General features: G+C 45.7%; 4 protein-coding genes across 5 annotated transcripts; 2 read left to right on the top strand and 2 right to left on the bottom strand.

Moving 5' to 3' along the window:
* Window positions 1-25,943: 25,943 nt before the first annotated feature.
* On the bottom strand, window positions 25,944-27,287 carry LOC125515776 (aspartic proteinase nepenthesin-2-like). Its single transcript, XM_048681278.1, has one exon. The coding sequence runs from the start codon at window positions 27,285-27,287 to the stop codon at window positions 25,944-25,946; it is 1,344 nt and encodes a 447-aa protein (XP_048537235.1).
* Window positions 27,288-46,876: 19,589 nt separating this feature from the next.
* LOC125512888 (vacuolar protein sorting-associated protein 55 homolog) lies at window positions 46,877-49,062 on the top strand. The gene is made up of 5 exons (XM_048677957.1): window positions 46,877-47,146; window positions 47,763-47,892; window positions 47,980-48,019; window positions 48,105-48,189; window positions 48,512-49,062. Exons 2-5 carry the CDS (start codon window positions 47,797-47,799, stop codon window positions 48,702-48,704), a joined length of 414 nt encoding a protein of 137 aa, XP_048533914.1. The 5' UTR covers window positions 46,877-47,146; window positions 47,763-47,796; the 3' UTR covers window positions 48,705-49,062.
* Window positions 49,063-49,521: 459 nt separating this feature from the next.
* On the bottom strand, window positions 49,522-53,847 carry LOC125515230 (putative clathrin assembly protein At5g35200). 2 transcript variants are annotated; one of them, XM_048680670.1, is made up of 17 exons: window positions 53,562-53,847; window positions 53,292-53,469; window positions 52,906-53,067; window positions 52,736-52,805; window positions 52,531-52,628; window positions 52,241-52,382; window positions 52,044-52,144; window positions 51,848-51,931; window positions 51,693-51,743; window positions 51,542-51,607; window positions 51,390-51,455; window positions 51,187-51,267; window positions 51,027-51,095; window positions 50,720-50,872; window positions 50,561-50,636; window positions 50,336-50,445; window positions 49,522-50,254 (listed from the first exon to the last, which is right to left on the bottom strand). In XM_048680670.1, exons 3-17 carry the CDS (start codon window positions 52,996-52,998, stop codon window positions 49,733-49,735), a joined length of 1,782 nt encoding a protein of 593 aa, XP_048536627.1. In that variant the 5' UTR covers window positions 52,999-53,067; window positions 53,292-53,469; window positions 53,562-53,847; the 3' UTR covers window positions 49,522-49,732. The 2 variants fall into 2 exon arrangements, with proteins under 2 accessions (XP_048536627.1, XP_048536626.1); XM_048680669.1 differs by lacking the exon at window positions 53,292-53,469 and having other exon boundaries at window positions 53,562-53,846.
* A 1,158-nt stretch (window positions 53,848-55,005) lies between these two features.
* LOC125516994 (protein MAIN-LIKE 2-like) lies at window positions 55,006-55,944 on the top strand. The gene is made up of 3 exons (XM_048682234.1): window positions 55,006-55,074; window positions 55,155-55,784; window positions 55,873-55,944. The coding sequence occupies exons 1-3, from the start codon at window positions 55,006-55,008 to the stop codon at window positions 55,942-55,944; spliced, it is 771 nt and encodes a 256-aa protein (XP_048538191.1).
* The last annotated feature ends 15,911 nt before the right edge of the window (window positions 55,945-71,855 follow it).

The raw sequence follows: 71,855 nt of genomic DNA, 5'->3' as shown, positions 1-71,855 counted from the left end.
ATCGGATGAACCATGATGTCGAGGACCTAATCAATCCCGTACTCAATTCCCTTTGTCAATCGGTACGTTACTTGCCCGAGACTCGATCGTCGGTATCCCAATACCTTGTTCAGTCTCGTTACCGGCAAGTCACTTTACTCGTACTGTAATGCATGATCCCGTGATCAACCACTTGATCACATTGAGCTCATTATGATGATGCATTACCGAGTGGGCCCAGAGATACCTCTCCGTCATACGGAGTGACAAATCCCAGTCTCGATTCGTGCCAACCCAACAGACACTTTCGGAGATACCTATAATGTACCTTTATAGTCACCCAGTTACGTTGTGACGTTTGGCACACCCAAGGCACTCCTACGGTATCCGGGAGTTGCACAATCTCATGGTCTAAGGAAATGATACTTGACATCCAGAAAATCTACAGCAAACAAACTACACGATCTTTGTGCTATGCTTAGGTTTGGGTCTTGTCCATCACATCATTCTCCTAATGATGTGATCCCGTTATCAATGACATCCCCATGTCCATAGCCAGGAAACCATGACTATCTTTTGATCAACGAGCTAGTCAACTAGAGGCTCACTAGGGACACATTGTGGTCTATGTATTCACACATGTATTACGATTTCTGGATAATACAATTATAGCATGAATAATAGACAATTATCATGAACAAGGAAATATAATAATCATTTTATTATTGCCTCTAGGGCATATTTCCAACAGTTCAAAACGTCGTTGAAGTCCCGATTCTAAGCCGTAAAGCATGGCACACTGAACTATCGAGTAGTCATCAGCTTTGCTCTGCCAGACGTTCATAACATCTGGTGTTGCTCCAGCAGCAGGCCTGGCACCCAGCGGTGCTTCCAGGACGTAATTCTTCTGTGCAGCAATGAGGATAATCCTCAAGTTACGGACCCAGTCCGTGTAATTGCTACCATCATCTTTCAACTTTGCTTTCTCAAGGAACGCATTAAAATTCAACGGAACAACAACACGGGCCATCTATCTACAACCAAACATAAACAAGCAAGATACTATCAGGTACTAAGTTCATGATAAATTTAGGTTCAATTAATCATATTACTAAAGAACTCCCACTTAGATAGACATCCCTCTAATCCTCTAAGTGATTACGTGATCCAAATCAACTAAACCATGTCCGATCATCACGTGAGATGGAGTAGTTTCATTGGTGAACATCACTATGTTGATCATATCTACTATATGATTCACGCTCGACCTTTCGGTCTCCGTGTTCCGAGGCCATATTTGTATATGCTTGGCTCGTCAAGTATAACGTGAGTATTCCACGTGTGCAACTGTTTTGCACCCGTTGTATTTGAACGTAGAGCCTATCACACCCGATCATCACGTGGTGTCTCAGCACGAAGAACTTTCACAACGGTGCATACTCAGGGAGAACACTTCTTGATAATTAGTGAGAGATCATCTTAAAATGCTAATGTCAATCAAAGCAAGATAAGATGCATAAAAGATAAACATCACATGCAATCAATATAAGTGATATGATATGGCCATCATCATCTTGTGCTTGTGATCTCCATCTTTGAAGCACCGTCATGATCACCATCGTCACCGGCGCGACACCTTGATCATCATCGTAGCATCGTTGTTGTCTCGCCAATCTTATGCTTCCACGACTATCGCTACCGCTTAGTGATAAAGTAAAGCATTACAACGCAGTTGCATTGCATACAATAAAGCGACAACCATATGGCTCCTGCCAGTTGCCGATAACTCGGTTACAAAACATGATCATCTCATACAATAAAATTTAGCATCATGTCTTGACCATATCACATCACAACATGCCCTGCAAAAACAAGTTAGACGTTCTCTACTTTGTTGTTGCAAGTTTTACGTGGCTGCTACGGGCTTAAGTAAGAACCAATCTTACCTACGCATCAAAACCACAACGATAGTTTTTCAAGTTGGTGCTGTTTTAACCTTCGCAAGGACCGGGCGTAGCCACACTCGGTTCAACTAAAGTTGGAGAAACTGACACCCGCTAGCCACCTTTGTGCAAAGCACGTCGAGAGAACCGGTCTCGCGTAAGCGTACGCGTAATGTCGGTCCGGGCCGCTTCGTCCAACAATACCGCCGAACCAAAGTATGACATGCTGGTAAGCAGTATGACTTATATCGCCCACAACTCACTTGTGTTCTACTCGTGCATATAACATCAACACATAAAACCTAGGCTCGGATGCCACTGTTGGGGAACGTAGTAATTTCAAAAAAATTCCTACGCACACGCAAGATCATGGTGATGAATAGCAACGAGAGGGGAGAGTGTGATCTACGTACCCTTGTAGACCAACATCGGAAGCGTTATGACAACGCAGTTGATGTAGTCGTACGTCTTCACGGCCCGACCGATCAAGCACCGAAACTACGGCACCTCCGAGTTTTAGCACACATTCAGCTCGATGACGATCCTCGGACTCCGATCCAGCAAAGTGCCGGGGAAGAGTTCTGTCAGCACGACGGCGTGGTGACGATCTTGATGTTCTACCGTCGTAGGGCTTCGCCTAAGCACCACTACAATATTATCGAGGATTATGGTGGAAGGGGGCACCGCACACGGCTAAGAAAACTATCACGTGGATCAACTTGTGTGTCTAGGGGTGCCCCCTGCCCCCGTATATAAAGGAGCAAGGGGAGGAGGACGGCCGGCCCTATGGCGCGCCAAGGAGGAGGAGTCCTCCTCCTAGTAGGAGTAGGACTCCCCTCTTTCCTACTCCTACTAGGAGGGGGAAAGGAAGGGGGAGGGAGAAGGAAAGGGGGGCGCCGCCCCCCCTCTCCTAGTCCAACTCGGACCAGGGGGGAGGAGGCATGCGGCCCACCCTGGCTGCTCCTCTCTCTCTCCACTAAGGCCCATACGGCCCATTACTTCTCCCGGGGGGGTTCCGGTAACCCTCCGGCACTCCGGTTTTCTCCGAAATCACCCGGAACACTTCCGGTGTCCGAATATAGCCGTCCAATATATCAATCTTTATGTCTCGACCATTTCGAGACTCCTCGTCATGTCCTTTATCACATCCGGGACTCCGAACTAACTTAGGTACATCAAAACTCATAAACTCATAATATAACTGTCATTGAAACCTTAAGCGTGCGGACCCTACGGGTTCGAGAATAATATAGACATGACCGAGACATGTCTCCGGTAAATAACCAATAGCGGAACCTGGATGCTCATATTGGCTCCCACATATTCTACGAAGATCTTTATCGGTCAGACCGCATAACAACATACGTTGTTCCCTTTGTCATCAGTATGTTACTTGCCCGAGATTCGATCGTCGGTATCTCAATACCTATTTCAATATCGTTACCGGCAAGTCTCTTTACTCGTTTCGTAATACATCATCTCGCAACTAACTCATTAGTTGCAATGCTTGCAAGGCTTATGTGATGTGCATTACCGAGAGGGCCCAGAGATACCTCTCCGACAATCGGAGTGACAAATCCTAATCTCGAAATACGTGAACCCAACATTTACCTTTGGAGACACCTGTAGAGCTCCTTTATAATCACCCAGTTACGTTGTGACATTTGGTAGCACACAAAGTGTTCCTCTGGCAAACGGGAGTTGCATAATCTCATAGTCATAGGAACATGTATAAGTCATGAACAAAGCAATAGCAACATACTAAACGATCGGGTGCTAAGATAATGGAATGGGTCATGTCAATCACATCATTCTCCTAATAATGTGATCCCGTTAATCAAAGGACAACACATGTCTATGGTTAGGAAACATAACCATCTTTGATTAACAAGCTAGTCAAGTAGAGGCATACTAGTGACGTTTTAGTTTGTCTATGTATTCACACAAGTATTATGTTTCCGGATAATACAATTCTAGCATGAATAATAAACATTTATCATGATATAAGGAAATAAAATCATAACACTATTATTGCCTCTAGGCCATATTTCCTTCAGAGATCCGGGATGGAGACGGCTTCGGGGCGGGGGAGTACTCCCCAACGCTCAGTGATCACATCTGCGAGGCATTACGAATTGGATACTCCGAGGAGGAGTCGGCCGGACTAGTTGAGGAGATCGTTCTGGTGTCTGATCAAGCTTGGGATGGACTGTGCAAGGCGGACTCGGTCGAGGTACTCCGGCGAGTTGTGCATCGACGGACGGCACTGTCGGCGATTCGTCCTTGGAGAGGACCTGTACCTAAGGTACGTCTCCCATCTCTTACCCTTGGCGATTTTTTAGGCTCGTGGAAGGTAGTCAAAGCTCGCCGGAAGAAGAACCGGCCAGTGGCGGCGCCGGCGTCGGTCTTGGATCTCGGTGAGATCCGGGCGGCCAGGAACGCTCGTTTGAAATTGTTGCTGGGCCAAGATGGGCCGATTTTGGAGGAGGTGGGCTTGGGCGCAAGAGAGCCTGGGCAAGTGGCCCAGGAAGCGCACCAAGTTACCACCGAGACGGGCCAACCGGGGCTCGTGGTGTGGGACTCGGGAACACGAGCGGTTTTTGATCACGCACGAGGCTATCCCAGGATCGCTAAGCCTGGCTTCCCTAAGCTAGGTATTGGTCGAGCGACTCGCGTGACGACGCCAGCAGCGATCTCCGTCGTGCTTCCATCGTCCGGCGCGGACGGCATGGCTGGTCGGGGAGGCGGACCACCACCAAAAACTGATCCCCCGCTGCTGCAAAGTGCTCCTCCGCCCAGGCCGCCGGTCCGAGATGCGAGGGGCGTGGCGAACCCTAATGGCTCGGGACGGGGGCGCTACGCGGGTGCGGGACATGATGACCGTGCCCAGTCTCGTTGGCAGTGGGGTGATGACGGCTATAACGCCTATGGGGATGGACAGCATCGGGGTTCTTCTTCAACGGGCCGGAGGAGGCCGTGGCTATGCATGGCAGAACGACGACGGTGGCGGCCATGATTTCTATGGACCTACGGGAGGTTTCGTGGAGGGGCCAGCTGGTCCTACTTACCGTCCACGCGACAATTATCGATATAACCGGGAAGGGAGGGGAGGTGGTAGACGACCGCCCCTGCCTAGACCTCCACCACCTCCGGCCCAGACGACAGAGGTGCAGAAGGCATCGACGACGGTGCCTGGGGAAGCGGTGACTAAGCCAGCGCTACCGGCGGCTGCCATGGAGGTGGTTATGACGTTAGCGACGGTACAGGTGCCCATGGCTAAGCAGACGGCAACTAAGCAGCGGGATTTGGTTTCTGATAAGAGTTCTGACAAGGCCGCCGATGAACGTAAGTAAGGGTGCGGACAAACGCGACGGGAAAAAATTATCCAAGTGGACACTTAAGAAGAAAAAATTACCGTGTTACAGATGCGGTGAACCAGGACATTTTGTGGCAGAGTGCACTACTGAGCTGTGTGACTATTGTAATAGATCGCAGCATGCGTCTGCTGACTGCCCACTTCTTTCTGACCCCAAACCGGTAGGCAACATTTATGGGGTCTGTTGTCAAGAATTAACGTTTTTTTAGTCACCGGAAGTGGCACCTATGGCGCACGTGATGGAGAGTTGCTTTCTCGCAGTCGTCAAGGTCACTAATGGGGTTTTGACAGAGACTCAGATTGTAAGACAGTTGCAGGACTTGGTGCCAGGTGATCATCAGTGGGATCTTGTTAAGTTGGAGGACCAGACTTATAAAGTTGATTTCCCCACTAAGAAGGATCAAGATGATAACACAGACCAATGATGGGAGGAGAAACGTGGCCCTGCTCGCACATTATTAAAGTTAGACCTTTTTAATTTCTACTGGTTGAATGTATGTGTGTTGCTGCAGAGATACAAATATCTATATGTAAAACCAAGAATATCAAGCCAATATTAAATCATCGCTTAGTTTTGAATACCGTACACCGTGTCATGCAACATATTTCAACTCCACTCAATTGATCACCCATAAAAACCAGCCGTACATATGTAAGCCATACTGGATCAGACGGTGCCGAGCATATAGGTGCATATATACAAGCTCAACTACAACTTTCCTGTGGTTCACACCACGATAGAAAATCTGCACGAACCATGACGCTCAACCGGACGACCAAGATTTGAGTGAAAGCCAACTGCATTTCATTCAGGTGAAGAAATACTAACGCTGGCAGTTTTGCAACTCGCCTACACGTGTGTATCACTGTCCAGTCGAGTTTGCACCAATCTTGACACATTGAGGCGGATTTTAAGTGCCACGTAGGACGGGGCTGGTGTGTGGGCGTTGAAGAGTTCGTCCACACGCCCCGCGGCACGCGGTTTGCCAGCTGCATTGTGTGGGCGAACTAGTTTCTGCCCCCACAGCCATCACCTAATCCACGCGTGTATGGACGAACTGCTTTTCGTCCACATGACACTCGTACGTTGTTGGATGGCAATTGTAATTGCACGTATGTGGCAACTAGGTAAACACACATGGCAACTGTGATTCGTTGCTAGACGGCAACTGCAGTTGCGCGTACGTGGCAACCAGGGTAAACACACATGGCAATTGTGATTAACCATACATGGCAACTATGGTTGTATCACACGTGACAACTAGGTAAACACACATGCCAACTACTGTTTGACCCTATGTGGCAAGTAGTTAGTCACACACAATAACTATGGTTTGATTACACGCGGCAACTACCATAAATTAGACATGGCAGCTATAGTTAACCAAAACAGATAGAGTTGTCATACTTTTACAACTATGTTTGCCATCCCGGATAACTACATCTGCCATCCAGGATGACAACTAAACCGTCATCCCGCGAGGTACCTAACGTAGTTGCGGCAGGACGTGTGGACATATTTGCTTCGTACCACACACGCGGGGTGGAGATGATACTATTTATTGAGCGTGTGGCACGAAATAGCTGCGTCCACACGTGTGGGCAATTCTAATATTCGTTCACACACAGCCGTGTGGGCTGTCACCTGTTCACACCACACACGGTGTATAGGCGAATGCGTAGTATGCCACACGTGTGGGCATTATCAGCGTCCATAAAATAGCATAACCCTTTATTTTTCTGGACACGTGTGGGTATTATCAGCGTCCATAAAATAGAAGAAGCCGGCCAGCTGGATCGGTACCCTGCAGGATCGGTGCCGAGCATATAGGTGCATATATACAACTTTCCCGTGGTTCACACCGTGACAGAAAATCTGGAGTGAAGTTTAAAATAAATTCTGAGGTTGTAGAGGCCCACGTAAAATCTTGTTTGGTGTAATAGAAAAGACCCGATCCCATCTGGGATTGATTTCTACTGTCGCTTACTATGATGGCCCACCAGTCATATGCATCTCCTTCCCTAGTCTCTTCCTCACAAGTTCTCACTTCCTAACCGAGCTGTTGATCCTCCGTTGCATCAGCCCCGCAGGTAGCCTAGCGCGTGCCCCGGCGGCTGACACTGACCCGCGTGGTCTCTGAATCTACGGAGTTGCTCACTGTCGAGACCTCTGTCACATTCACCTCCCACATCGTCGACCCGTAAAACCGAGGCGAGCTCGGGAGGCTGCACAGCAGGCTGTCCGCAAGGCTACCGTGCCTGCCTCAACCATGGCAGCGGCTAGCTCGGGCATGGGTGCAAGGAGGGTTGCCAGACGCGCGAGCGCTGCGTGGAAGGGAGCGGCGACATTGGAGCTGGTGGTGGTTGCGGTGGGCGAGCACGGCGCGCGCACAATAGAACGCCGACGGGGACAGAGTTGACAGGGAGAGGAGGTGGACCACGAGGCAGGAGAGGAGGCGGCGGCAGTTGACGCGAGCCAGAACTGGCTGCATGCTGTTGACGTCGTAGAACCAGAACGAGGCGAGGCGCCGGCTGTTGCCAGAAATTGGCGTGGGGGCGAGCTCTGGGGAGGGTGGGCGCGGAGGTGACGAGGTCGTTGTTCTTGGCGCCGGGCAGCTCCAGTGTGCACGGCCTGTTGACATTGATGATGCCGGTCAGCTCCACTATGCACGGCCTATTGACATTGATGGTGTCGGGCAGCTCCACTCTCTCCTCCATCTCTTGGTGAATCGTTTAGCATCTAGCCTATTGACATTGACAGATCTGAGAGGAAAGGGACCAGGAGGAGAGAGATAGTAAGAGGAAGAAGATGGCTATGATGCGTTGACTCACGCAACAGTGTAGCGAGTTCCCCATGAGGATTGTGCTTTTCCGGGTGTGCCAAACATATCTAGGGTTTGGATAGATCGGGATTAAAGATGTTAGGATACCAACTTCAAGGATTTAGAGATGAAGGTTCATTTACGTCGGTCTCTATAACTTTAAGGTTTATTTCAGACTTCACTCCTTATGCTAAGTAACTCACATCGTGTTGAAGAATTTTGATGCCACAATTAGACAAAATACGTGTCCAGAAAAATAGATGGTGTTGCTTCTTCTTTTTTCATCCGAATGAAATGCAAATCGCTTTCACTCAAATCTTGGATTTGAGTCCGATTGAGCGTCATGATTCGTGCAGATGAGGCCGGCTCGATGGGTACCCTGAGGTTCGGTGTTTGCTTTCGTCTCGTCCCCAGCAATCTCTCGTGCACCGCACGTATGCAATCGTATTAGGGTTTCCCATGGACGAGACTGTTGGATTTATTTGTTATCAAGAGTTCATGTAATCTCAACCTCTTCCTGTACTTCTGTTTAAGCTCCTCTTTCTCTTGTAAACGATCAGATCAGGAGATCGATCGTTCCTTGCTTGTACGCCACGACGAGGGCATCTTCTCGTCCCCAATATATACATACCACGCGGCTCCCTCAAGGAGTAGGAACGCTTCCAACTTAATATGGTATATAGAGCCATCCTCTTCCCAATCTATCTACAGAAATAATCCAGCTACAAAAAAAACTCCATCGCCATGTCTTCCACCTCAACTACAGTCGTCCTCAACCTTGGTCCTCCACCGGCCAAGAAGTTGACAAAGGGGAATTATCTCCTGTGGAAAGCTCAAGTGATGCCCGGCCTGCGAGGAGCGCAGGCGGGGCTTCTAGATGGAACCGACGCAGCGCCCCCAGCCATGGTGGAGCAGCAGCAGTCGGACAAGACCATGACCAGGGTGCCAAACCCACTGTATGCGCCATGGCTGTCAAAGGATCGACAAGTCTTGAGTTATCTGCTGAATTCTCTCTCGAAAGATATTCTTGCGCAGGTGATTAGTAAGGAAAATACTTATGATTTATGGACTGCAATCACCACAACCTTTGCATCGCAGTCACAGTCCCGCATCACAAATCTGCGGATCGCCATCACGAAGAAGGGCACCATGTCCAGCAGCTCCTACATCGCGAAGATGAAAAATCTTGGGGATGAACTTGCAGCAGCAGGTCGTCCAATCTCTGACCCCGAGATGGTGGATTATGTACTCGCGGGTCTCGACCGCGACTATGATCCAGTGGTGGCTGCCATCGGCGCTGTCAAGAGATCTATAACTGTGGATGAACTCTTTGCCCAAATTTTCGCCTTCGATCAAAGGGTGGAGATGTTGGGCGATGGAGGAGATGGCACTGGCTTCAACTCTTCAGCCAACATGGTGTAAAGAGGAAGGGGGCGCAACAACAGAAGCCGCGGGCACGGCAACAGAGGACGTGGCCGAGGAAGGCGTCCTCCCACTCCTTCCGGCGCCAATGGTGGCAGAGGCTACCGAGGTCGTCCGCAGCAGCAGCAGCAGCAGCAACGTCAACAACCAAATCGGGATTACCCCGAGTGCCAGATCTGTTACAAGTTTCATGCAGGAGGTGCCCGTGCATGTTGGGATCGCTATGAGGAAGATGACTATGAGGAAAAGGAGGCAAATGTTGTCACCACTGGTGGCTATGGCATCGACACCAACTGGTACGCGGACACTGGAGCCACAAAACACATCACGGGTGAGCTGGACAAGCTAACAATCAGAGACAAGTATCATGGACCGGATCAAATTCACACCGCAAGCGGTTCTGGTATGAAAATTACTCATGTTGGTAGTTCAATTGTAAAAACCCCCATGAAAAACTTGCATCTAAACAGAATTCTATATGTTCCTGAAACTTCAAAAGATCTTGTCTCTGTTCATAGGTTTACTCTTGATAATCATGTTCTCATTGAATTTTATCCTTATTTCTTTTTGGTTAAGGACTTGGACACGAGGAGAGTACTTCTTAGGGGCAAGTGCGTGGGAGGCCTTTACCCACTCATATCTTCATCATCACTATCGTCAAATAAGCAAGCTTTTGTCGCCAACAAGTCGTCTTCTGCAAAGTGGCATAGTAGATTAGGTCATCCTTCAGCAGTTATTGTCAAACTTATTCTTAGTCAAAATAAGCTCCCTCATTCTCATGAGGCTAGCATTGAGTCAGTTTGTGATCCATGTCAGCAAGCTAAAAGTCATCAGCTACCATATCCTGTCTCTACCAGCATCTCTACTGCACCCTTACAACTTATATTCTCAGATGTTTGGGGGTCAGCTCCTACTTCAGTTGGTAGACATTCATATTATGTAAGCTTTATTGATGTTTATAGTAAGTTTACTTGGATATATCTTCTTAAGAAACGATCTGAAGTGTTTCAAGTTTTTAAGAATTTCCAGAATCTTGTTGAAAGAAAATTGAACACTAAGATCATTGCCATGCAAACTGACTGGGGAGGTGAATACCAGAAGCTAAATTCCTTCTTTCAGCAACTTGGTGTCTCCCATCATGTCGCATGTCCTCACGCTCATCAAAAGAATGGTTCTGCCGAACGAAAACATCGCCATGTTGTTGAGGTAGGACTAGCTCTTTTAGAAAATTCATCTATGCCACTAAAATTTTGGGATGAAGCATTCTTGACAGCCACTTATCTCATCAACTTGCTCCCTAGCAAAGTCATCAAATTTGAGACTCCTATCACATTCCTTTTTGGCATTACTCCTAATTACAATTCACTTCGTGTATTTGGTTGTGCATGCTGGCCCAACCTTAGACCATATAATACACGCAAGCTTGCTTTTCGTTCCAAAAAGTGTGTCTTCTTGGGCTACAGTCCAATCCACAAAGGAGTCAAATGTCTAGATGTATCTACAGGAAGGGTTTATATATCTCGTGATGTTGTTTTTGACGAGTCCGTTTTCCCTTTTGAATCCCTTCACCCGAATGCCGGAGCTCTCCTAAAAAAGGAAATTCTTCTTCTTCCACCAAATCTTCGAGCATTTGATCATAGGGGCGACAATTGTACTAATCCAACTGATGATTTTTCTAGTCCAAGTATTGTGTCTACACCTGTGCAGGTTACTAGAGAAAACGGTGCAGAGAACGGTGTAGAAAATGATCAAAATCTCGCTGAAAACGAAGGCATATTTCATGTGCTAGAGGAAGAAGAAGGCGCGGGACACGAGGTGGATTTGGAGCCGCCTGGAACTCCTGTGCGTCAGGCTTCAGATCCTGTGCGTGAGGAATCCCCCTCCTTGGATCTGGCGCGCAGCAGAGGCAACTCAGGCCAACTGCATGGCGGCGCATCAGCGCACCGGGCGCGCCCCACGCGCGAGCCCGTGATAACGACCGACGCAACAGCGACCGGATCGGTATCCGTGTCGGGGCCAACGCGTCGCAGGGGGCAGCTGGGCCAACCGCAGGGTGAGATTCCACACCCTATGCGCGGCCCCGTGATGGTGACAGGCTCGGGATCTTCACAACCCACGCGCGCGCAGGAGGCAGCGCTTGGGTCAGGATCTTCTGCGGCCCAAAACTCAAGAGAGAGCAACTCTTTGGCCACACAGCAAACTACAGCTTCAAACTCAGGATCTTCTATGCAAAGCGGATCAGATTCTTCTCCAGGATCATCTGCGGTTTCATCTTCTGCAGCATCTCCTGTGCAACAACCATCACAGTCTACTAGGCTGCAATCAGCTATAACTTCGCGTGTCACAACCCGATTGCAGAAAGGTATAAGAAATCCAAAAATTTGAACTGATGGCACTATACCGTATGGCTTGTTGTGTGTTATAGGAGAACCAACAAAGCTGGAAGATGCACTTGGAGATACTAGATGGAAAAAGGCAATGGATGAAGAATATTGTGCACTTATGAGAAACAAAACATGGCATCTTGTACCAAATCAAAGAGGTAAAAATGTCATTGACTGTAAGTGGGTCTATAGAATCAAAAAAAGGCAGATGGTTCAATTGACAGGTACAAAGCACGTCTAGTTGCAAAGGGTTTTAAACAGTGTTATGGTTTAGATTATGAGGATACTTTCGGTCCCGTTGTTAAGGCTACAACTATTAGACTTGTGCTTTCTATTGTTGTATCCAGAGGATGGAGCTTGAGACAGCTGGATGTTCAGAACACGTTTTTGCATGGTGTTCTGGAAGAGGAGGTTTACATGAAACAACCGCCTGGGTATGAGAATAAAAAAACACCTCACTATGTTTGCAAACTTGATAAGGCTCTTTATGGTTTGAAACAAGCACCGAGAGCATGGTACTCAAGGTTGAGCTCTCGGTTAAGGCATCTTGGTTTTGTTGCATTAAAAGCTGACACGTCACTTTTCATTTATAACAAGGCAAACACATTTATATTTGTCTTAATATATGTTGATGATATTATAGTTGCAAGTTCTTCACAAAGTGCCACTAATGCTCTTCTCCATGATCTAAGTTCAGAATTTGCTCTCAAGGATCTTGGTTATCTACATTTCTTCCTAGGCATTGAAATTAAGAAAGTTCAAGATGGCATATTGTTGACTCAAGAAAAATATGCTACTGAACTTCTAACTCGTATGGGGATGAAGGACTGCAAGCCTTCACCCACACCATTGTCCTCTTCAGAAAAACTTTCAGCATTTGAAGGAGAGCCACTTAAAGAGGAAGAAAGCACTAGATACAGAAGCACTGTGGGAGCTCTACAGTACTTAACATTGACACGGCCAGACATATCTTTTGCTGTCAACAAGGTTTGTCAGTATTTGCATGCACCTACTACTGTACACTGGACAGCAGTTAAAAGAATTGTAAGATACATAAAACATACTGCAAGTTTGGGTCTTCAGTTCAAACACTCTAATTCTAATCTTGTTAGTGCCTTTTCTGATGCTGACTAGGCAGGATGCAGTGATGATAGAAAATCAACTGGAGGTTTTGCAGTATTTTTTGGTTCTAATCTTATTTCCTGGAGTGTCAGGAAACATGCTACAGTATCAAGATCAAGTACAGAAGCAGAGTACAAATCTCTAGCAAATGCTACAGCTGAAATTATTTGGCTAGAATCATTACTTCATGAGTTGGGAATCAAGCGACATCGCACTTCATGTCTATGGTGTGACAATTTGGGAGCAACTTATCTTTCTGCAAATCCAGTGTTTCATGGTAGAACCAAGCATATTGAAATTGATTTTCATTTTGTGCGAGAAAGAGTTGCAGAGAAAAAGTTGGACATTCGGTTCATTCCTTCCAAAGATTAAGTGGCAGACGGTTTTACTAAAGCTTTGCCAGTCAAGTTATTTGAAGAATTCAAGAGGAATCTAAATATAGGATAGTTGATATTAAGGGAGGGTGTTGAATTTATTAGTTACTAGTAAGCATGCACGTGCAACGCACGTCTCGAACGTAAAACGGGTGAATTCACATAATATAAAAAAATAAACGTTTTTAAAAATACAAATCAAATGGATACACAATGTTTGATGTCGCTCAAATTGTATTTTCAAAAGCGAGACACGATAGTGGTTATGTTGCTGCATATAGTAATAGCAGGAAAATATTCTCATTTAAATAAAATCAGCAATTATTTATTAATCAGCAATTGTTTTTAAAAATATAGTCTTCTCTTCGAGTGTAGCCAGGAAAAAAAAGTATAAACTGCCTTACGGTGCAATTATATTGTTCAAGATGCTTAATTCTCGAATCTTATTTTATTCTACTAATCTGCATAGCAAAATATATATTTGTACTAATTTGGATCAAATTATATATATTTTTTGGTTGTGTGGACTGCCAAAATTATATAGCTAGCTACCTACTATGGATAATAGGAAATAGAAGATGATATGTGACTACAACGACTTCTATATGAAATAAAGATGATTTACAAGAATTAATTGAAATGTAAAAGGGCTAAAACAAATCCAATAATTATCATGATAGAAAATATTTATCCGGTTTTGTATGTGTTTATGTGTTGGCAACCATACTAACTTATAATGATGTAAGACGCTTTATACGCATAGAAACTGAAATGAGTTATGAAGAAAAATAAAGATGGAAGGAAAAGTATTCTAGAGTATTTGTCAAGCTTAACCTTATCAAGCTTTCAGGTCAGCTTCTAAATTACAAAAAAATGATGAATCCTCAAATAAGAAAGAGCCAACAATTTGTAACATGCTACAAAACTGGTGAAGATAGAAAGCATTCATCCTCTTTTTCCTTGTCGTAAGGAGTAGCTTCAGCATACTTTTGTAACAGTGTAATACCTGATCCGGAAAACGTTGTTCATTATTATTATTGGAGGAAAGAGGCGCGCAGACAAAGAAAGAGAGGCGGTGCAAATAAGGCCTTAAACAGCATGTCTTCAAGTTTGATGACTGCAGATATGTTGGATCATTCGAAACTGCACAAGTATATAAGAACAAATATATGTGCCAAAATAGCGAAAGGTATTTGGTTTCTCTGCCATGAAACAAAATAAATCCGACTGAGTACAGTTTATATGATTTCTCTGTACCAATATACGGCAGCTGTATTAGGACAAATCCTTTGAAGGATATATTTATTGGAACTCAGCCGGATTAGTTTCTTCATTGGATCCTTCTGTATGGTAAAATTCTCTTTATTGGAACACAGTAGAGATTGCATACCTTTACAGAACAGCGAGAGATATTCTCTAACAACAGTTACGGAGTCATGTGACCCGTTTTAGATGTATAGAATCATGTAACTGAAATAGTAGTACATCTTCAATATCTTGCCTCCTACTGAATCTTACATAATTTACTGGATTGCTATGCAATTATGATAAAGTTTAATGCATATGGTGGTACGAAGTAAAGCCCAAGGAAGCCTACATGAATATGAGAAGTAATCATGGGAAATAGACTCTGCATCTTGACTTCTTCAGTACCCCTCTTGATCCTACTTTGTAAGACAAGATTGTTGCATTCTTATGTACGTGCCATATATAATTACACATTTTCAGTACAGCAATCGGCAACCTAAGATAATTCTAAATCTATAATTCTAGATTGCTTGAAGCCCCACGATTCTTATTTAATATTTAATGCACGTGCACCCACTGAACAGACACTTTGTCGGTGTGGGTGCTGCGAACGGAGTTGAAGTCAACACGGATGCCGATGGTTGCCGGAGAGCATGCCCTGGACGTGGATGGAGTCGTCGCAGTAGCGGCAGAATAGCGTCTGGCCTCCAGGCAGAAGACGATGGCGGCGATGGCACGTGTGTTCCCGAAGGAAGACGAAGCTCCTCGCGCTTCCCCATCGTGGCTAGCGTGTATGATGGCGGCAGGCGGCTCGCGATTAGCTTTCTAATAGAATGGATACGTCCGAGATAAGTTTTTTAATAGGATGGATTTGTCTGAGATTAGTTTCCTAATAGGATGGATGCACTCTGATTTAGTTTTCTAGAATAGGATGCACCCGTGATTATTAGTTTCCTAATTGCTCAGGCGTGGAGTTTCATATTTTCCTTCACGGTGGAGTACGGTCAGTCAATGTAAATTGCTAAGTGCACACAGAAAATAATTTAGGTTAAGGCTAACCGTTAGATTGATTTTAGTGGGCCTAATCGTGCGGTGGTATTGGATCTGTATACGCTTTATGGGGTGTGCTTAAAAAAGTTCTTGTTTGATTGTTTAATAGTAGTATAGATCAAGAGTCCATATAATCTCAACCTCTTCCTGTACTTCTGTTTAAACTCCTTTTTCTCTTGTAAACGATCAGATCAGAAGATCGATCGTTCCTTGCTTGCACGCTACGACGAGGGCATCTTCTCGTCCCCAATATATACATACCATGTGGCTCTTTCGAGGAGTAGGAACGCTTCCAACCTAATAAAGACCAGAGCGGCGACCGCATCAGCTCTCTCCCGAACGGTCTGCTCCACCAGGTCCTTCTCCGGCTCCGCTGCGCCCACACCGCCGCGTGCACCAGCGTCCTCTCCCGCCGGTGGCGCCTTGTCTGCTCCGGCCTCCCCGTGGTCGACGTCACCCTCAACGACGTCCCGCTCGGCTCCCTTGAGGCCGCTCTCCGCCACGCAGCCGGGCCCCGGGTGCGCCTCCTCGACATCCGTGTCCCGGAAGAGGGCAGCAGGCTGCCCGCCAACAGCGTCTCCACGGTTCTCCGTGCCGCCGCGGCGCTCGCGCCGGCGGAGCTCCGCTTCACCCTCACGCGGTACGTGGACTGGACGCGCCCCATACAGCTGCCTTGCCTTCACCGCGCCACCTCGATCGAGCTGCGCGGGGTGTCGCCGCACGTGTTGTCGTTGCGCGCTCATTCAGGGTTCCCGGCGCTCGAGAGGCTGACCCTCTCCGCGTGCTACCTCGACCTGGGCTTCGAGTCGCCGCGCGAGAGACACGGAGACGGAGTGCTCCGTCGGGTCGACGTCTTGACCCTGCACATGTGTGCCAAAGTATGTCTCCCGTCCTGCCTGCCCTATTTATATATGGACTACCGGCTAAATTAAACTTATTCATGATCATGTCTTGCTTAATTGATTTTGCAGGGTTCATATTGTCTTCACCCAGTGGAAGAGTACCACCTTGCCACAGAGATACGTAGAAATATGGGCACCCACTTATCTGGTTATTTGAACCTACATCTCACAACAAGAGGGCACATGCTTGGACCATTTGTGTTGCGTCTCTTTCGCATAAATTATCGGTCTTTGTCTTACCGATATAGTAACCCTTAAGATCGTGCTGTCGAGATCAGAGGTAACTTATCACCGTGCTTATATATTTGAAACGTACGCGTTCAGTACTAATTATCATTTCTCAGTGAACATCTAAGGGGTCGGAGCATCTATATAAATAATGCATTGAGATGTGATTCACATTTATCTTAAATATATAGGTGAAAAAAGCGTGCCCACTTAATTGCCCTTGTCATCGCCCAAAGGGTTGGAGAATCCAAATTGTCTCCTAGAATAATCTTCAAAAGGTGGAAATTGACGGATTGGACGGGGAGGATCATGAGCTTGATTTATTAAGAGTGCTATTTAGATGTGCGCCCATGCTCAAAAGTGTGACGGCGAGGCTGCTAGATCAGGACGTGCCCAGTGATGATTGGTGCACACAAATAAACAACATCTTCCGGGAGTATCCATATGTGGAAAGCAGCATTGGTTTTTTTTTCTGGTTAGCACTTTTACATGATTACCATATTCCTAGAAGCAACATTTACTTTTATCTTATCCATGATTAGCATATTTCCTAGATCTACGTGATAGTTACTTTTATCTTTTGTACACTCTAAACTCATGCTTTCCTACAAAAAAGAAAATAAACTGATTCCTCTAAATTTGATCAAAGGTCTGAAAGTCTAAGGTTGACCAAATTTGTAGAAAATAAATAATGAACTACAAGAATAACAAGATATACTTTCAAACTCTGGAGTGTTGATTTTGGAAACAAAGCAAGGTAGTATAAGAGCATACTATTGCCCCATGAGTTATATCACTCTCTAAAATAATTTATTTGTAGGTGGGTTTTCTATGGAGGAGTCGGAGTCGCACGATGGATCGCGCCATGGCTCCCATGGTTCAACAGACCTCATCAGCACCCTCTCAGATGATCTGCTCCTCCAGGTGCTCAAGCTCCTCGGTTGCGCCCGTGCTGCAGTGCGTACATGCATCCCCTCCCACCGGTGGCACAGCTTCTGGACCCGCCTCCCGAAGGTCACCATCACCCTCCATGATGTCCTGTTCGGCTCGCTCGAGACCGCTCTCCACCATGCCACTTGTCCCAGGGTGTTTCATCGACTCCTCCTCGACATCAGCATCCCCTTGCAAGATGACATGCTCCCCTCCAGTGTCTCCTCTCTACTACGTGTCGCCGCAAGGCTCACACCTTCCGAACTGCGCTTCACCCTCCCGCGGAATCTACAAGTCCACTGTTCGGGCGTGGACCTGCCCTGCTTGGACTACGCCACCTCCATTGCCCTGCATGTTGGATACCTCCTCTTGGCCCCACTACGGGCATGTGCCGGGTTCCCCTCACTGAAGAGACTCTCCCTCTCAGGCTGCCACGTCGACCTTGCTGCATTGATCCGTTGCTGCTCGTGCCTGCGCTTGCTCACGGTGTACAACACCGGTTTGGTAAGCATGGACAAACTCACAATGCACTCACAGTCGTTGCAAGAAATTGTTGTAGAGAGCAGGAACATGTGGACAACCCGTATTGACGTCAAGGCCGCCATGCTTAAGCAATTGACAGTGCACTTCCATGCCCGCGGCGACCTCGGGGTCTCCGTCTTAGCATCAATGGTGGAGAAGGTCTCGTGGCGGTGCTCGTATGCCAGGGTGTTATACAGGTTTGATCTCTGGGGCCTCTTGGAGGTGGGCTTAACCACGACAGAGAGGAACGGGCAGGCGGACCTAGGAAAAAACACATCTTTGCGGTGCCCCATCGTCCATGTCCTGTCCCTGCACATGTGTGCCCAAGTACGTTTCATTTAATCCTTCGCTCAATGTACGGGCTAAATCGATTTGTTCATGACATGTTGCGAAATTGATTTTGTAGGATTCACTTAATTCTCGAAATGCAGAGCTCCGCTTTGAGTCCGAGATACATAAACATATGGTCACCAACTTCTCTGGTTTGGACCTGTATCTCAAAACGAAGGGGCATGGGTTTTGTAACGTCCTCGATGCGGCTATATCTTCTGCGTGTCGAAGCACGACTCAGAGGCATAACCGCATTGAAAGCAATGTCGCAAGTGAGGTAATCTTCACAACAACCCATGTAAATAAATAAAGGAGAAAAGTACATAGTTGGCTTACACTCGCCACGTCACACAACTACATAAATAAGTCATTACATTCATCCAATACACTCATGGTCCGACTACGACACCAAAATAAAGATCAACCCCCAAATGCGACAAAGTCCCTAATCGCCCAACTGGGCACCACTACTGATCATCTGGGAAAGACACGTAGTAACGGTGAGAGTCTTCATCGAACTCCCACTTGAGCTCGGTCATATCATCTGGAACGGTATCATCGGTCCCTGCATCTGGTTTGGAAGTAATCTGTGAGTCACGGGGACTCAGCAATCTCGCACCCTCGCGATCAAGACTATTTAAGCTTATAGGTAAGGTAAAGGTATGATGTGGAGCTGCAGCAAGCGACTAGCATATATGGAGGCTAACCTCTCGCAAAAGAGAGCGAGAAGAGAAGGCAAAAGCACGATCGAACAACTATGATCAAGAAGTGATCCTAGAACAACCTACGTCAAGCATTACTCCAACACCGTGTTCACTTCCCGGACTCTGCCGAGAAGAGACCATCACGGTTACACACACGGTTGGTGCATTTTAATTAAGTTAAGTTTCAGGTTATCTACAACCGAACATTAATAAATTCCCATCTGCCCATAACCGCGGGCATGGCTTTCAAAAGTTCAAAACCCTGCAGGGGAGTCCCAACTTAGGCCATCACAAGCTCTCACAGTCAACGAAGGATATTCCTTCTCCCAAGACAATCCGATCAGACTCGGCATCCCGGTTACAAGACATCCTCGACAATGGTAAAACAAGTCCAGCAATACCGCCCGAATGTGCCGACAAATCTCGATAGGAGCTGCACATATCTCGTTCTCAGGGCACACTTAGATGAGCGCTCCATACAACTAAAACCAAACCTCGAGTTTCCTCGAGGGGGCGCTGCACAGGGCTCTAGTTTGGACCAACACTCAGAGGTGCACTGGCTCGGGGGGGGGGGGGGGGTTTAAATAAAGATGACCCTTGGGCTCCGGAAACCCAAGGGAAAAAGAGGCTAGGTGGCAAATGGTAAAACCAAGGTTGGGCACTGCTGGAGGAGTTTTATTCAAGGCGGACTGTCAAGGGGTTCCCATTATAACCCAAGCGTGTAAGGAACGCAAAATCCGAGAACATAACACCGATATGACGGAAACTATGGCGGCAAGAGTGGAACAAAACACCAGGCATAAGGCCGAGCCTTCCACCCTTTATCAAGTATATAGGTGCATTAATATAAACAAGATAATATTGTGATATCCCAACAATAAACATGTTCCAACAAGGAACAATCTTCAATCTTTACCTGCAACTAGCAACGCTATAAGAGGGGCTGAGCAAAGCGGTAACATAGCCAAACAACGGTTTGCTAGGACATGGTGGGTTAGAGGTTTGACATGGCAATTGGGAGGCATGATAAGCAAGTGGTAGGTATCGTAGCATAGGCATAGCAAAAGAGCGAGCATCTAGCAAGCAAAGATAGAAGTGATTTCGAGGGTATGGTCATCTTGCCTGCAAAGTACTCAGAGTTGCCTTGATCCTCGTAAGCGAACTCAACGGGCTCCTCTTTCATGAACTCGTCTCCCGGCTCTACCCAAACAAGAACAACAAGCAAAAGGAGCATAATCAACCACGTGCAAAGCTCAAGCAACATGATGCAAACATGGTATGCTATGCGGGATGCGATATGTGATGCATAGGCATGATTTGCAAATAAATGATTGAACTTGGCCTCAACTTGGAAATCCAAGAGTGCCACTGGAAAGGTGAGATGATTTCGGTTGAAACCGATATAAAGATCACCGGAATCGGATGCACGGTTTGGAAATGGCAAGCAAAACAAATATGGCACCGGTCTGCGATAATCAGCAAGTGGCCATCTAAATGCATCAAGATAAATATGCTACAGCACTCAAACATAACAACAAAATACATGGTAGGGATCCACTCATGATTCTTGACAAACATGAACACTGAGCTACGGCTAATTCATCCATTAACAGGTTCAAACAAGCATGGCAAAAGTGCAAATGATGACAGGTTTCAGACTTGGTGAAATTAACACAAGTCTGGAATCTATCATCAGGAAGCAATCTTTAGAGCATGAAAACTACATGCTATAGGAACATATCATGGCAAAGCAAGGCATGACATGAAGCTACTATAAGCATATAACAAAAGTCCCTTGGTGACTTTGAGCCAAAAGGGATCAGAAAATACAATTGCAAGCATGTGAACATAGTAAAAACACAAACAAATTTAGACTTAGTGAAAAACTGGAGCATGCAAAACAGTTAACGAGTAGACATGTTTACGAGCCCGATGCACTCACTACAGAGCATGGCATGACAAACTAAGAATACACCCATCAAGAAGACATGGCAAGAACAACAACATAGCATGCACGGATCAATAGCAACATCCTCGGCAAAATCGCTAAACATGTCAACAATATGCCAGGAACATTTTATAGCAAAAGTAGAACTCGATTGATTCAAGCTAGGGTGCTCCATAAATGCAAACAAAGACATGGATGGATAGAGCACCACAATGTTAACAAAACATCCTTACTGATCATCCTCAAAAGAGGCACGGATCACTAGGAAACAACATGAACATATGGCATAAAAACAAAAACAGGACAAGGACTTGGTGAAATTCTAAGTCCCTGAAATCAGCATCAACGAGTAGGCTACTTTGCATGCTTGTGCTAGTCACCACAAATATCACAAAAATACATGGAATACACCCCTGTAAAGATGGCATGGCATTTAACAAAACACATGTAGAGCTCAGGATCATAGCATGCACACATTAAACATGGAAAAATGACAAAAAGCCATTTGCTGAAAGAGATCTGACATATTCCTCACATAGCCCTCTTCCAACAGCATTTCGGGCATCAAGATGAGCTCAAATGAAAATGATGCAATGAGACGAAATGATGTACTCGTCCGACCGAACATTTTGATATGCTACACGCATGAATCGGAGCTACGGATGCAGAGTTATGGCATGCAGAAAAATGCTAAAAAGTTAGGGTTTCGGGATGAAAAAGTCAACCCGAGATTTCCAGATCCGGCCGGAGTTACTGTAGCAGGGCGCGATTTTTGAAGATGGCCGGCCGGAGACGACGAAGAAGACGGCGGTGGAGGCGGCCGGACGGAGGAGAGGTCGCCGGGGAGGAGGCGCGGCGGAGGGCGGCGGCCTCGGGCGGCGCTTACGCGGCGGGGGGCGGCGGCCGGAGCTGCAGCAGCGGTCGCCGGTGACGAGGAAGTGTGGTGGCCGGCGAGGGGAAGTGCGGCAGCGCGAGGAGGCGCGGCAGGCCGGCGGCGAGGCGCGAGGAGGCGGGGAGGCGGCGTGGCGTGGTAGGTGGCGGCGGTGGGCGCGCGGGCCTCGGGGGCCGGCGATGGGCTTGCCCGGGTCGGCGGCGCGGGGGGCGGTGAAGCGCCACGTGGCGCTACGCCACTGGTGCGGGGCGGCGGCGCGATTTCGTCTGCCCGGGACGGACGTGTCCGGCAGCGGCGCGACGAGATTTTTAGGGTTAGGGGTTGGAGAGACCCGAAATTTCGGAGGAGGGACTAGTTTTATAGATAGAGGGAGCTAGGAAGCTCCAAATGGAGTGCGGTTTTCGACCACGCGATCGTGATCGAACGCTCTAGATGATGGAGGGGTTTTTGGTGGGTTTTGGACCAAATTGGAAGGGTGTTGGGCTGCAACACACACGAGGCCTTTTCGGTCCCTCGGTTAACCGTTGTTGTATCAAACGAAGTCCAAGTGGCACGAAACTTGACAGGCGGTCTACCGATAGTAAACCAAGGCCGCATGACAAGTCTCGGTCCAATCCGGAAATGTTTAACCCCCACACACGAAAAGAGGTAGAAATGACCACCGGAGGACATAGGAGCGCCGGAATGCGGCGGCCCTGGTGGTGGTGTCGCGGTGCTTCTGGGCAAAGCCCGTGACTTGGTGCTGCCTGGTGGCCATGGCCGTGTGGGCGGTGTGGTAGCCAGGGTGCGGCGTTCGGTGGCAGTGAATATTGGTCGGGGTGAAAACCTGTTCTATCTTCGGACTGACCGGCGACGGCGAAGCTCGTTCCCTTCTTGAAGGCGTCGCCGCGACTCTCGCTGCCCGGCGTGTTGCTCTGGGGGAAACCCTGATCCTTGGGTCGGGCGGTGGCGGCGCTTCTGTGTCGTAACCTTCCTGTTGGCACCGCCTTGGAGCACACGGAGCGTCGTATGTAGCTTCTCCTCTTCGCGGTGGCGTGTTCACGGTTGAGGCCCCGGTGGCTCTTGTAGTGCTAGGGGTGGTGTTGCTGCGCTCAGCGTCTATGTATCCTGCCTTGGGTGTGTGCGTATGTGTTGATGGCGTGTGTTGTACTGAGTTGTTGGTGATCTGTGCATTATATATAAAACGGGATGAAAGCCTTTTTCAGCATAAACATACTTTTCCCTTTAATTTACAAAATCCATACCGGCGATCAGTGCCAGATAATGATATATGAACCCATCCTACTGGCTTTGAAAGGTCCACCGGTTCAATTTCCTGGAAGCATGGTATGAACAAGTCTATTTGAATCTGCTGGTCGAAGAGGGGCAGCCCATGTACATGAGGTTCTTAACATCAGAGCGTTATTTTCGGATCCTAACTAACTAATGATGTGGTTCCCTTTTTTTGAAGATATGAACAAGTCTAGGTTGAATCTCCTACTAAACTAAAGGGGAGCCACTAAATGTCAGGTGACTGAATCTAAAATTTGGGTCAGTCACTTTCTTCTTCTTTAACAACTAGCTAACCGCAGACGGGAGCTACTCGAGGAAAAAGGCAGCCGTGGTGCCCAGCCCATGTCCGAAAAATTATACTGTCAATATGTGCAGTCCGACACTGCATGGGTACGTACAACGTTGGCTCGCTTCGCCAATACTGAATATCCTTGGCTCGCACCAATGATCTATCAAGTCGGTACTTTTTTTTTTTGAAACGGAAAGTCGGCTACTATTAGCTAGCTAGCTCGAACCAGCTGATCAGTCCGATATGCAACTGCAAGACTGTATTATCAGCTAAACTACACTAGCAAGCAACACTCCACAGGCACAGGCAAGACTATTTTTTCTCTGTGTTCTCCTCTAGGGCTGGCCCACCTAGTTTTTATTTTCCATTCTCCGCCACTGCGGCCAACTACTTTACACAAAAATGAATAAGTGATCAAAGAAATGAATAAAGCAGAACCTACTATATAGATACACCCATGTGCTAAAAATCATATCTAAATTGTATAATCTCTCAACTTTTTGGCACATCCTGCAATCGAATGCAATAGAGCACAAAAATAACCATAGTCCAACAAAAGAAAAGAAGTTTTCCAAGAAAGAATGAGCTAGTGGCATTGGTATTACCCTTCAAAAAAGGAAATAAAAAATAAAATAAGATAAATACAAAAATTGCACACAATTTACATAGAAATTGCGCTTATTCATAATATGCAAGAATAAGCATATAGTAATGAAAGTTTCACAAAAAGTTTTCCAAGAAGGAATAAATTTGTGGCATGCTGTTACCATTCAAAAGAAAGAAGTGTCAAACAAAGAATAAGAAAATTTGCACACAATGTAAAAAAAATTGTGGCTTTTAAATATACGCAAGAATAAGCACATAATAGTGGATTCTTTCTTAGAAAATAGCACTTTTTTAATATATGCAAGAATAAGCACATAATAGTGGATTTTTTTGCAAAAAACAATATTCATAAGAAGAATTGATTAGAGGCATTGGTATTACTCTTAAAGAAGAAACAATATGAAACAAAAGCTAAAAAATCAAAATAATGAAGTGTTCTAAGAAAGAATGAAATAGTGGCTTTCGTATTACCCTTTAAGAAGAAAGAAAATGAAATAAAAACTAAAACAAAGAAATACAATCTAAAACAAAGAATAGCAAAATTTGCACCCGATACACACGAAAATTGCGCTTTTAAAAAATATGCAAGAATAGGCATATAATAGTGGAATTTTTATTAAAAAAAAGGAAGAACAAATTTGTGACATTGGTATTACCCTCTTAAAAGAAAGAAAATCAAATAAAAATTAAAACCTAACAAAAATAATGAAGTATTGTAATGATGAATAAACTAGTGGCATTGGTATTTACCCTTTAAGTAGAAATAAAACTAAAATAATGAAAAATCTGCACAAAATATACACTAAAATTGTGCATATTAAAAATATGCAAGAATAAGCATACAATAGTGCAATTATGGCAAAAAATTCTAAGAAGCAATGAATTAGTGGCATTGGTGTTACCCTTATAGAAGAATGAAAATAAATAAAATCAAAAATAAAATCAAAGCAATAATGTTTTAAAAGAAGAATTAATTAGTGAATTCGTATTACCCTTTGAAAATAAAAAAATTAAGAAAAACACAGACACAACTTTGCACTAAAATTGCATTTTGTATAATATGCAAAGAATAATTATATAATAGGGCACTTTTGCATGTATTATATCGTATTTATGTACATACATTTACACCCACCAAACATCCTAAAAATAGCGACAAAATAAAATTCTAAAAACGTCTAATAAATACAAAGAAAAAACAAACAAAAATAGAAAAATAAGATAGACAAAAACAAAAGAAGATAGAGGAAGGTTGGGTCGTCAGACGGGCTGATGGGCTTCAGCCTGCTAAGGTTTAACTCGCCCAAAACACTGGTCAGTTGAATTCCCAGCCCAAATCAGAAACAACACACAACAGAAAAAGAAAGGAAGCACGAATCTTGAAGCAGCAATCAACGTCAGAAAAATCGACTGACCCTAATTCAATTTTCAGGCAACTTACATATTGCTAAAGTGAAACTAAAAATAGGAGGAGACTGTGCATGAATCTCCATGGTTTATTATATATCTTGACATGCCACTCGATTAAGGATGGTGCACAACGGTCTTAAACATGAGTGACTAATGATCAACGAGTAGCTAATGAATGGTACAAGCCTCGTCACCACTCGGACGGGGTGGGCTCGGTGTCGGCTTCACAGCTCTCTGGGTGGATGGTGATGGTGTTGGCCCTGAGGTCAAAAATGAATCGCGTATCCACCTGCTGCATGGCGCCGATGACCGTCGGGTGGCGCGAGGTCGTGGGGTACACACCAAAGCACAACACCTGCTCGTTTTCAACCTTCAAGAAGAGGTGCCGGGAGCCGATTTCCAGGTGCGCGCGCGTGGGCTCCCCGTGCCGAGTAGGCGGGCCCTCAAAGTCAAGCGTCAACCTCGGGATGCGCGACCAGATCCCGGGCTCCTCCCGGAAACACAGGTGGAAGTCGCGGTCACGCACACGCTTGTACCCCCACTGCTGCACCACATGGGCCACCGCCTCCTCCACGAGCGTGTACGCCGCCGGCACCAGATGGGTGATCTCTGTGCCGGCATCCACGAAGCACCCGCCTGACCCGTCGTGCCGCCGCTCGAACATAGTTTGGTGGATACCCTGGATCGGGGACCCGTTGAGGCTCACACCCAGAAGCTTCACGTAGTAGGCCGAGTCGGCGGCACCGTGCGGGTGGTGTGGCGGCGTGGGAAGGATCTTGATGCGATGGTGGACTAGAGGCGAGGGCTCCGGGATGTCGGCGCCGAAGCGGATGAAGCCATGTCGGTCCTGGCTGTGACCTGGGCCGATCAAACAGTAGGAGAAGCGCCAGGCGACACGGTCCTTGATCTGCATGATAAGGGAGGAAGGCAGCCTGCCCATGCCCAGTGTGCCTGCGAACGTGCCTTTGGTGTCGAACCCCTCGGTGGCCTGCGCGCACCCGAAGGCGATGCCATGGATAGGCAAAGTCGGATCACCCAGAACGATGGTGTCGACGCCGACGAAGCCGTGTGCCTCCTCTGGGAGGTGGAAGGAGCACTTGTCGCCGGCGGGGTGGATGGGGTTGGGCGTCCGGCACAGGGGGTTCGCCGGATGGAGAGGGCGGTAGCTGCTCGAGTGGCTAGGGTCGAACACCGGGCTACGTTGCCGTTGCACCGGCAAGCAGTGCACGCACCGCATCCACGGCAGGCTGCTGGCCGTGTCTAGCACGAGGAAATGGGTACCCTTGCCGCGGCCCGTGCCAATGGTCACGGCCACGCCATACGTGTACCTCGGGGGGGCCGTCAGGGAGGGACGGTGGTGGAAGCTCGTGGTGTTCACGACCATGAAGCCATCGGCGTCCACACGGTGCGTGCCCCCGCCGTGGTTGGCGACCAGCGGGAGGCTGAAGCCACGGACCGCCGTGCACATCGTAGGCAGGACATGGACTGGCACACCGGCAACAAGCAGCAGCACGGTGGAGACGGTGATCTCCATGTTATGTATCTGGTTGCCGTGGCTGCCGATTGCAACACCATTATATATTGACGTACGGATATCGTTTGGGCGGCGGATTAATGTTGCAGGGGATACATTGCAATCATGCAACAAACTCCGATCATCACAAATTAATTACTATATAGCCAGGCCGAAAGATTTGCATATCACTACACCACAACACTAATGCAATGGCATATAATCTGCCGGGAGAAAGCCACTAAGAGGGCAGACAAACTGCCAGGAGAGCCGTTCTCCCGGCAGATAGAACTGCCACAAGAACGGCTGCCGGGGATAACTTCTCCCGGCAGATAAATTTTTCCCGGCAGTATCTCTGCCACGACCAATGTATTTCCCGGCAGTTTGTTTTCTCCCGGCAGACTGGTTTTAGCATAGGAACTACAGTTACCGGCAGCTAAACTGCCGGCACAAATATGGTCACCCGGCAGTTTATATGCCATAACGTTATGTTTCACTAGCAAACGTTCTGAGCAACATATACATAATTTAGTATTACCACTGCGTGATTAAGCAATCAAGATAGATCATACAACTTATAGATAAACTTCAATCAACATTACATATAGGCCTCATCCAAAATCTTAAACTTCATTCGATAAACATAATAGACAAAATATGTATTTTCCTTTGATACATTCATGAGACAACAATATACAAGGACGTGCAACAAAAAGGAAAAGAACATATGTTTCTGGATGTGCAACACAATCAAAATGAGAGTAAAACTTGTGACTTATGTGCCAAAACAAAAAACAAAATGAGCGTAAAACGTGCCAATATCTCCAGGTTCAACAAACAAGGCTTATTACAATTTCACTCCACCAACTTAGTCGTAGGTCTCCCAAATCTTCAGGGCAGCCTGTAGATCAACTTGTGTATCTTTGAGGCACCTGCAACAGATCAAAAATTCAAAATGGAGCTCTTATTTCAGATTTTAAATCTGACACATTAACAATTTGGACATGTTGGATTTTAAATAAAACTTCCATATGTGCAGCACTTCATCATCACAGCAAGCAAGAGGCAATATTACATAATTTGATCAAACAAGAATTATTTGCACTGCGCATACAAAAATCTTCCATGGGCAAATATGACAAAACAGGAACATGTACAATTCACTGTCCCTTACTAGAACTATGTACTTGTAATAGTCAGTGGCTTCTCAGCTAGGCAGTTGGCATATCTATCCAAAGACAAGCACAAAATGTTGAACGTGTGGCGTGTTGTGCAAAAGCAACAAATCCCACTACTAACATGAATCACATAACGCAGCAAAAAAGGACATATTTTGGGTTCTATTAATGGGGAGTAACTGTTCAGTTCCTGGTTCCATGCTTTTGTTAAGGAGCTAGCAGAACAAAGTAAAAGAGAACAGGACATAAAGTATAAGATGAAGCATCATAAAGAGAGGAGCAAGGAAAAGAGAACAGAATAGAAGAAGAAAGATGGCGGCATCTTCAAGAAGAAAGGGATTTATTTTTTTGGTTTTTGTATGATGACTTGGTTTCTATAATCAAAATATATGTAAATCAACATTGCGCAAGCAAACACACTCGCCATCCGAACGACCATTCTGTTTGCATAAGCAGGAGAGGAGAGGAGATGTTAATGAAGCACACTGTATTTACTAAATATTTGGGCTGCTAACAAAACAGAAATGCCTTGGCAAACTGAAGGCTGCGAGCATTTGTGCCCTTTCATCTGTACCATTGTACTATGTAGCTAGTGGTTTGTAACATGATTTCTGTAATGACTCAAATCAGTAATTATTTACTGGCCGGTGTTCAATGAGATACTGAGATGACGTATACTGTTTGGCAATTAAAGAATTATATAGTACTTCCGAAAGAAATATATATATTATTTTTTATTTGTAACATAAGTATATAGTGTTGCATTTAGAAAGTGTCATCAATGTAAGTATTATGCACATATTTTGGTACAGTAGCCATGAAAGAAGTATCCGGCAGAAATAGGGTGCAAAATCTTAAAAATTAAAATGCATCTTATAAGCAGTTGATATACTGATAACTGATACTACACTAGTATACACCAGAAATTAATCTGAACAGAAATGGATCAATTAGTTCCTTCCAAAGTCAAACAACAAAGAAATAGTATCACGTAGCAATAGCCAAGAGAAACATATATATTACCTCCTCAGCTTGCTTGTGGTTGCATTGGACCAGTCCCCAGCTTGCCTTCTATTAAAGAAAAAAATAATAACAAAATCCATACCAGTCGTATCTGCTACAAGCAACAAGAAATACAATACCGACAAGGAATGCAATCTAGCACAGCAGAATAGTGAACTGAAAGGTGTCGTTTCAGGAAATGGAAAACTAATAGTAGAATATCATTTATCTATATTGTAGGAATAGCAAAGAAATGTCACCATCAGTTAAGAAGTAGAGGATGCTGTAGATCTGCTCGGGCAACGAATCAGAGGACGTAAATGGCCCTATCAGCATTTAAAGCATCATAATTCTTATACCATATTGGCACCATTGTCATTTCACTATGAGAACAGAAAGGCACATGATACAAACTCTTAGCAAAAAATAAATAAATCAGCATCCATGCCCTACTATAATCACCAATCATCAATTAGCAGGCGATAAAAGGAGACAAACCTCGTGTAGCATCAAGAATATAATTACCTATATCAATTAGTGCAGTACATATCCAAACACAAAGTTTGCCCAACTTGTATGACAGAGATGGAAGTGCATGTATGGCCTAGCTAGCTTACAAAATTCACATTCCTGTTATTAAAGGTATTACCGTACTAGCCATTTCTAATTTATTGACTATGCAAAATGAAATTTAGGGGCAAAACATGACACTTTGGCTTTCTTGTTCTAGCCTGAACTGAAAAGGTTGTGAGTAACAATAACGAGTTGGTCATAAAAGTATAGAGTAATCTGTATTCCACATAAATCCTCAGCTGCAGGTAACATATTGGATTATGAAAAGCCTACACGTATGGTTATGGTCTACTTTCAGAACACGACCATATCAGCTGGTACTGTTGCTCCAATGAGTATTTTCTACCTAATCATTCAATTAAACCATCACTTCATTTGGAGTCTAATGTCTGAATCTCATTTCTTTAAACTCTATTTTGGAGTAGTTTCTATCTAACAAAGTAACAATTCAAGAAATTTTCAAAACTATAGCAGTTGTTCTGTGCACAAACCAAACCTCACAAATCACAGAGATGAGACTAATCAAACTCACAAGACACGGAGAAATCTCATTGGTTGGGCTGCGGAGGTAGCCGAGACCTACTCAGGGGAAAGAACGCAGGACAGGCATCTGCTTGGGGGAGAGGACGATGAGGTAGCGCTGAGGCTCCTAGAGAAGGAGGCGCTGCTTGGGTAAGGAGCTTCTGGAACATCAACGTTGGTCGGGCAGGGGCTCCTGGAAGCGGCGGCGCTGCTCGAGGGAGGAGCTTCTGGAAGCGGCAGAGCTGGTGGGGGTGATTCCAGGGGAGAACGCATGGAGGAGGCTTGGCTGCTTGGGGTTGCTGGTGTGTGGCGAATCGTGGTCAGGGCAGCGGAGGGTGCTCGGCGTCGTGGTCGGTGAGGGAGTTGGCGCTGGGGTGTGGTGGACGGTGGTCGGCGGCATGGTCTGGGATGGATCTGGCACAGGGATGTGGTGGAGGGCGCTCGGCAGCCGCGAAGGGTGGGCGGCGGTGGTGGCGGCGGCGGAGGAGGGTGGTCGAGGAGGCGGCTAGGTCTTGGAGGAGGTGGACGGGCCGGTCGATTTCGATCTAAGATGGAGTTTGGGGATTTTATCCTTTTGGACCGAAAATTTTGCTTCTCGCGCGCTCTTACGTGCCATCACTCGTATGGGCCAATATTCGTTCGGTCCGGCCCATGATAATCCCCGGCAGATACAGTGCCCTGTTTCATTTGTAACGGCACATAATCTATCCTAAGAAGTGAAGCATTGTTCCCGGCAGTGTAAGTGCCCTAGTTGTTGGACATCTGCCGGCCGTTTGTCTGCCATTAAGTACTTTTACCGGCAGTAGAACAATTCCCGGCAGATGATTTGCCTTTGTTATAATATTTCTGCCGGCAGTTAATTGCCCCCAATCAAGGGTTGTGGTGTAGTGTATCTCGATCATTTATCACCCACGGTATCCAATGCAAGAGACCGAGATGTGCATTAGTGCTAGATTAAGTGACATTTTAGATTTTTGCATATCTCCATCATTTAACACCCATGGTATCCAATGCAAGAGACGAAGATGTGTATTAGTGCTAGATTCGATGGCATTTTAGATACTATTAGTTGAGTGCCCGTGCGTTGCCACGGACTAATGATGAGATATACATATAAATTATTTACCGTGAACATACGATGTAGAACACAATGTCAATACAGTTTATCACCATGTCACAAACCCTTGCATGTTTTTTTTCATTTTTTATACACATTTAATATTTTTGAAATACATGATTAACATTTTCTCAAATATATATTTTGATGTCAACTTTTTTTCTCATACAAGGACATCGGGAACATTTTGTTATAGATGTTTAACATTTTTGAAACACAAGATTAACATTTTTTTTCAAATATATGCTCGAATGCCTAGTTTTTCTCATACATGACGGGAGCAGGCCCACTTTTCAAATATATGTTGGGATGCCTACATTTTTTTTCAAATACATGTCTGCGGCGGGAGCTACAACCGGAGACGACAGGTGTTGCGATTGGCAGTGGCTGGATGGGCGGGCAGCAACCCTCCTGAACGAGCAACAACACCTCTGGGCGAGTGGCGATGCGGGGTCGTGGGGTTCCTAGACGAGCAGCGGAGTCACTGCCCTCCTGGACGAGTGGCGGCGGTGGCGACACTCTTCGACGGCTAGACGAACGGCGGCAACTGGGAAGGGGTTTGGTTCGTCAGCAGGCTTCTCTCGAGTCAGTTTAGTTCGTGGGCTGCCTGTCTTGGCCCAGCACGGAGCAAGCTAGTGGGCTGTGACCCAGGCCTAATGTTATACCCTCAAAGATAGTAAAAAACTTCTTCTCTCCTGATGGAATGGGATACAAGATCGGGAGCTCCTATCCAGCACTGCAGGCGCCCGTTAACGATCCGGCGCCTGCAGCGCTGCTACATGGGCCGGCCCACTAGCGTGCTGCCATAGTTTTATTTTTTGATTTTCTATGTTACGAAAATAAAAATATGAAATCAAAAAAGGTTTAAAGAAAAAAGGTTCATCCATTTTAAAAACAAGGTTCATATTTTTAAAAAAGGTTCATAAATTTTGAAAAAAGTTCATCAATTTAAAAAAATTCATTCAAATTTAAAAAGTTCATCCAATTTAGAAAAAGTTCATTATTTTTTTAAAAAAAAGTTCATGAAATTTGAAAAAAGTTCATAGAAATTTGAAAAAGGTTCATTTATTTTTAGAGAAAGTTTATTGAACTGAAAAAAAAGTTCATAAATCTAAAAAAAGTTCAGCCATTTTCAAAAAGATGTTCATCAAATTTAAAAACGTTCATCAGTCTGAAAAAGGTGTTGAAATTTAAAAAGATTCATCGATATTTAAAAAAGTTCATAGAATTTTCAAAAAAAGAAATCGTCAACTGGCGCCTAGATGGGCCGGACCATTTACGGATGCCACAGGCGCCAGTTAACAAAAATGCACGTTAACTGGCGCCTGTGGCACCAAATAGGAAATGCCTACAAGATCAGCTACATGGTAGATGTTCAGAGAGAGAGACACCCTGATGATGCTTCAGCGGCAACTCGATCCACAATAACATAGGCTGAATACTTCATCAGCTACTTAGTCCATGTCAGCGTACTTACAGAAGCGCGCAGGCCACAATCAAGGTCTGCACCTTGACAGAGGATGATCCCTCCCACACGAGGCGGCGAGGGTTCAGGGAATCTCATTCTCACCTGACGGTGGAATACATTATGCATTCCCTGGATATGAAGTGAAAAGGCTGGTGGGGCACAGGGTTCCTGAAACACAAGATAACAAGACCTGTCTAAGTAAAAAACACGAGACTTAAGTATTTATTTAAATCAGGATCATTACTCATTAGTGTGTACAAACTGTCTGTTATTCGCACGTAAAATCAACATCTAAGTACTATTTTTACATCTAAACTGGCGGTGCTTGGATTTAACCTTTCTCATCAAGGAAAAGGTAGAAATTATTGACCATGTATTCTTGTGTTACGGAATGCAAATAGATGGTAGGTTGGCTGCTTGTAAAGTATTCAACTTACGGTTGTGGCCCGTATATCTTGATATGTCGGACATGAGTGTCCCTCCCGTTCAGGTGATTGGCCAACACTGCGATTTGGAGCATAAATGTATGAATGAATGTTTCTCTGCACAAACACGCCAAGAAAGAGAATTATAAAGTATGCAACTGCCTACAAAGGCCATACGCTTAAGGGTATGCAATTCAAGGGTGGCAAGGTCTAGTAATAGACTGTTGGGTGCATGGTGCAAGCCATACATTGGTGTTACGGATGCTCTTATCGCCGAGGCAATGGCGTTGCGTGATGGTGTGCTTTTTGCCAAACTTCGAGGTTACACGCATGCGATAATGAAGGTGAACTGCCTGGAGATGGTTTATCTCTAGAACACTCGTCACAGTTCTCATTCTATTGTGGCCCCTATCTTAGTTGAAATTGGAGAGCTTATTAGTGATTTTTCTCTTTTTGTAATTCAACATATAATCCGGCCAGCAAACGTTCCAGCGCATCTATGTGCCAACCGTGCTTGCACATTGAATGTGATTGATAGCTGGCTCGAGGACAGTACTCCCGGCTTCCTCTTGACCAGCCTATTGGCTGACCGTCAGGAGAACGCCTTCGTTTGAATAAAGCTCTCTCTATCTCGCAAAAAAAAAGCTCTCTCTATCTTGCAAAAAAAGCTCTCTATATTGCCCGCAGTTCAATACCCATTACTTTTACCAAAAAACTAGGTATACTAGATGATATCCCGCGCGTTGCTGCGGGAATCGCTAAAAAAACTGATGTTTAAAAACAGAAGAGTTTTTATGAAAACGTAGTATAAGTTGATGACAAAGAATTTTGTTTGGAAGAAATTTTCTTTGGAGTAAGCATCTAGAGAAAACATGATGAAAGACCAAGAATATGTGTATATAATTTTTTTTATATTAATATCTTTCCTGGACTAAATATCATCGAGGTGATGAGACAAAAACTCTGTTAAATAGAGACATCTCAATGCTTGGCTAAACATAAAACAACGATAACACAGCTATAGTTGTGCATTTATGGAAAACATAGCTTCCAAAGAAAAAATAAAACATAAATTCTCTCAAAGTCTGATTTTTTTAGAAAAAGAAGATCGTTTATAAATCATGAAGCTCACTATTGATTAAATCATGCTTCTCGCCCGATCAACCCTGTGCAGCGTACTGATGCCATTCACAACAGTATGCCCATGTAGATCTGATTCTTTTTGGTTGTCTTATATGATGCAGCACCATGCATGATTTGCAATAGATGAACCTGAGTTCCATCCTAGGAAAGCCTGATTAGCGCTGGATTTGTAAAAGAAGAAACCAAAAAACTGATGAGCTACTTTTGTGTTTGCAATGGAATCAACTTATGATTAAAAGATCACCACGGAACACTGAACATGCTTGAGGAGATAAATGCATCTAGCGCAATCCAGGTCCACGTCGAGATTGATCATTGTGATGGCAGCCCACGGCTCCACTTTGATGGTCGTCGTCTCGGTATGGCGTTCCTCTTTGATTGATCTGGTGCCTCTTGATCTGCTTGTTCAACCTTGTAGTAGCATCTAGAGACGGGTAAAAAGAACCAACCAAAAATTTAATTGTTCACAAATCGTTCAAGAAATCAAAATTACGCCTCATCGTCTCTATGGTCCGATCATAAATTCATTCATCAGATCACCAAACCAACCAGACTACAATTAATCTAAATAATGATTTCTTGACTTGGATTGTAAGAAAAATAGGCAATGAACTTGATTGATTTTCTTGGCATACCTTCGCTGGTCTAGTCGGACAGTTCAGTCTACAATCGATGTTGCCGGCGCCGCCGCCGCTGCTTCTTTTCACGCCAGCAAGAGCATGCCCGGTAATTAGTAGGTAGAAGATTCGATCGTGGTATGGAGATGAGAGCAGGGGGCATGAGGAAGCCGAGCTGAGCTTTAATTCAGTAGATGGGCATATGAACAATGAATGACGTGATAATGGATGGAATATGGAGGGGCCTCATTTTGTCTCCCCGTACGGTGGGTGGCTGCCACATTTAGCTTGATATAAAGTGGATGGAATATGAAGAGGTTTGCATGCACACAGCCCGATTTGGTAGAATATAAAAAGAGACTAGACCATGAAGGCGTGCATTGCTGCGCCCGTCCATATTTGATGTAATAAAAGAGATTGTTCTGAAAAGATATGTTGGTTTTGAAAAAAATCCATGGTATGTTATAAAAATGATAAGTGTGATGGTAGTTGATTTTAGTTCGTATACCATGGTTTTTAATGGTGTCAAAATTCCCTTCAATTTGGTTCCTAAATAGCCTTTTTCTGAAATATTTGTGTCTGCGAATAAATATTTTGGTAAATTTGTTTTTTTTTGTACACGGGTGAGTATTATTTGTAGATTGAAAGAACCGATAGATATATTTTATGGGCTTTGATAATGGACCTTAATTGTGTAAAAAAGTCATTTGGATGGGTTTACAACGAATGATGATGCTTTATACTATAAATAAGTGCCAACTCGGTGGTTGGTGTGATTTGTCAGTCTTTAGTACTCCCTCCGTTCCGAATTACTTGTCTTGGATTTGTCTAGATACGGATGTATCTAGACTCATTTTAGGACTGATACCTCCGTATCTAGACAAATCTAAGACAAGTAATTCGGGACGGAGGGAGTACATAGATATAAAATCCTATTATGTATTTTTATTAAAGATGAATGCAAAAGGTTGTCCTAACCGTAACTAATAATTTTGGATGAAATTCTTAAGAAGATTGATGGAAGAAGAGCAGAGTATAGTTGCCGGTTGCATGAAGGTCATTATCAGTGCATCGTACATACTGTTATTAGCACAAAAGAAGAAAACATGTCTGGTAGACTTGTGCAGGCCGTTGGGCAGATGGCAAACACTAAAGTGGATGCTAAGGAAGACAACCACAGGTTTTCTTATTCAGGCAAACATTAATCTTTTGATCCGCGAAGGCACGAAGATGCTTGTTCTCTTCCTTTTTTTTAATCTTATGTCTTCAAATGGCATTCTGTTCCGGGGCACCCATGTTCAGTTTTTTCTGGGTAGCAGACTTCTTCCCATCTGTTGATGTCCTGCAGTTGGCACGTGAAGTGTGAGTTCAAGTCATTCTGCAGATATTACAGCAATCAGTAATGTGATGAATTGGCAGCTGGGGAACAAACCTCTTGGTAGAATTTCTCTTTCCCTTGGTTCCACTATCTTTAGTAGTTTCTGGGGATTGTCTAATCAGGGGCATTTGTGCCTCAGGAGTCTAACAGTTAAGAGGAGAATATTGTAAGGTACAACATGGAAAGCCGAGGACGATACTATATAGGATAAAATTTAGATACCATGGTTAGAGGTGGAGATATGTCTGTTGTGGCAGCTCGGGAGTGGACTGAGATTTCATCAGTTTGAATGGGGTTGGAGTTTTCACCAGTTTCCGATTTATTCTATTTTGCATGTAGACATATGAGGCAAATACCAATGGTAAGATAACAGTGTGAGAAGAAAACTGAAGGAATACTGACCAGCTTGTTGTTAATTAGATCAAGAAATTATGATAGTGAATGACATGTATGATAATCTAAATAGTTGCAGTATAAAGGAATATTTACCTTGAGGGTTTGTACCGATGATTGGCTATATGCTTTTGTTTGAACCAGAAGACAGTTGGTTGAACTCAAAAGACATTTGTTTTTTGGTGGACTGCTGTCACGCTGTTGGCCTGGAAGGGTAGCTCCCCATAATGAAGGCTTTTCTCATTAACGCGAAACCTATGCTGGATATCATCAGTCATGTAAGAGTAGCATTGCAATGCAAAATGATTGTAATGAAAAGATACCTAAGCTGATGCCTAATCAAATGCAGTGTACCATTCTGTATCATCACCTAATAACCCCCGAGCTGCAAGCTTCTTTAGATGTACTGTATGTGATATTATTGAAGGTAAGCAAATCCGCAAAGCTACATGACAATCAAAAGCATCCTAAGATAGTAACGCTCACCAGCAGATGGATGGACATAATATACACGGCCTATTTTTTCACCAGTTTTGCACCTTTTTTCCAGAATTTGTCAGTCCGTTCCAATACCCATTCACTTGGGAAATTGCCATATGTCAATTGTCGAGCTTCTGGAAACTTTTGGTTTGCAATAAACCATTCACTAAGCATAGTTTTCTTAAACTTTTCAGCATTAGATACAATAGTTTCAAGATTTTCTTTTGATTTGTAAGTAATAGAAATCATGTCAAGTAAATGGATGTCTCATCTTTCAACTGTTGGCGTTTTACAGTGTAGGGGAAATTCATACAAGCGCCACAAGGAATCATGAGGGACCAAATGCCTGCAGTCTAAATATTCTTGTATGGCAGTATAGAAGATGATTATCAAGGTAAGGAAAATGCCGTAAAGCAGCACACGTGGAGGTAAATTAACATACTCTTTTTGGCCGTCCAATTGAATTGTGCATATTAAGTGGTTCGTTAATCCTTTCCCGCTTACATTGGGGAAGGACTCTACTTGATCCGCTAGCGCAATGTGGCTGGCGCACATCGCTTCCATGGTCTTGTAATCGAGAACGTTTCGGCATTTTTATTCTACTTAGGTTCAGCACGTGTCACAAAAAGATTATACAAAATCTGAAACCAAGAGAAGGAAAGTAAAGAGAGAAAATGGATGTGGCTGGTTGGAATGAAAATCAAACAAGTCGCATAGAATTAACAACTAACAAAGAAAAACGTAGTAGATGATGATAAGGCAACCGTATGTAAGAACAGAGTCAGCTTTGGAACCTGTCCAGAAGCCATACTTGCAATTGGGTGTAACCAACACAGCCACGAGCAATTCCAACACGGAAATCCCAATGAATGAGCACTGCGAACCTGCAAAGAAGGAGGGAAGTTCCAAATGAGAACCCGCAAAAAAATGTAGGAGAATTAGAAGGAGTAAGATGAATAGACAGCAAGAACAGACCTAGGCAACAGGCATGGTGAAGAGACGACACAGATGGCAGAAAAGAAGGGATCCTGCAAGGCATAATATAGAAGGAAGAACGGGAGATTGGGGTAACGCACGAACACCAAATTAATCACCATCATCACCCCTGAGGTTAACTACCATCATCACCATTATGTCAGGAGGCGGACAGTGGACCTTTAAGGCAGCAGTTCCAGCTTCAGTTACGGAAGGGTAAGGGGCGTGAGGTAGAGCTGCAAGGCATGGAGGACGATGTAGTACGAGGATAGCCGGCAGTGGAAGCCGATGGGGCGGGCGGATGCCGCAGCCGCCATAGACGGACGCTGCAAGACAGGAAGTTTAAAAATAGCAAGAGAGGGGCTAAGGAAGAAGTTTAGGACGGGTGGACCATACCGTCGGGGGGGCGGTCACGCACGCCCACGGGGGATCACCGGCGCATCGAGGAGTGAGGAACACCACCGCATCGAGAGGAGGAAGGAAGGGCAGCAGGGAGGAACAGAGGAGCTGTCGTTCCGGGTGGGATACAACTGAAACCTGGGCTACTTGGGCTGTTACCGTACGAGAGGGAATAACTGGGCCTTCAGGGCCCAATTACTGACAGCAACAGGAGGTCGCTCCGCGGAGCAGCGGCCCGCGAGACGGTACGCGACGCGCGCGGGCGACCAGGAACGCCCGACTTCGATCTGTATCGCACGTTTAGGGATCCGACGGCTGCGACGGTCAAATCGCCGTGGAGACTCGTAGCTAGCTGTGTTATATTGTTTTTTAATGACATGGCTTAAGGCGAACGAACATTATCTTTCTGATGTGTCGGTTTTGCTGAGGTGTGGATGGCTACATGTTAGCTGCTGATGTGGATACCTTGCATGTTGAGACAAATCAAATAGTGGGGGTGAACTTCTTAAGTATATAGGATATGGAAAAACGAAACTGTACACTAGGTCAAAGTATTTTAGCGCAAAACAGAGGCTTTCCCTCCACTCCACGAGTTGGCCCATTGGCCCAAATGGCTGTAGCGCACGCAGATGACACCATGATCAGTCCATCATCGCCCCCAAAAAAGTATCCATCTATCAGATCCAGGAGACGAACCGCCCCCCAGCACCTCCCTGCCCCTGTCCTGTTCCCACGCGAGAGGTGAGCCGTCAGGCGGCCACGGCCAGGGCTGTTGCCATCCCCTGCTCCACGATCCGATGTGTGCACGGCGGCGCAGACCGCCGCCGACGGGACTAATCCATCCCCGCTCACTTTGGTTCTGATCCCTGCAGTCGGCAGCGGGCAGCACACATTGATTCAGTTTGAAACCAACAACCCACAGATTCAGGTATAATATATATGCAAATTAGATGTATTAATCCATCACTTCTGAAACTGGGGCCTCTCCACTCATGACAGTTCTTATTTCTTAGTCGAACTGAATTCATCGATAGGGGCACGGTTTTCTTCTTGTACTGCTAAACACTTGTCTGTCTATTTAATTATAATGGCGAAATTAGAACATGTAGTCTTTTTTAATTATAATGGTGAAATTAGTTTGAACACATGTCTGTCTATTCACATGTGTACAAAACTAAGTTAGCTTCAACACTTGTCTGTCTATTTATTTATAGTGAAATTAGAACTCGTTTGTAGTCGGCTATGAATTATTTAGACATGAGAATTTGCAATTTTCCATCTAAATTTGCAATGTAAGAATGTTAATAAATTTTGAATTTGTTACAGTGAGCATTATTATCTATATATAAAGAATAGTACTCCACAATTTTTACGCCTATATGTTGAAAAATACCAAGTGATGATCAATTTTTATGAATATAACATATTATGCGATATCTTTCATACAGTTTAGAACTAGTATAATATGCTGCTATAATTGGTTATACCTGCCAAAAGGAAGGCTAGGCTTCCAATAAAAAGAATTCTAATTTTGAATACACTGTGTTCAATTCCTGGGACGAGCTGCTGCGGACCAGGGGATGTGGTGATACGTGATAATCTTGGTTTCTCTGCCTATTCCCCATCTGGTTGCTTCCTCTCACTGACGCTATGTACCTAATAGCTCGGCAGCCTTGGTGGAGGCGACATGGTCAGCACAAGGTCCATGAGTCTTCGTAACGAGGGAAACATGGAAAGGGCGCTGGCCAGTGGCAAGGACCGCATCAGCGCCCTCCCCGATGAGCTCCTCCAGCATGTGATGTCCTTCTTGCTCTCCCGCGACGCCGTGCGCACATGCTTGCTCGCTAGGCGCTGGAGCACGCTCTGGAAGTCCGTGCCTGCCCTACGCATCGAGGATGACCTTGCGACTGACTCCTACAAGTTCGTGGATGAGCTGCTGCGCCTCCGTAACCCGGCGCCATTGAACGTATGTGACATCTGTGATGCGTACGAGGATTCAGATACAGAGGATCCGTTAGCTTTTTGCGAGGAGGCATCTGATCGCATTGCGCCGTGGCTCCGGTATGCTTTGTTGCATCAAGTTCGGGTGCTACGAGTCACTGCTCCTGTCTTCCCAACCGACCTGGTTCTCGTCTCTTCACACCTGAAGAGGATAGAGCTTTGTCACATGCAGTTTGAAGAGACTCTGGATCTTTCGAGTTGCCAGGTGTTAGACGTGTTAGAGATGACAGATTGTAACATCTATGCGAGTATCTTTTGCCAGTCATTACGACACCTTAACATGAAAGGTGGATGTTTTGACAATGAAATCCGCCTTCATATTTCTGCCCCAAATCTCGTTAGCTTGAAACTAGCTCCAGAGTCAGGCTTGACTCCATTGCTTGATAGCATGCCATCACTGGTAACAGCATCTGTCGAATCTTCCGAAGAGGAGTTTCATCACTGTTTTACTCTACCATCATGTGATGAAGGATGCACTAGGGAAGAAACATTTTCTGTGGTTTTGGAAGGCTTGTCTGCTGCTACAAACTTAGAGTTAACAAGTGATGATATGGTATGCTCCCACTTCTGCTGATTCCTATTGTTGCTTGTCATCTGCTAGATCTCGTTTTATGTTTTGTATCCAGTTATCTGTCAGTACAGGCATATTGAACAAACACTATAGGAAAAAAATTATAAGCCGAGTGCCCAAAACACTAGGCTTATGCCGGTTTGCACTCAGTTTATATATAAGCCGAGTGTTTTTCCTGGCTTACAGGACACGGCTTACTAAGGACCGGCTTATCAAGGGTAAGCCGAGAGCCACGAGGAAAACACTTGGTTTAAACTCATTGTGTGCATTGCATGCATGTTTGAATCTTGATGTTTTTATGTATTTGTCTGGAATTATGCATACTTCTACTTGATACTTTAGTCATGTATTACAATTCAAACATGTAGGATTGAGATTAATCTATGAGCCATACTTTAGTCAAGTACAGGAAGGGGAGCCTTGGCGCAGTGGTAAAGCTGCTGCCTTGTGACCATGAGGTCACGGGTTCAAGTCCTGAAAACAGCCTCTTACAGAAATGTAGGGAAAGGCTGCGTACAATAGACCCAAAGTGGTCGGACCCTTCCCCAGACCCTGCGCAAGCGGGAGCTACATGCACTGGGGCTGCCCTTACTTTAGTCAAGTACAGCTTGGGATATATATAAATATCGGTATCTGGTTAACACTAGAAAGTTTTCAAAGCATGTACATTTGTATCTCAAAAAGCATCATGTACTTATGAAGGTAGTTCTTGAATTGTTTCTTGTTTAACCCTCTTCGTTTTGTCCAGTTATCTGTTTTCAGAATGGATTTGAAGTGGTCCCCCATGTTTAGCAAACTAAAAACGTTGTTGCTGAATAAATGGTGTGTGGCTGGTGATTTCACTGGATTGGTTTACTTTCTCCAGCACTCACCAATTCTAGAGACACTCACGCTACAACTTAATATTCCAACTCATAAGGTATATATCCTCAAAGTATTATAGGTGTTTCCTTTTATAAGTTGCCATGTACCTTCTGCCGACTTCATCAGTAAAATACTTTATTTGCTACAGAAACAACGTGTGAATGAAGCAGATGAAAGATATGCCCCAAAGAAGCAATCATTACTACCGAAGCATCTCAAAATAGTCAAAATCATATGTGGCATGATGAAGGACGATGCTAGAGTTTACCGTGTTTTGAAGTTGCTTTGTGCTCATGGAGTGCCTTCTGAGAAAATTGACATCCAATAGAACCCTCTTCTGCTATTCGACTGTAAGTAACCAGACAACTCTTCACGATTATATCTTCAATAGTTGGCATTGTACACATTGTACTCCATCAAAACCTACAACCTGTATCGAAGCAGCATTCCATACTAAACCTTCTTGCGCTGTTTCTACACCCTTTGGCCCACCATGACACCATGCATTTTAATCCCTGGCACCACGTACAAGTATGAAGTAGGAATCAAATGCTTGATTAGTCAGAGCAGGAGATGTGCTAAGTGCAGACAGCGCCGAAGGTAGGAAGACTTGTGTAGGGGTCCGTCGATTTCATCATTGTAATGTGATTGGGGCAGTTTAAGTGAGTTGCTATTTTGTTGTCGGAAGAGCGAGTAAATGGTCAAAGACGCCATCTGTCAATTAACAAGTTAAACCTTGTGTTGAGTTTCATGTCAAAAAAGTACTTCCAACATTCTAATAACTACTTAGATCAAGTTGCATTTTTTTTGCGATGAAAGTAGCATGCTGGTCCAACACCATCCAAAGTGAATCTCCTCCTGCAGTATCCCCTGCATTTCTTTCATGTTCTCAGCGTGTCTTGTATTTCTTATGCTGTTATGCAGGCTTCTATATCGAGCTGCGGGTGGGGACTTACAGCTGTGCTGGTCTGCTTCATCCTCCATTACCTACGCCCCCGAACCACATCATGAAGTTGCTGTGTTTTGTCTACCGGACCAGGATCTCGCCCTTGGTGCTCATGCCCGTGTCCCATATTCATATGAACTCGTACGTAAACTGCTGTATGTCCTGATTTGATGCAGCTGGAGCATGTCGTTGCAGTGTCATCGTAATTCTGCAAGTTCAGTTTTGCTCGTTTCCTGAAGTTTCCCCTCGCAAGGCCTGTATTTTGCCAAGATGCTTCATCTAGCTTTGTTCCAGATCACGCTAGGTTCTTTACAGATGTGTTATACTGTAACCCGTCTCGTGTTAACGGAAAATCGTTTTCCAGATGTATATGTCTGGCATATGTTGCACCTTTCAGCAACAGGTCTCACTCGATCTGTTACTACGCTGATTTTTTTTAAAAAGTTTGGCTGTTGTTATTATATTGACCTCTAAGTAAGCGACCCTTATCTCTAATAACCCTAAGACTAACGGGCTATACTGTCAGCCTAGGCCCATTACGTACTATAACACTACGCCCCACCTGGACATGCAGCTTGTTCTCGAGCTGCAGCCTAACCAACATATAACCATGACTCGACGCAACACAAACCTAACACCTAAAAACAAGCCTTTTACATCTCGGCTTGTTTTATTCCTCTCAACCTGAAATGGACTGGAACGCTTTATTTTGGACCCTTTAACAACAAGTGGACACCATCCGCAAGTCGGATGTGCACATGTACAGCCACCAGGATCCTATGGACACCACCTGGACAAAAGGAGCGCATGTGTATGGCCACCTGAAAGTGGTCGCAAGAGCGACCAGCAGAGGCGCCCTCGCGGCGGCCGGTGGTGGAATGCAGTGGTGCTACGCGGTGTGCTCCTGTGACACCCTGCCTTCTCCCTGCCGGACGGCTGTTGGTCTGCACCACACAGGGAAGAGTGAAGGGCTTGCGATGGAGAATGATGAGGAGGGGTGCGCCCCCCCCCTCCCCAACCGCCGATGTCGCAGACTTTGAGGTCGGTGCCCGCGGGAAAAACAGTATGCTCGCCGCCCGTGGGGGAAACCGCATGCCCAAGATCCCCGACGTGGCGGACAAGATCGAGGTCCTTTGCGCAGCGAAGGGCAATTTGGAGGAGCGGCAGCTGCAGACCACACATCTCCCGCACATGCCGATGCGCTAGGAGGCCACGCGCAGCAGCCTGCAGCCTCACCGCCGACACGTGACGGCTAGTGATCCAAGGCGGAAGCGGTGACGGCGACGGTGGGAACTTGATCTGCTGGATGGGGATGCCCTGGGGAAGCGGTGATGGCGATGGCGGGAACTTGATCTGGTGGATCGGAACTCTTGCCACCGCGGTCGATGCGGGGCTGGAGCTGACCAGCAGTGGCTGCTACAGCGGAGCGCCGAGCGTGGCGGAGGCCGCCAGGAGCGGCGGCTGCCACTGCAGCCAGGGTGGGGCGGTGGTGGCGGTGGATGGTAGCTGCAGCGGCCCGGTGAGCGCGGCGAAGGCCGCCTAGTGCGGCGGCTGCCACGGCAGCCATGGCGGCGCAGCCGGGTGTGGCCCGCAGGACCCGGCCAAGAACAAGCGGATCTCCTGGACCGCCTGGGTTAGGTCCCGCAGCGCCCCGGACACCTCCTTCGGGGTAAGGACGACAGGGGCGGGCATGACGGAGGATCCCGGCGCGGGCAGGAGCGGGGCAACGGTGGTGGTGGTCGCCGGAGGTGACGAGGTGACCGGCAACGGAAGAGACAGGTTGGGCAGCTGTGAAGACATGATCGAAGCGAAGCTAACAGATACCAAATTGTTATGGCGCTGCTAGAAGGAGGGCGCGAGAGGGCCGGTCGGGGGCCTTTTGCCCATGGCCGGGCAAGATGGAAGTGATTTCCTTCTTAATTCTTGCTTGATTAGATTGATACATCTCCTCTCTTTATATAGAGAGGTTTACTTAACTCCCAAGTAAGACTTACTTGATCCCTAAGCAAGCGACTCTTATCTCTAGTTAACCCTAAAACTAACGGGCTATACTGCCAGCCCATTAAACCCATTACGTACTCTAACAGAATCAAATGCTTGATCAGCCAAAGTCGGAGACGCGTGCTAAATGTAGGGGGCAACCAAGGTAGGAAGACTTCTGTGAGGGTCCGCCCATTTCATCATCGTAATTTGATTGGGCAGTTTCAGTGAGTTGCTATTTTGTTGTCTGAATCTCGAGTAAATGGTCCAAAGACGCCACCTGTCAATTAACAAGTTAAACCTTTTGTTCAGTTTCATGTAAAAAAAAGTACTTCCAACATTCTAATAACTAGATCAAGTGGCATTTTTATTTTGCGATGAAAGTAGCATGCTAACCCAGCACCATCCAAGTGAATCTCCTCCTATTGTATCCCCTGCATTTCTTCCATGTTCTCACCGTGTCCCGTGTTGCTTGTGCAGGCTTCTATATCGACTGGTCTACCTCATCATTCGTTATCCGCTCTCTATGTCCCCGGATCGCACCAGGAAGTTGCTGTGTTTTGTATACCAGACCAGGATCTCGCCCTTCGTGCTCATGCCCATGTCCCATGTTCATATGAACTCGTCTGTAAACTGCCGTGTGTCCTGCTTGGTTTTGCAGCTGGAGCATGTTGTTGTTGCAATGTCACCCTAGTCCTGCTCGTAGTGCGCTTTCGCTCATTTTCTGAGCTCGGTAGGTGCCGGGCCTGAACTCTGGTTCCCCCTCTCCAGGCCTGTCTGTATCTTGCTAAGATGCTTCAGGATTGCTATAAGTCCAGGTGTATCTGTTACACAAATTGACGCCGTCTTGTGCCATGGATTGGTTTCCAGAAGTACTCCCTCCATTCGGAATTACTTGTCTCGGAAATGAATGTATCTAGAATGTAGATACATCCATTTCCGTGATAAATAATTCCGAACGGAAGGAGTATATGTGTGTGGCGGCTTTCTTTGCATGTTTTTGTTTTTTCTGTAGAAGAAAAGAAAGACACCCTTATGGATTTTTTTTCCGAAGGATGAAAATCGTTTCACTCTGTGGTGCTGCTGCTGAGATTTGCGCTTTATATTCTGCTGGGTGGGATTTTTGTGAAAATAAAATAAACATAAATCAGACAGGGGTTCATGTAAAATAAAAAATTAAAAAAATAGTTTTTTATATGGTGGAAGATGCTTGAATGTGTGCCAAATTGGAGCGCATTTGAACATCTGAGTAGCTTTTAACAAAAAAGACAAATTTGGGGTCTGTGAATTTTGTGCACTGTTCGGACATTTTTTTTTCCTCAGAGCTACTTAGATGCCCGAATGCGTTGAAATTGGCACGAATTTCACGCACTTAAATAAACACCTTCAATGCAAAAAAGGTTTAGATTAAATTTTTACACTGTAGTATTTTTTATGAATTTACTGTTTACTGGATGCCTGGACTTAGAATTGGATATTCGATGTAAAATAGGGCTACATCAGCGGGTGTTTAATCTAGTTTCCGAAAGCTACCCGTCTCCACAAACAAATCGGCGCTACATCAGCGGGGGGTGGAGCCGGTGAAGGCCAGCGAGATCCGATCCTTCTCCAACTCGATTAGGAACCCTCGCGATTAGGGACAGCGGTTAATAAAATAAAATAACACCGGCTAGCTACCTAGCTAATCACCCTACGGTCCCGTCCACACCACCACCACCGGCCCTTCTCCAATCGCCACCGATTCCTCTGGCCGGACGGAGATCGATCCCTCCCCGGCCGCCCCCGACCCCGCCGCAGCCTCCTCGTCGAGCGGCGGCCGCCGTCTCCGCCGCACGCGCCTCGCGCTAGGTACGCACCCGTCGATCCCCTCCGCCTTCTGTCCGCCTCTGTCGAATCGGTGCGGCCGAGAGTAACTCGAGAGGGATGAAGTACTCTGGTCGTGTCTCCCCGATCTGAATCGCCTCTGGGTTTGATCGGGTTAGCCGGGGAGAGGGGATTGATTGATTGCTTTGGGCGGCGCACGAATTACGATCGAATTGGCGGATATGTTCTAAGGTGTTAGGTGTCCGGGTATCAGAATTGGGGAGAAATAATTCGGGCTGCGCGTGAATTATGATTCGAGTCTCTTTCTTTCGCAAGCGATTCTGCCACTCAAGTGGATGCTGATGCCATCTGGATGGTTTCCTGTTGCTGCACACGGCTATTATTTTCTTCAGTAGACAGCAATCAGGTGTTAATCTGAAAACATTGGTGGGACTGTGCGGCTGTGTGTTTAGGCTGGTTGAGAGCATCCTATTCCTTATCCTTAGTCAAAGATAGGTTGGTTTGGTCATATGATTATGATTGTGATTCGGTCATATGGACCTTTCGACCATTAGTTAGTGCTCATAGTGTTATTTTCTTTTCTATTTTGCATATAGGATGTCCGTAATGTGTTTGACTGTCTTCCTTTTCACAATTCCAGAAACTTGCATAACTGAAGAGCCTCAAAGGGAACGATGGCGCTATCACGCAGTATGAGAACATGCTTGCATAGCGGAAGACTTGCCGCCCTGGCAATACTTGTCTCTGGTGGGATCGTATTGCAGATTTTGGTAAGCATCAGCACCTAACATCACAGCATCAGCTTTTTTATCCTTTTTTCCACGTTGCCTAAATCTCCTTAACTCCGTCTTCTTCAGGCATGTGCTCTTTATAACAACTGGTGGCCCATGTTGACAGGTTAGAGACTTTTGTTCGCATTACCAAACCTTTATCTGGTAATTGCTTTCAGGAGTTTGTAAGTAATCCATGGCATTTTGTGCAGTTCTGATGTACCTCATACTACCCATGCCGCTCATATTTTTCCTGGGCTCCGATTCTCCATCGATCATGTCAAATGAGAATGATGGGTAAGCGATTATCTAGTACTACCTGGTAGCCAGTACTGGTTCTGCGTTATGAATCACGTTTGTCAAATCTGATGATTGAGAACAGTTTTTACTTCAAAAGATATGCCTTACCTTAGTGGCACAGATGGTACTCATAACCTTTTCTGACAGTGGTTCTTACACCATATCTAGATTTCAAACGATGGCAACTCTATTGTGGGACATCTGTGATGGACAAACATTCATACCTTATTGCTTCCCTTGAAATCTTTTCTTATATATACATGGTTAAAGATAGTTATTGTAGCTTTTTTTTCTTACGCAATTTCACCACTGCATGCAGGTGGGTGAACTTCACCAAGTTCCTGACGGGCGCGTCCATCGTGGGCAGCATCGCCATCCCGTCGATCCTGAAGCACGCCGGCGTCATCGGGTGGGGCGCGCTGACAATGGAGCTGTCCTCCTTCGCCGTCTTCGGGCTGGCCATCGTGTGGTTCCTCCAGATGAACTCCGAGGACGAGTACAGCGCCTTCTGATCTCCAGCGCTTCATCCTCTCCCGCGCCTTCTGATCTCCAGCGCTTCATCCAGTCCCGAACCTGTGGTCTGTGTGTTTCTAGTGGTGCCTCGCTAGAAATAGGGATCATCAACTTGTGAATATCTACAGTACGATTTGGAGCATTGGTGTGCTTGACCTTGTTTATATCAGTGAAGTGAGCCTGTTCAGTTGCATGTACAGTTATCCTCTGCCTGCTAGCACATGATTTTTTGTTGGTAGGAACTTGAACTTAAATCAGTCAGCTGTTTGCCAAGGCATCACTGCATACTCTGTCTAGCTTCTGTCGCTTTCCGTCAGTATGATATCTGAACAAAATGCATCTTGCTTTTTACTGACATCTGAACAAAATGCATCTTGCTTTGTCTGACTGATCAATTCTGTTGATGCATAGTTTCTGTTCAGTTCTATTTTTTTCCCTATCTCAAAAAGAGAAACTAAATACTCCGCCCGTTTCATAATGCAGCGCATATAGATTTTTTGAAAAGTCAAACTTTACAAACTTTGACAAGTTTATAGATAAAACTTTTTATATCTATAATACCAAATATATAAAATATGGAACTACGTCTTATGATGAATCTGATGATATATGTTATGCATTCTAGATGTAAATATTTTCCTCCACAAACTTGGTCAAAGTTTGTGAGGTTTGACTTTTCTAAAAATCTATATGCACTACATTATGAAACAGAGGGAGTATCTTGTTAAATAATGTCTGTTTTTTCTCATGTCTCAAAAGAGAGAGAAAAGTTGCTCTGTTGATACCTTTTTTTCACAATGTTCATCTCTCTTCTCCTGTTTCAAACATTGTTACCATGTTCCCAGAATTTAATTTCCCTGGACAATAATACTTCACGGCTGCACAGCACAAGCAACCGTCCTGACCACAAATAGCCGGGGAAAAATACTTCCCCTGCTATTACTCATCTCAACTATACACCAGGTTCCTACTAACTCGTAAAAAATTCGCAACGGCGAAACAAAAAGAAAAACCACCACAAGCATCTCTACATCATGCCGGTCCCGGTGTAGGCGTTGCCGGTGTGGAGCTGCATCGCCGGAGCATAAGGGTAACCACCACCGGGGGCGGCTGCCGGCACATATGATCTGTCGAACGGGTTGGAGGATCCCTGACGATGGAAGGACGGGTTGGAGGACGCCTGGCGATGGAGCGACGGGTTGGAGGACGCCTGGCGATGGAGCGATGGGTTGGAGGACGCCTGGCGATGGAGCGACGGGTTGGAGGACGCCTGGCGATGGAGCGACGGCGCGCCCATCATCATCATCTGCTGGTACTGGTGCTGCTGCTGGAGCACGAAGGCCTGCTGCTGCTGGAGCATGAACGCCTGCTGCTGCTGCGCCGAGGCGTACAACGGGTTGTGCATCGGCTGCTGCTGATACTGCTGCTGCATCATCGGAGCCGAAGCCGGGGCCGGCTGCTCCCAGGGATTGTAGCTCACATTCTGCTGGGCATGCTGGTGTGCGTCGTCGTAGAGGCTGTCGAGGGTGAGCAGATCCATTCCACCGGCCTGTAGGGCAACAAAATGTCAGTTTGATTTCAGAGACATGATCAGGTAAAGAAACCGTAGCCAAGTGTTTCAGGTATTCACCAAATTTCTTGAAGTAGCAACATTTTCACTTGCACTGGGTTCTGTGATGAGTGCTAGCTCCCAGCTGGTGGCGACATTTTCGGAACCAGCAGCAGCTTTACGCGCATTATCTGCAGCAAAAGGCGAGAATCGGCACACATACTTTAGTGCCTGATTTTCTTCTTGTTTCTAACATTTCACGCGGTTAATAAGTTACGATGGTTCATCTGGAAGATATGTATGTACCTGGTTCAACAATTGCTAAGGCCAAAGCATTCTTTTGATCTAGCTCAGACGTGTCAGGGATCGGCTCATCCATCCCCTGTAAAGCAGAGATGAATTTGTTAGGCTGATTCAGTTATAAATAAGATAATATGTGGTTGCTCTAGTGACATGGAAAATTACCAGCAAATCTATTTGCTCGACTCTAGGCATGACTTTTGTAACCGGCTCTGGTTCTGGTTCTTTCTCTGAAGTTGATACTTGAGGAGGAGGAGGTGGTGGAGTTGATGCTTCTTCCTCTTCTGGTTTTCTGTTGTACTCTATTGCCAGTACAGCCTGCAAACAAATAAAGATGTCGAATGAACAATCAAAAGCTTCGTTTTGCGATTTAACTGTTTCGTATGTGGTGTTTTAGTTGCTATTTTTACAATAATGATACTAACTGAACTGTGAGAAGCACCGTCCATTATTGGCTTGTAGAAATTCAAACCTGATTTTTTGAAGCAAGGGGAGCATCTCTCACATAATCTTCCATGGCTTGCAAGAATGACGCGGGAGGCTGCATGTGTTATCGATAGGCAATCAGCAAGTTTACAAACATAAGAACAACAATGGAAATATACAAATAATCCTGAGGATTGGAACCAAACCTGTTCGATTGTTAACAGCTTCTCATCCCGCCCAATATGTATGGTTTTACACGTCTCGTAAAATCCAGAAAGTTGCCCTGCCTGCACAACCCAAAAACGACGATAAGTACAGAGAAACACGGACATCATTTCAGATGTTGTGCAAAACCAGTTCAAACAAAGAAAGTAATTAGTTGACCAACAATAGGAGATAAACAACTGACCTGCTTAAGTGCTTTTTTGTATATGTCCAGGGCCCTAATAGCGTCGTCCCTATGCATATCAAAAAACTGCATTGTGCAGAAGATGTCAATGGTGTAAGAGAAACAAATAAACATACAAGATAATCTTTAAAAAATAAGCTAGTGGCCGGTACCTTGTCAACTAGATTGAGTATGCCATCATTGATGGCTGTCTGGATCCTAACACTCTCCGTAGCAACCTTCCATTTACAAGTAAAACAAAGTTAAGGACTGATGAAATCACTATTAGATAGCTCACTGTTCATAAATGTTCTGAATCCTCACCATTGAAAGAGCATGCTGGATTATGGTGTTATAAGATGATGACCCATGCGGCTGAAAATATGAATCAACGGTAAGCAATGCAGATTTAGATACCATAACACCTCAAAATATTGGATCCGATTCACTTTGCGCAGAATAACAAAGCAATGAATCACCTGACAACTGATTAGCCGAAAAAGAAGTTGCGACAATGCCGGCAGTTGTGCAAGCAAACCAGTCGTATCAACATCTCGTGTTCCCTGCAGATAATAGTTATCACAAATAAGATGCTAAAGTGATCCATTGACACACTATGGACCAAATTTTTTTTGTTTCCATAATAAATAAATAAACTTGCATTAGATTACGTACCAATGGATCCAGTTCGACGTCATAATTCAGCACACGGAAAGATTCGAGCCTCTCTTCCAAAAACAAAGCGTAATTGCGTATCCAAGCAGAGTGATCCCAAGCTGCAAATACAACATGTCAGGAGAAAGTTCTTCTTATTTTTGGCGAAACAGAAAGTCCTAATCCAAGACCAGGGTGAAGTTAGCAGCAATTAGTACCATCAGGGCTAGAGTCATCTTTGAAATAGGACATGTGTAGCATCTGGCCGCTAGATCTTCCATAACTGATGAGCTCATCACGGAAAGAAGGGTCGACCTCGCGAAGGGCACGGTGTATGACAATCAATGTCTTGAGTGCAACCTGATGAATGAATACATAAATAAAAAGTTCATCAATCATAAGCAGCATTCCACCTTAGTTACTGAACACCACCCAGATAGCAGCAAGTACAGCAGACATCATTTGCTTGGATGATGAATATCAGGAGAATTTATTATGGTGGACATACCGCCCAGTTGCGCGTCTTGGAGAGGCGTCTGGCGAGGGCGCGGATGCAGTAGGCCACGTCGGCCCGAGCCCGCCCGGAATTAAGATGCATGAAGATGTCTGGAGACAGGAAGCACATGATCAGAACGGTGGTGGAAATCAAAGCTGTTGTCCTTCAGTAAAAACATGTAGAACACTTGTTGAGAGAAACATGAGTTTGTTAGTACCTCTGATGTACTTCTCCTTTGCAGGGCGCTCCACATGGTTGGTGGCCTTGACGATCGCGATGTCCAGTTGCTGTTGCAAAGAGCGATTACAATACAGTTAAAACAAAAATCTCTAGAAGCAAATTTTGAGATGAATGTTACAGGGCGATTCCTTGTAGTAGTAGTAGTACCTTGTAGTCGCTGTTGACTTTGGCGATGCTGACGGTGGTGGAGTCCTTGAGGGCGCCCACATACTTCCTGATGCTGGTGCCGCCGCCGGCCATCGATCCTCGGCCTGGCAGACCCGGGGGCGCAGGGCAGGGCAGGGGATCCTCCTAGCTCACCTTACTGATCTGCAACAAAGCGGAGCAGAGCCAACGGACGGATGCAGAGTTTAGTAAATGGGTAAAACTGCCAAGCTGCATCGCTGTCCCATGCATGAAGTACGAAAGAGATAGATGTGAGAGGCGAGACATCCAATCTCTCATCTATCAAACATCAGAGCGCGAACTAACAGATCGGCGGTGGGAGAAAGCAAAATAACCGGCTCGGGGTGGGAGAACGCAAGCAGCTGTACCAAATACCAAATTAAACGAGAGCCGATGCTGGATTTTGCTTTTTCCCCCTTGCAAGAACTGAAGCTTTTTTTCCCCTTGCGGCCTTGTTCGGTTAGGCATGGATTGGAGGGGTTTGAAAGGGATTAAATCCCTTGCAAGTCAAAATCTCCCTCAAACCTCCCCAATCCCCTTCAATCCCTGTGGTGAGGGGATTAAACGAACATGGCCTGCAAGAACTGAAGCAGGGGAGCGCGCAAGCCGTGATGCGACGTACTGTATAAATTACTTACCGAGGATGGATAGAAATGGTCTCGACTGTCGACTCGCCGGCCGGGGCCTCGCCTGCGTTGCGTTGCGCGGAGGAGCTGGCGGCGGGCGAGACAGAGGGAGAGCTGGGTTCCTCTTGCTTGCTCGCTCGCTCGGGAGGGAAGAAGGCAAGGTGTGTGAGGTGTGAAGGGAGAGGGGAGGAGCCTATGGATGCAACTGGGACGAAGTATTCTCTTCTCTTGTGCCGCGTGGGCGTGGGGTGTGACATTGGCACACGTGTTCCGCGGCTTCCTCCGCTCCCTCTCCTCCATCTCGCTGACCACACCAACTAATCCCGCCGCCGCTGGCCCGGTTTAATTACTGCTCCCGCGTGGGCCTTTGACCTCCGCTTTGGTTTCTCGGTCCTTCCTTCCTTCCTCCCGTCGCGTTGCGTTGTTTATCTTTTCTGTCCCTTTCTACCGTGGCTGGCTGGCTGGCTGCTTCCTCTCGCTTTCTGTCTCACTCCTTTTCTTTTCTTTTTTCTTTTTGCGGATGCTTTCTGTCTTACTCTCCCTCTGGTCTCGTCCCTGTCAACGGTAAAAGCGCTTCTGTTCCCCTCCCATGCCATGGGTTTTGGCAGAAATCACATATTTGACCTGAGGTCCAAATCAAATCACAAACTGACCTCGTTCCGAAAAAATTTCACTCTGCTGACCCTTTTGTGTGGCGCCCGACAGCTGGGCGCCACACACTACTATGCAGCGCCTCTCTCTTGGGCGTCGCACCTCGTGCCAGCGTGGCAGCCCTGATCCAGTTGCGGCCCCACAGACAGCACTGCAGCGCCTCAGACTTAGGCGCCATACTTGTAATGTGCAGCGCCTAGCTCTTGGGCGCTGCACAGTGAGTTAAAGCGCATCGGCCCAGCCCGGCCAGGCAGTTCTTCCCCCTCTCCACTCTCTGGACAGAGAGCAGCGGCGGCGCCCCCATCGAATCCCCCCCACATCCCTCTCAGATCTGAAGATTTGATCCGTGGATTCGATCTCCAATCCATCCTACTAGGTAAACTCCTCCGTTCCCTTTCTTTTCCTCCGTAAATTTGTTGCCATTTTAGAGATTTGTCCAAGATTTGATGGAACCCTTGATTTGCTTGATTTAGGATGTGTAGTCATAGTGGTAGTACCGTAGTGTTGTTGCTTAGTTCACAATATATATATATATATATATATATATGAGATGCCTATTTATATAGATAACAATGAGATGTTGAGTTTTGTAGAGATATATGATATGTTTTTTAGATATATATTAGATGTTGATTTTATTTGAAATATTAGATGTTGAGTTTATTTGAACACATATGACATATTCATTGTGTGAGAAGGAGATGTTGAGCTTCTTGTAATTGAACACATATTAGATGTTTAGTGTATACCGATATTTGAGATGAAGATTGAACTCATATATGTTTATTGTTTGAACTTTGTAAGGATGGTTTGGCTTCTCGACGATGTCTACGACACAAAACACCGGGCCTACATGATGCGCGAGAAGGAGATGGTAATAACGAGTAATCTAAATATTTTGCCTTAAGTTGAAATTTACATGCCCTAAGATTTGTCATTACTTGTTTTTTGCAGAAGCTTGAACCTTTGAAGATTCGGTATCACGGAGTCTCTGGTCCTGCCATGCCTTACGATGAGCGGTACACACCATACATCAAGCAGGCAGGACTACTCCCGTGGATTCAGTTGGTCAGCCGGTCCACGCCGAATCTGAACGCTCCACTGGTGTCCGCTCTTGCTGATTGGTGGAGGCCGGAGACGCATAGTTTCCATCTTCGGACTGGGGAGATGACCGTGACGCTCGAGGATGTCTCGTTGATCACCGGTCTTGCTATCAACGGGATGCCTCTCTGTATGAGCACCGATTCTGATGGGTGGCGCGAGCAGATGATTGCTCTTATCGGTATGGCTCCTACCGAGGCTGAGGCTGATGTAGAGGAGGGAGAAGAGAAGAAGAAGAAGGAAAGGAAAGCATCCGGAGCTGCTTTCACGTGGATTCAAACTCACTTTGCGACGCGCCCTCCGGATGCCACTGATGACGTGATCCAGACACATGCTCGTGTCTACATGTGGTATGTTGTGTCGAGGACTTTGTTTCCTGACTCCACTGGCAAGAACGCTCCATGGATGTGGCTGAAGGCGTTGACCGTCTTCGATAGCAAATGGAGCTGGGGTTCAGCGACTCTTGCCTACTTGTACCGACAAGTAGTTGGTCTGTTTTGTGATCAACTCATTTCTTCATTAGCAATGCAAGCTTGCTGTCAAGTTAACATTGTTTTTCTTTCATATGCAGCTGGACAATGCGTGTTGCAGGATCACAGATAGTGCAGGCATTGGTGGTAATATGCTTCTACTTTCTGTATGAAGCTGGGAGCGTCTGCCTGTTGGACGCCCGAAGAGCGTCAGGTTTAATCCTTGGTATGAAGATGAAGATGACGAATTACGGCGCCCCACTTGGGCTTACAAGTGGGATGTGGTTTCCGAGATGACGAACGATGTCAATCTCATGTACCAGAAGTACGTTGTCGAGTTGGACACGATTACACCTGAGCAGGTAACGAGGTCATTACTTCAGTCATTTCTCATGTTTGCCTGAAAAAAATTCACCAATTTTGCATTATTGCCCTATTTCATAGGTGGAATGGCAGCCATATGGCGCCGATGACAGACTTGGGTACACCCCGGAGTTTACCATCAACCCGATGTGCTTGCGGGATAGGGATCTCTGGCGTATGCGGTGCCCACTGATATGCAACTGGGCTGTTGAGTTTCATTTGCCACATCGCGTGTCTCGTCAGTTTGGTCTGTTCCAGCCTCACCCGCCGGAATGGGTGGATACGGACAAAGCACTTCATAGGTAAGACAGCATGAACCGTATTGACTAAGCATCGTCACTCCTTGATTTTGCTAATGTTTGGTTTTGTACCATGCAGGTTGGACAGGAGAAGGCAGCGGAAGATAAAGGACTGGGACAAGCATCATGCTTCGTATGTTACCCGCTTCCAGCTTTGTGTGGAGGAAGCTCGTAGTGCACGCGCCAAGCTTCGTGAGCATAGTCCACTTGCTTTTGATAACTACATACGATGGCTTCTTGAAAATACTCGAGTTGAGATATTCCCGTCGGCATATAATGAGGATATTCTTGAAGAACCCGTAAACTTTGAGGATCTATCAAAGGGGAAGTACAACAGAGATGTCAGGGTAGGGCACGGAGTCCCTGCTGTTCCGGTGATTAACTATGTGGTAAAGTGTTTCTTCTTTACTTTCCCGTTGGCCGTATTACACATGTTTGAATGGCTAACGTGTTCATTCTTTCTCATCCGCAGCGCACCGAGATCAAGAAAGCAGCTGATGAGAGCCAGTCTATTCTGGAGGAAACACCAGTTGGAAAAGGCAATGATGATGGTCCACTACGAGCATTCCTCAAGGTACAAATCGCATTCACTATGAGAGGTAGTCTATGCTGTGGAGTTTCATATCTTCCACACTTGTTCATGTTACAGCGTCAGGCCAGGAAGTTAAGGTGGTTATCGAATCTTCTCGGTTGCCGTGATCCCGAAATTGATGAACCATCTGCCTCTAGGTCTGGTACACCATCAGACCCCTCATCTCACCATCAGAGGGACGATGTGAGTTCCTCATATGCTTATCAGGATGATGAGGGTGCGGTCATCCAAGAGGTATGACTAATCCTTTAGATGTGATTCTCACTTGATTACGACGTCGGTCTTCACCATATTGTTTGATTGTGTGATAGGGTGATGAGCTTGATGATGACATGACTTTGGCGGACGCTCAACTTCGGTCCCCATATGTGTTCAAGCCTAGGCAGCCCAGACGCCGGTACACGCCCAACGACTTTGACAACAGAGGCAACCCAAAGGTGGTCGTAGGGACCTCACGGATGGCTAGCTTGGATCATGAGGCGGAGGCGGAGGCAGAGGAGGAAGTGCAGGAAGAGGAGGCTCGTCCATCCAGGAAGAAGAAGATTGCCTGCAGGCGTGGCACCAGGAACACGCGCGGAAGGCATTAGTGTTTGTTACTATGGAAGTGCTCTCTTGTAGCCGTTTCGTTAGGTTGATGAACTTGTTGGGTTATGTTATATGTTGGTGAACTCTTACTATTGTGGTATTTGTGTTGTCCTAAAAGATGTGATGTTCAAATTATTAGTTATCTTTGTTCAGTATTTGTCCTAAATGATGTTGTCTTTGTTCAGTTGAATTGTTCAGTATTTGTATTTTCCAAAATGGAATCTGTTTCTGCAGTTTGGCAGTTAACAGCACTGCAGCGCCTGACAGTCAGGCGCTGCACTGTACTATGCAGCGCCCAAAGCCTAGGCGCTGCACCTCACAGTGCAGCGCCCGTCCCATAGGCGCTGCTTAACTGGCCATGGCTGCCCATAGGGCCACAGAAGGCTTTGAGCACTGACGATCCACGAAAATTACCAAGTTATAGTGCAGCGCCTTTGTTCTGGGCGTTGCACGGTTGTTTACTGCAAAAACAGAGTTGACAACACATTCATTTCACCGGAACATCATAATACTTACAATGACTGCATCATCACAACAATTTGAACAAACAAAAATTTTATGCCGACGAGTTCATAACTTAAGACAATTCGAACTATGACATGGTTCACGACACATTCATTACAAATGACAAATGGCAGCTTGCCCTAGAAAATAGTTCACCAACATCTTACATGCCCTCACAAGTTCACGACGAGTGCACCGAACCGAAGTCCCTACTGAGTAGAGCGAGGCCATTTCCCCTTCTTGTCACGGGCCGAGTCCTCCTCTTGCGCCTCGCGAGCCTTTGCAAGATTTCTTGCCCTCTCCTCCTCACGAGCAAGTTTCGCTTGGCGTGCCCTCTCCTCGTCTCGTTTCTTCCGCTCCATCCTCTCCTTCTGACGACGCTCTTCCTCCAAGCCTCTTCGAAACGATTCTTCGAACCACCGTTGCCGCCTAAGACAATCTTGGTATTGGTCATTTTTGACATCTTCTAGCACTTCAAGATCTATCCACGTGAAGTACTTGCATAGAGGAGGCGGTGACTGCATACAAAATTTTTGTTAGTGTTGACACACATTTGATAGTAACATTTTACTTCTTGAGCTTACCGGTGGTTGGTCATAGGCGTTAGTTGGAAGTGCATGATCATAAGCATAGTTCGGGCATACAAAATATCACCGCCCTTCCGTCCATGATTTATTTCGGTCGGTGGATACCTTCACCTTGCAAACCTTGCAAACATCTCCACACCAACATGGCGGGATGTTGGCATCTTTCTCCTTCACCTTGTCCAAAGATGCGTCCTCCCACTTGTTCGGCATGTCTTCTTGGTTAGCACACGGTGGCCTCGTCATGGAACCGGATGAAGCCATGCCTACAAAACCGATAATTCTTGGTTAACCCTAACCCCCACTTTAACAATAACACAATCCTAACCATAGCATAACCCTAACACCAACATCAAACACACATACCCCTAACCCTAGCATACCATGAAAGCCTAACCAACCCAAATTAGCAAAGAAACTTAACATCATTCCAAAATATTTGCAAATCCAATCCAATCCCCAAAGTAGCAAGATTTGAGCAAAATGTGACAATTCCTATGGATGAAAACGATGAAAATGAGGGGAACGGAGGAGATTACCTTAAGGGAGGGTTTGGCTTCGAAATCCACGATCAAATACTCCGGATCTGAGGAGGATTTGAGAAAGGGAGAGAGGAGGGCAGAGGGGAGGCACTGAGCTTCGGGTTTGTGTGGGGGTGGGGGTGTGTGGGGTGGGGATGGGTGGGAGGGGGGTGAGTGTAGCAAATAGATGTCCAGCCGTGCAGCGCCTAAGGGAGAGGCGCCACACACCATAGTGCAGTGCCTACTCTTTAGGCGCTGCACTTCTGGACATCCCAGTCCAGAGAGCAACATAAGCTTCCAGTATGTTTTCTGCCCAAAAAAATGCTAAGTGAGTGTGCAACGCCCAAGGGATAGGCGCTGCTCTGTACTGTGCAGCGCCCAGGCGTGAGGCGCTGCACATTACAGTGCAGGGCCCCTCCCTTAGGCGCTGCAGACTGACTTAGCAAATTTTCGGGTGCAAAAGCTCCTGGAATGCTTCTGTTGCTCTCTGGATTGGGATGTCCAGCCGTGCAGCGCCTAAGGGAGAGGTGCTACAGAAGCGTTCCAGGAGCTTTTGCACCCGAAAATTTGCTAAGTCAGTCTGCAACGCCTAAGGGAGGGGCGCTGCACTGTAATGTGCAGCGCCTCGTCCTTAGGCGCTGCACTATCTGCTGTTTTCATATACAAAGTGATTTTTATGTTTTGTGATTCACATAGATGGCACATAATCATATCCAAATCACATGTAGTAGTCAAAATCACATACTCATACACACATAGCAATAGAGTTGTCCAATCACATAGTCATGCACAAACATTTAGCCAAAAAGACATAGTCATTTACGTCTCATATCACATAGTAGCACACATTTTGGTTCATAGAAAAGGTCATGGTCCTTGTCCCTTCTTCTTCTTCTTCTTCTTCTTCTTCTTCTTCTTCTTCTCCCTCCTCCGACCACCAAGGGAGCTCACCTTTCGCCTCCGTGTCCTCCACCCCCTTCATTGTTTCCATACCTATGAAAATGTCAATATAATAGTTAGTCACACAATGCAAAATGACAACACAAGCATTGAGCCAAAAGAACAAGATCATAGTAAGTCACATACAGCAATGGTCCATTGAGCCAAGTGAACATTCCTCCACCACGGCCGCCGCCAAGGCCAAGATCACCACCACTGCCTCTACCACCACCACGGCCTAGACCACCACCACGGCCTCTACTGCCACCATGGCCTCTACCGCCACCACGGCCTAGACCACCACCACGGCCTCTGCCACCACCACGGCCAAGACCATCACCACGACCTAGGCCTTCACCACGGCCAAGACCATCACCACGGCCTAGGCCTTCACCACGGCCTCTACCACCACCACCACGGCCTAGACCATCCCCACGGCCTAGGCCTTCACCACGGCCAAGACCATCCCCACGGCCTAGGCCATCACCACGGCCTCTACCACCACCACGGCCTCTACCACCACCACGACCTCTTTGTTGCCTAGTGCCTCGTTGGCTTGTTTGACTTGGTTGGCTACTCCTTGGTTGACTTGGTTGGCTATCATTTGCTTGGCTTGTGCTTGCATCATTTTTCTTTGATCTTTTTCTTGATTTGGGACAAGTTCTTGTGTTGTGTCCCCCATGACTGCAGTCCCCACAACGGGATTGCTCACGAGGCTCTTGGAATTGGCCGGTGCCGTATTCTCCACCGCCACCACGGCCCCATCCGTCCATGTCACCTCTAAGACGCTTTGTCTTACGTCTTCCCCGTCTAACGACCTTCAATTCCGGGTCCGGCCATAGTTGAACTCCATGATACTACGGCCATTGTGATTGGTCCAAGTATGGCTGAAACCGGGGAGCCCATGTATTCTTTACCATCATGATTGAGAACTCGGACTCCCTCACGGTAAGAGGGTGATTGACGTCCACATTCCTAACACGGGCTGCATTTAACAAGTGCGAGCATGGGAGATGAAGCAACGATGGCCTCATGCAGCTGCAATCACACCGTGTTAGGGAGACCTTGAAAGCGCGGCCTCCGTGTTGATGGCCATCATTTGTGGTTCCTCCAGGCTCTTTCACCTCATACTTCCACTCGTTGTCGTCATATAGTACAACTTCTTGGGAGTCTGCCTTTCGTGATTGAAAGTCCAACCATTCTTCAACCTTTGGTGGGAAATAGTACTTGTGCTTATCCTTGTTCTCACCAGCAATCTGCTTATCCGTCTCCATTGAATACTTCAAAAAGTATCCATTCATCTTGTCAAATGTGTATTGAACTATTGCCATCACGGGTAATGCACGTACACCCTTGAGCACCTTATTGAAGCATTCTGCCATATTGCTTGTCATTTGACCGTACCTCCGGCCATCTTCATCGAAAGCACGTGCCCACATATTCCTTTCGACAATGTTCTTACTGAGAAATTCATGACCACCGGGGTCAAGTTTCTTGTGTCTGAGCAATGCATTGAACAATGTGGCAAACCGCTTGTTGGTGAAAGCGAGACAACAATCTTGAAGATCATTAGCCAACTCCTTGATACCACATGCCCTATAGAAGTTTGCACAAAAGTGCCTCATGCACCATCGATGGTGCAACTCTTTCTAGACGCTGCACATTACAAGTGTGGCGCCTAAGTCTGAGGCGCTGCAGTGCTGTCTGTGGGGTCGCAACTGGATCAGGGCTGCCACGCTGGCACGAGGTGCGACGCCCAAGAGAGAGGCGCTGCATAGTAGTTTGTGGCGCCCAGCTGTCGGGCGCCACACAAAAGGGTCAGCAGAGTGTAATTTTTTCGGAACGAGGTCAGTTTGTGATTTGATTTGGACCTCAGGTCAAATATGTGATTTCTGCCATGGGTTTTACCCGCTCCCGGAAAAGCTCCGGTGCCGCAATCCATTCCCTCTCCTTTTTTTACATGTGTTTCGTTCCAATGCCTATGTGGTAGTATATAACGGATCCGGCTTGCCCGCTCCCTTCCCATACTCCCACCTCATCCTACGGCTGTCTTTTTTATTTTTCCTTTCTAATCTAATCATCTTCCCCCTATTTTTAAGGGGGTGGGGCCGGGCTTTATTTTGTTTCAATCAAATTAAGCCACGTAGACGGGAGCAGGCAAGTCTCGTCCGTATATAACAATAAGTCAAAAGTGAATTCCGATTTCCGCCAGGCGCCGGATGAGGATTGTGTTCCGGTGACATCTTTTCAACACATTTTCAGATTGACGCGCACTACGCGTTGGGCTGGCTGATCGTGCTGATCGGATCGAATCGAGCGTCCCCGTATCCGCTTGCTTGATCCCATGCGTGACAGCCATCTGATCTGGTCGCGTCAACTGTTCACCCCGCCCCGCCTGTTTTGCAACACATGAGCCATGTTGTGCTCGCCGGCTGCAATATGACTCATGCTGCGTTTGGAGAAACACTCGTGACCGTGAACATGTCATCTGCACCCATTTTGCAGCATGAGCCATGTTGGGTCTGTTTGGTTTGCGGCCTCGCTTACATGCCTGGAGAAATACCTTGCCTGGTTTCAGCTTGGTCTTTTAAACTTTTCTGCCTGGTCAGGCTGGCCTGCACAGAAGTTGTTTCGTTTTTGGGCCTGGCCTGGAGAGTGATTAGACTTATAAAAAAAATCAATTCATCAGCCTTTCTACCGTGAGCAACTTCGTACATGCAGTACCAGGCAGCCATTATGGCTTGCCAGGCCTTGGAATTTTGAAGCCTGGGCCAGGCTAACCCCTTGCCTGGCTCCTCTATCGACATCCCATCCAGGCTAATCACGTGTGTGGTGTTCTAGTCCAGGCAAGTACAGGCTTTTTCAGGGTAGCAACCAAACAATACCCAGGCAACATACAGGCACGCTCCAGGCCAGGCGAGATGCCACGAGGACACAAACCAAACTAGCTCGTTGTGCTCACCTATTGCGACATTACCCCATGTTGAGCTCGGAAAAAAGGACCGTCCATCACCGTGTTATCCAACTCTGGTTTAAAACATGAGCCATGTTGCGCGTGTCGGTTGCAACATGATCTATGTCGTGCTAAAGGAATGGTCGTCCACCACCCTCTTATCCGACTCCAGTTTCAAACGCGAGCCATGTTGCGCTCGCCGGTTGCAACATAATCCATGCACACTCGGGATAACATTCACATGTTGCGTCCGGGAGGGAGTTACGCCGAGGGACATCAAATAAAACTTAGATTCGATGGCTGCGGAGGCGGCCGACGCGCGCCGAGTTGTTAGCATGCTATTTTCAAGCGTTTCCCTTTTGAATTCACGTCACGTTCGTTCAAGAAAACTCAATTTTTCGGTCTACCACGTCGAATAAGGGCTACAGTTATTTTTTAGATTTTACTGTTCATGGTGGTATGATAAGAGCTAAAACTCGAATGACCACTTACCAACACTTTTGTCATGAATACAAGTGACATTGACATATAGGTGATGTTTTTCGGAACATTTTGGCATCTTATTTGTATTTTTATAATTTAGTATGAATTAGTTATGAAGTTTTCAAAGTGACGGTCAAACAGTCAAAGGGCAAAAGCACAAGACGACAAAGTGGGTTGGGCAAGACCACATGTTTTCGAAAACTAGGGGCAATTCAGTTGAGGGGGACACAACTAAGGGTATGAATACAATTATCCCTAGATTTTTTGTTGAAAATTTGAGATCGTGTTTTATGAATGATGAAATGGATGTGATTGAACAACCCCATATTTATATATTCTTTTCTATTTTTAAGGTTGTCTTTAGCTGGAAATGCATAATTTCTGGAAGAGAAACCTGTTCTTTTGAAACCTCCCACTCCTAAAAGTGAAGCCTTACATATTTAACCCTATAATTTGTGAAAGTAAAATATCTAGTTTCTGACAAGAAAAATGTCATTTTCAAATTTATGCAAGATGGGAGTAGGCATGCTACCCCTTGGATAAAAATCAAGAAAGATTACCTTGTCACAGAGTAACCATGGTAAACGCCAGCGTTGTCCTAACTCTTCTTTCACCCCCCCCCCCCCGTTAAATATGAAAGGGTCATCCTAATTTATGAGCCATTGGGCCTGGTCAGATTGGATGGTTGAAATTGTTTGGATTTCCCCATTTGTACATTTTTATATTAAAGTAAAGATGAAAGAATCACGAAATAAGCAATTTTAGATTTTCAAGGACAAACCATATCTATACACATCAAATAAAATAAACAATCATATACTCTAGAAACCTCCATCAATCCATTTTTTGGACACATTCCCCTAAATAGTATCCGGTGGATTTGTAAACCATAGATCTATACATATATTTAACATGCCTACTTCGGTATGCACATTTACAAATACAACAATATACATCTAAAAATAATACATAAGATTGATCCAGCTAAACATCGACAACTTCTCTTATATTTTCTTGGATCTAAGGCTATCGATGATCAATTGATCCAATGGGTTCCTAAGCGAGGAAATTTCTCAAACTAAAATTCAGTAAACTATTATAAAATTCATTGAAAAAATTAAATTGTATGTTGCACACTCATATATTTCCATGTTGGAGATGTGAAGAAAGAAAAAATGTGTCTTCTTATTTAGTAAGCCAATTTTGTGCTAATTATCAAACATATAATATAAAATATATGATTTTGTGGAAGATATTAAGCTAAAAAAAGATATACATAAGTATGAAAATTTAATATAAATAAACAAGATGAGTATTGATGTCTACTACACAACCTTCTTTTTGTAGACGTTGTTGGGCCTCCAAGTGCAGAGGTTTGTAGGACAGTAACAAATTTCTCTCAAGTGGATGACCTAAGGTTTGTCAACCCGTAGGAGGCGTACGATGAAGATGGTCTCTCTCAAGCAACCCTGCAACCAAATAACAAAGAGTCTCACCCAATACAATGGTAAATTATATAGGTGCACTAGTTCGGCGAAGAGATGGTGATACAAGTGGTATATGGATAGTAGATATGAGTATTTATAATCTGAAAATATAAAAACAGCAATGTAATTAATGATAAAAGTGAGCGTAAACGATATTGCAATGCGTTGAAACAAGGCCTTGGGTTCATACTTTCGCTAGTGCAAGTTCCCTCAACAATACTAACATAATTGGATCACATAACCATCCCTCAACATGCAACAAAGAGTCACTCCAAAGTCACTAATAGCGGAGAACAAACGAACAGATTATGGTAGGGTACGAAACCACCTCAAAGTTATTCTTTCCAATCAATCCGTTGGGCTATTCCTATAGGTGTCACAAACAGCCCTAGAGTTCGTACTAGAATAACACCTTAAGACACAAATCAACCAAAACCCTAATGTCAGCTAAATACTCCAATGTCACCTCAAGTATCCGTGGGTATGATTATACGATATGCATCACACAATCTCAGATTCATCTATTCAACCAACACATAGAACCTCAAAGAGTGCCCCAAAGTTTTACCGGAGAACCATGACGAAAACGTGTGCCAACCCCTATGCATAGGTTCATGGGCGGAACCCGCAAGTTGATCACCAAAACATACATCAAGTGAACCACGTGGTATCCCATTATCACCACAGATACGCACGGCAAGACATACATCAAGTGTTCTCAAATCTTTAAAGACTCAGTCCGATAAGATTACTTCAAAGGGGAAACTCAATTCATTACAAGAGAGTAGGGGGGGGGGAGAAAACATCATAGGATCCAACTATAATAGCAAAGCTCGCGATACATCAAGATTGTATCACCTCAAGAACACGAAAGAGAGAGATCAAAGACATAGCTACTGGTACATACACTCAGCCCCGAGGGAGAACTACTCCCTCCTCGTCATGGAGAGCACCGAGATGATGAAGATGGCCACCGGAGAGGGATTCCCCCTCCGGCAGGGTGCCGGAACGGGTCTAGATTGGCTTTCGGTGGCTACAGAGGCTTCTGGCGACGGAACTCCCGATCTATTGTGCTCTCGGATGTTTTTAGGGTATATGGAGATATATATGCGGAAGAAGTACGTCAGGGGGGCCACGAGGGGCCCATGAGGGTGGAGGGCGCGCCCAGGGGGGTGGGTGGGCGCGCCCCCTACCTCGTGGCCTCCTCGAAGCTTCCCTTGCATGCACTTCAAGTCTTCTAGGCTTCTTTCCTTCCAAAAATGAGTTCCATGAAGTTACAGGTCAATTGGACTCCGTTTGATTTTCCTTTTCTTCGAAACCCTAAAACAAGGTAAAAACAGAAACTGGCACTGGGCTCTGTGTTAATAGGTTAGTCCCAAAAAATGATATAAAAGTGTATAATAAAGCCCATAAACATCCAAAACAGTAGATAATATAGCATGGAGCAATCAAACATTATAGATACGTTGGAGACGTATCAGCATCCCCAAGCTTAATTCCTGCTCGTCCTCGAGTAGGTAAATGATAAAAACAGAATTTTTGATGCAGAGTGCTACTTGACATAATTTCAATGTAATTCTTCTTAATTGTGGCATGAATATTCAGATCCGAAAGATTCAAGATAAAAGTTCATATTGACATAGAAATAATAATACTTCAAGCATACTAACTAAGCAATTATGTCTCTTCAAAATAACATGGCCAAAGAAAGTTATCCCTACAAAATCATATAGTCTGGCTATGCTCCATCTTCACCACACAACATATTTAAATCATGCACAACCCCGATGACAAGCCAAGAAATTGTTTCATACTTTTGATGTTCTCAAACTTTTTCAATCTTCACGCAATACATGAGCGTGAGCCATGGACATAGCACTATAGGTGGAATAGAATGGTGGTTGTGGAGAAGACAAAAAGGAGAAGATAGTCTCACATCAACTAGGCGTATCAACGGGCTATGGAGATGCCCATCAATAGATATCCATGTGAGTGAGTAGGGATTGCCATGCAACGGATGCACTAGAGCTATAAGTTTATGAAAGCTCAAAAGAAACTAAGTGGGTGTGCATCCAACTTGCTTGCTCACGAAGACCTAGGACATTTTGAGGAAGCCCATCATTGGAATATACAAGCCAAGTTCTATAATGAAAGATTCCCACTAGTATATGAAAGTGACAACATAGGAGACTCTCTACTATGAAGATCATGGTGCTACTTTGAAGCACAAGTGTGGTAAAAGGATAGTAACATTGTCCCTTCTCTCTTTTTCTCTCATTTTTTTATTTTTTATTTGGGCCTTCTCTTTTTTTATGGCCTCTTTTTTCTATTTTTTTATTTGGGCTTCTTTGGCCTCTTTTATTTATTTATTTATTTTACGTCCGAAGTCTCATCCCGACTTGTGGGGGAATCATAGTCTCCATCATCCTTTCCTCACTGGGACAATGCTCTAATAATGATGATCATCACACTTTTATTTTTCTTACAACTCAACAATTACAACTCGATACTTAGAACAAGATATGACTCTATATGAATGCCTCAGGCGGTGTACCGGGATGTGCAATGACTCATGAGTGACATGTATGAAAGAATTATGAACGGTGGCCTTGCCACAAATACGATGTCAACTACATGATCATGCAAAGCAATATGACAATGATGGAGCGTGTCATAATAGACGGAACGGTGGAAAGTTTCATGGCAATATATCTCGGAATGGCTATGGAAATGTCATAATAGGTAGGTATGGTGGCTGTTTTGAGGAAGGTATATGGTGGGTTTATGGTACCGGCAAAAGTTGTGCGATACTAGAGAGGCTAGCAATGGTGGAAGGGTGAGAGTGCGTATAATCCATGGACTCAACATTAGTCATAAAGAACTCACATACTTATTGCAAAAATCTATTAGTTATCGAAACAAAGTACTATGCGCATGCTCCTAGGGGGATATATTAGTAGGAAAAGACCATCGCTCGTCCCCGACCGCCACTCATAAGGAAGGCAATCAATAAATAAATCGTGCTCCGACTTCATCACATAACGGTTCACCATACGTGCATGCTATGGGAATCACAAACTTTAACACGAGTATTTCTCAAATTCACAACTACTCAACTAGCATGACTCTGATACGTCAATTTTGCATCATGCTTTTATATCAATATTTATTGCATTATGGGCTGTTATTTCACATTATGTCACAATACTTATGTCTATTCTCTCCTATTTTACAAGGTTTACATAAGGGGGGAGAATGCCGGCAGCTGGAATTCTGGGCTGGAAAAGGAGCAAATATTAGAGACCTATTCTGCACAACTCCAAAAGTCCTAAAACTCCACGGAACACCTTATAATAAATAATGAAAAACCCTCGCCAAAGATGAAGACCAGGGGGCCCACACCCTGCTCACGAGGGTGGGGGGCGCCCCCCCCTAGGGCACGCCCCCCTACCTCATGGGCCCCCTGGTGGCTCTCCGATGACCATCTTCTCCTATATGAAGTCTTTCGTCGAGAAAAAAATAGGAAGCAACCTTTCGGGACGAAACTCCGCCGCCACGAGGCGGAACCTTGGCGGATCCAATCTAGAGCTCCGGCAGAGCTGTTCTGCCGGGGAAACTTCCCTCCTGGAGGGGGAAATCATCGCCATCGTCATCACCAATGCTCCTCTCATCGGGAGAGGGCAATCTCCATCAACATCTTCATCAGCACCATCTCATCTCAAAACCCTAGTTCATCTCTTGTATCCGATTCTTGTCTTCAAGTCCGTGATTGGTGCTAGTAGGTTGCTAATAGTGTTAATTACTGCTTGTAGTTGATGCTAGTTGGTTTAATTGGTGGAAGATCATATGTTCAGATCCTTTATGCATATTAATACCCCTCTGATTATGAACATGTTTATGCTTTGTGAGTAGTTACGCTTGTTCCTGAGGACAAGAGAGAAGTATTGCTATTAGTAGTCATGTGAATTTGGTATTCGTTCGATATTTTGATGAGGTGCATGTTGTCTAGCCTCTAGTTGTGTTATGTGAACGTCGACTACATAACACTTCACCATTATTTGGGCCTAGAGGAAGGCATCTCTACTATTAAAGGAGTATCTCGAGTCGTTGTGATGGTTCGACCTCCTTGTCTCCAACCGCCTCGATAACACGCTAAAAAAAATCTCTCGATCATGCACGCACGAGAAACCCGAGAAACCAGCCCACGCTCCCACCATCGTCGTCGCTCAAGAAAAAAAAGAGCCTCCCCAACCCAATCGTGTTGCGCCTGAAAAATCGGACCTCCTCCACCCCCTTCCCGTTCCCGCACGAAAGAAAAAAACGAAAGGAAAATAAAACAACCCACGTACGTGCGTACGCACGTCCAATGTCCCATGTCCCACTCCCATTCCCCAAATCCCTAGCTCTCTATCCCTTGTCTCTCCCATGAATCACCGTCGCCGACCTCCTCACGCCCACGAGCGGCAACAAACTGCAACCATCCTAGAGTGTTGTGGTGGATCTGTTGGGGATCGTAGCAGAAATTTAAAATTTTCTACGCATCATTAAGATCAATCTATGGAGTAATCTAGCAACGAGGGGAAGGAGAGTGCATCTACATACCCTTGTAGATCGCTAAGCAGAAGCGTTCAAGTGAACGGGGTTGATGGAGTCATACTCGTCGTGATCCAAATCACCGATGATCCTAGTGCCGAACGGACGGCACCTCCGCGCTCAACACACGTACAGCCCGGGGACGTCTCCTCCTTCTTGATCCAGCAAGGGGAGAGGAGAAGTTGAGGGAAAACTCCGACAACACGACGGCATGGTGGTGATGGAGCTTGTGGTTCTCCGGCAGGGCTTCGCCAAGCACTACGGAGGAGGACGAGGTGTTGGAGGAGGGAGAGGGCTGCGCCAGGGGAAGGGTGCGGCTGCCCTCTCTCTCCCTCACTATATATAGGGGGAAGAGAGGAGGGGGAGGCGCCCTAGGGTTCCCTAGGGGAGGGGCGGCGGCCACAGGGGAAACCCTAGATGGGTTTGGGCGCCCCCACCCCCTAGAAAACTTGCCCCCCAAGCCGGGAGGGGCGGCTGCCCTAGGGGTGGCGCCCCTACCTCTCCTGGTTACGTGAGATGGGGTGGGAGGGGCGCTCAGCCCCTTAGTGGGATGATGTGCCCTCTCCCCTTGGCCCATAAGGCCCCCCAACGCTTGCCGGGGCCTCCGAAACCCCTTTCGGACACGCTGGTCATCACCTGGTACCCCCGAAACAATTCTGGACTCCAATACCCTTCGTCCAATATACCGATCTTCACCTCCGGACCATTCCGGAGCTCCTCGTCATGTCCGGGATCTCATCCGGGACTCCGAACAACCTTTGGTAACCACATACTATTTCCCATAACAACTCTAGTGTCACCGAACCTTAAGTGTGCAGACCCTACGGGTTCGGGAACCATGCAGACATGACCGAGACAACTCTCCGGCCAATAACCAACAGCGGGATCTGGATACCCATGTTGGCTCCCACATGTTCCACGATGATCTCATCGGATGAACCACGATGTCGAGGATTCAATCAATCCCGTATACAATTCCCTTTGTCCAGCGGTATTGTACTTGCCCGAGATTCGATCGTCGCTATCCGATACCTTGTTCAATCTCGTTACCGACAAGTCTCTTTACTCGTTCCGTAACACATCATCCCGTGATCAACTCCTTGGTCACATTGTGCACATTATGATGATGTCCTACCGAGTGGGCCCAGAGATACCTCTCCGTTTACACGGAGTGACAAATCCCAGTCTCGATTTGTGCCAACCCAACAAACACTTTCGGAGATACCTGTAGTGTACCTTTATAGCCACCCAGTTACGTTGTGACGTTTGGTACACCCAAAGCATTCCTACGGTATCCGGGAGTTGCACAATCTCATGGTCTAAGGAAATGATACTTGACATTAGAAAAGCTTTAGCATACGAACTACACGATCTTTGTGCTAGGCTTAGGATTGGGTCTTGTCCATCACATCATTCTCCTAATGATGTGATCCCATTATCAACGACATCCAATGTCCATGGTCAGGAAACCGTAACCATCTATTGATCAACGAGCTAGTCAACTAGAGGCTTACTAGGGACATGGTGTTGTCTATGTATCCACACATGTATCTGAGTTTCCTATCAATACAATTATAGCATGGATAATAAAATATTATCATGAACAATGAAATATAATAATAACTAATTTATTATTGCCTCTAGGGCATATTTCCAACAGTCTCCCACTTGCACTAGAGTCAATAATCTAGTTCACATCGCCATGTGATTAACACTCACAGGTCACATCGCCATGTGACCTACATCCAAAGAGTTTACTAGACTCAATAATCTACTTCACATCACTATGTGATTAACACTCAATGAGTTCTGGGTTTGATCATGTTATGCTTGTGAGAGAGGTTGTAGTCAACGAGTCTTTCCATATTCAGATCCCTATGTATTTCGCAAAACTTTATGTCATATTGTAGATGCTGCTACCACGTTCCACTTGGAGCTATTCCAAATTGTTGCTCCATTATACGTATCCGGTATCTCTACTCAGAGCTATCCGGATAGGTGTTAAGCTTGCATCGACGTAACTCTTTACGTCAAACTCTTTATCATCTCCATAACCGAGAAACACTTCCTTATTCCTCTAGGGATAATTTCGACCGCTATCTGGTGATCCACTCCTAGATCACCTTTGTACCCTCTTTCCAGACATGTGGCAAGGCACACATTAGGTGTAGTACTTCAGCT

The sequence above is a fragment of the Triticum urartu genome, chromosome 6 (genome assembly GCF_003073215.2).
Source record: "Triticum urartu cultivar G1812 chromosome 6, Tu2.1, whole genome shotgun sequence".
In the NCBI taxonomy this organism is placed as follows: Eukaryota; Viridiplantae; Streptophyta; class Magnoliopsida; order Poales; family Poaceae; genus Triticum; species Triticum urartu.
The sequence above is the reverse complement of the archived record's forward strand: the minus strand, read 5'-3'. Positions and strand labels throughout refer to the sequence as shown.

Coding starts and splice junctions, on each gene's coding strand:
- LOC125516994 (XM_048682234.1), top strand. CDS start 55,006: ATGGTTTGGCTTCTCGACGATGTCTACGACACAAAACACCGGGCCTAC. Junction 55,075..55,154: donor TGATGCGCGAGAAGGAGATG/GTAATAACGAGT, acceptor TGTTTTTTGCAG/AAGCTTGAACCTTTGAAGAT. Junction 55,785..55,872: donor TTGCCTACTTGTACCGACAA/GTAGTTGGTCTG, acceptor TTTCATATGCAG/CTGGACAATGCGTGTTGCAG.
- LOC125512888 (XM_048677957.1), top strand. CDS start 47,797: ATGGCGCTATCACGCAGTATGAGAACATGCTTGCATAGCGGAAGACTT. Junction 47,893..47,979: donor GGATCGTATTGCAGATTTTG/GTAAGCATCAGC, acceptor CGTCTTCTTCAG/GCATGTGCTCTTTATAACAA. Junction 48,020..48,104: donor CTGGTGGCCCATGTTGACAG/GTTAGAGACTTT, acceptor CATTTTGTGCAG/TTCTGATGTACCTCATACTA.
- LOC125515230 (XM_048680670.1), bottom strand. CDS start 52,998: ATGGCCGGCGGCGGCACCAGCATCAGGAAGTATGTGGGCGCCCTCAAG. Junction 52,806..52,905: donor AAGTCAACAGCGACTACAAG/GTACTACTACTA, acceptor TCTTTGCAACAG/CAACTGGACATCGCGATCGT. Junction 51,608..51,692: donor TCCAGCATGCTCTTTCAATG/GTGAGGATTCAG, acceptor TGTAAATGGAAG/GTTGCTACGGAGAGTGTTAG.
- LOC125515776 (XM_048681278.1), bottom strand. CDS start 27,287: ATGGAGATCACCGTCTCCACCGTGCTGCTGCTTGTTGCCGGTGTGCCA.